Below are 60,948 nucleotides of genomic sequence, written 5' to 3'. Positions count from 1 at the left end.
TGTAAGTATATATGTATATTTTGAATATGGTCAATATGGCAATTTGTTTTGCTTGACTATGCATATTTATTATAAAAGTTTCATTTATTCTTTTTAATGGGGTGTAGCTATGAGAGAGAAAATTAGCTAACTGAAAAAATTATTAACTAAAAAAATCCCAAAACTCAACATTTTCCCTTAGCTAGATATTCTAGGCATCAAAGAGAACAAACACATGGAAAAGTAATACAGTGGATAGGGTGATGAGCTTTCCATATGAATGGAAATCCAGACTCAGACACTTAATAGATATGTAACTTTGGACATGTCACTTAACTTCTCTCACCCTCAGTTTCTTCATGTGTAAAATGGGGATAAAAATAGCACCTATCTCATGGGTTTGTTGTGAAAATAAAATGAGATATTTGCAAAGTGTTTTGTAAAACTCAAGAGCGATATAGTATTGTTGCTTTTATTATTATTATCATTTTTAGTCCTTTCATGGAGTCTGCATTTTAGTCAGGGACATCACATAATTTTTATTTGCACATCTATTATTACACATTATATTGCTTATGATTTATATTTAGCTCTTCATGAAATACTCCAAACCAAATCATACACATTACAAGGCTAGTTTTTAAATCAGTCCTCTTCAAGCAATTCAAGTACTTTGTCACATATTTTATATTGCAGGGAAGAAAGATGTGCTCCATACATAATCTGTAGGATCATAGGAATAACCATTAGCTTTGCAGCTGATTGACAAAGTACAGTCCAGTGGAATAGATTCCTTCCTCTTGGAGGTAATGGAACAGTTTCAAACCTAAAGAAAAAAAAAAATGTAAAACATATCTGACAAATAGCTTACTCCTACCATGTAGCTTAATATTATTTTTAATTATTATTTTAAAAAAATTTATTTACAAAACATATGCATGGGTAATTTTTCAACATTGACCCTTGCAAAGCCTTTTGTTCCAAATTTTCCCCTCCTTCCCCCCCAGCCCCTCCCCTAGATGGCAGGTGTCTAATACATGTTAAATATGTTAAAATATGTTAAATCCAATGTATGTATACATATTTATATAGTTATCTTGCTGCACAAGAAAAATCAGATCAAGAAAGAAGAAAAAGAATAACTGAGAAAGAAAACAAAATGCAAGCAAATAATAACAGAGAGTGAGAATGCTATGTTGTGATCTACACTCAGTTCCCATGGTTCTCTCTGGGTGTATATGACTCTTTTCATCACTGAACAAGTGGAACTGGTTTGAATCACCTCATTGTTGAGGAGAGCCATGTCCATTAGAAATGATTGTCATATAGTCTTGTTGCTGTGTATAATAATCTCCTGATTCTGCTTATTTCACTTTGCATCTGTTCATGTTAGTCTCTCCAGGCCTCTGAAATCATCCTGCTGGTCATTTCTTACAGAACAATAATATTCCATAATATTCACATACCATAATTTATTCAGCCATTCTCCAACTGATGGGTATCCACTCAGTGTCCAGTTTCTTCATGTAGCTTATTTTTAGTATATATATGTCATGTAAGTTAAATTTAACAATTTATAATGCAAAAATATTTTCCTTTCATTAAAGATGATGTAATTGGTTGTTAGAGAATGAGGGCAGATGGAAAACAAAGTGAAAAAAAAAGAGACACTTACTTGACTGCTAGACGCCCATTTTTTAAAAAGGCCAAAGCAGAGGGATGAAAGATACCACATAAAGCAGAAACAAAAGCACCTCTCAAAATACTCATGTCCATGGTTAAATCACCTGGAATACAACAGTGTCTACATCAGCAAAGTCGTGTGCAATGAATTTTAGTTATCTGTATTGAGAGATATTTCCATTTTCCATTCTTCTATTAAGTGTATAGCTGAGGTTAAATAAACATCTTATGGGTATGACCACTTTCCTGGGAAGGCTTTATTAAACTGGTACAGGCTGGCACCATGACAAGAATAGCTTAGGGCTAAATGTCCAAGGCAAGGTAGAAATGATCCTAAAAGCTGAATTCACACAAAGATATACTGGGCATAATGAGGTCCAGCTTGAGATGGGGAGTATGAATGTAGAGAACTAGGGAAGCAGGGGCAGGACTCATGGAATAGAGCACATTCCCATTAAAGATCAGTTGCAGAACTGCATTTTTACAAACACATAAAAGATTCAGTAGACCAAAAGAAGCTTTTTTTTTTCCTTTTCCTAAACCTTCTAAATCTCAACTCTACTTCATACTGTCCTTTATCCCTAGCTTCTTATATTATTGCTCTTTATCCCACATGGGGTCTCATAACTCAGTGTGTGTGTGTGTGTGTGTGTCACAAAATTATATTAGTAGTAAATTTCTGATTTCGATACCTATTTTATATATTTATACATCTGGGATCAAATAAAAAATTTTCAAGCAAAAAGAGATTCCAAGTGGAAAAAAATTTTATTAGTCTGCTCTAAGCATACTCCAATTTCCTTAGCATTTAAAATGACCACAATTACATGGAATTCACGATTTCTGCCAGTCACTTATATAATTTGGAAGTTTTATGTATTAGCTGATCAACAGATTCTGAAACTGATAAAAACTCAAAGGCTCAGGTACAGGGATAGGTACATCCATCCATCCATCCAAGGTATTTCAAAAATTGAAGTGCTGTTTTAAGCTTTAATAACTTATTTAAAGTTATTTTTGGATATCCTATATGTATATTAAGCCAAATGCCCTGAATGCATAAAATTTTGGCATTCTACATACATATCTTTATTTGGGATTGTAGCTATCAAATTAAGCATTCCTAAATGTATACTCACCAGAACTTATGGGATCTGTTACAAGAAACTTATAAGTCACTGCAGTGGTCAAAAATGGAATTGCAGACAATGGCACAAATGTTTTAAAAGGATGCTGTTTAACCTTCATACAATGCCTGAAAATGTAGTTTGCAAATAATCCACATAAAGCTGAAGTTGTTCCCAAACACATTGATCCATAGGTATATATGAGTCTACCAAGAAAAGTAAAGAGAGAGAACAAAAGTAAGTCAAGAACAGTACATTTTTTTTCTATTAGAGAATTTTTGATTTTAGACCACAAAAAGGAGATCTTATTGAATTTCTAACAGTGATAATTCTTAATTTGTCTTTTTCAAAAGTGAAAGATAAGACCTAATATAGGGAAAATTTACCAAGCAATAAAGCACATGAAAATTTTTTATCATCATTGTAAATTTATTTCCTAATATCTGAAAAAATATTTAGACTTATATAGCGTTAAGCAAAGTAATAGCTGCTTCATTTGGAAAAGTTGTCTTTGCTAAACTTTCTCAGTAATTATCTCAGGCATAAGCCTGTCTTCCTACAGAAGACTACATCTTTGTAAAGATTACATCCCTAATCCTGGAATGATTTCCTTTCTCATCTTTTGTCTTCTGCATTGCCTACTTTCTTTCAAGTCTCAACTAAAATTCTACTTTCTGCCAAACAACAACAACAACAAAACACCTTTTCTAAGTTCTTCTTAATTTATCCTGCATATATCTTATTTGTACATGATGTTTACATTTTGCCTACCCTATTAGATTGTGAACTTCTTGGGAGTAGAGGCTGTTTTTTTTTTTTTTTCTCTATATATCCCAGGGCTTAGCAGAGTTCCTGGTACATAGTAGGAGCTTACTAAATGCTTGTTGACTTGTTGCTGATTTGTTTTTATATTAGTCATTTCCCTTAAGTTGTCAACTTTCTATTTTTCTATGTATTGTGTAAAAGTTTTGACAGGCTTTGATAATTCTGCCAATTGAACAACCTTCAAAGACAAAATCAAACTTAATATATATGAAAAACATTAAGAGCTGACTATAGAAGCAATGTGCTTACTCAGGGCATTTGACTGTTTTCCAGCTGCTCAACTGCATATGACCAACAGAAGAACTCTGGAGTTAATAAATGGGAAATCCTGAACTCTAGAACTGTTTTGATTATTGAACAAATAATCCCTGGTTATGACTTGGCTGGCAGAAATGGGGATTTAGTAAATATCCATCACTCTAAGCTAAAATGAGGCTTCTCCTTGAGAAGAACCAGCTCCTTATGAGGATGGGCTCTATCTATATAAGTTCCCTCTGCTGCCTACCATGGTGCCAGGAATGTTGAGCCCCTTGGTTCTTCAGCTGCCTGGGATGGAGAAAACCTTCAGAACCCAATCAAGATAGAAAAAAATGAAATTTAGTTCTGATATCCATAGTTCCATCCTTTTTGAGAGGAAGATGGATGTTTTAATTCTCAAGAACTGAGATTGGCCATTGTAATCATTATAATTCACCATGATTCAATTGTCTTGTAAGTATGGTATTCTTACTGTTGCTTTCTTCTGTTTGGCTAACTGCTTTTTAAAAAAATCTTCTACAAATGGATACTGAGAAAGTTTAGCATGGACAAAATTACAAAAATATCCTCCGTATCTTAATCACTGATTTTTGATTAGTTCAGACACACTTAAGAGAATGTGGTCTACAGCTGCCTGACTAGATAAATCAAATGAACGTGTAGTTCTGTTATATTTATCCTGAAACTACTGGAGAGGATAAAGCACAAAATAATTCTGCCACATTCTCATTCTGATTTTAATAAGGGCACAGAATCAGCATTTATACTGATCTTTTGAGTCCATTCTTAAGTTTTATTAGCCTAGAAACTGAAATCACCTGTCCATCGACTAAAGCCTTTTACCATGGAGTCTGAGGTCATTCAAAAAAGATCTTTAAACATCTATCAAATACAAAGTCTGACACTCCAAGAATGACTAACAATGGACTTAGTGGCCTCAGGATCCTTGACATGACACCCCATTTTTATCTTAGCAGAACCAGGCTTGAGACTTGTTTTTGCAATCTCCCCAGGAATGTTGGCTTCCTCCTATTAGAATTTAAACTTCTTTGGGGCAGGGACCATTTTGTTTGTTTTTATGAGAAACAGATTCAAAACACTTAGTACAGGGTCAGGAACATAGGAAGCACTTATCTGTTTAAGCTGTTTAAGAGAAGGGGCAGGTAGATGACAAAGTGAATAGAACACCCACTTTGGAGTCAGGAAAACCTGAGTTCAATTCAAATCCAGCCTCAGACACTTAACATTTACTAGCTGTGTGACCTTGGGTATAAGTGATTTGCCTTGCCCTCCCCTCTCCTCCCAAAAGATGCAGATAGTTAGTGTAATGGATAGAGTCCTGGACCTTAATTAATTCAGGAAGATCCATGTTCAAATGAGACCTCAGACACTTTCCAGCTGTGGGACACTGGGCAAATCTCTTAATCTCTGCTTGCCTTTCTCCATCTATAAAATGGAAACAATAATAGCTACCTACCTTCATGGCTATTGTGAAGATAAAATGAGTTAATATTGTAAGAAGCTTTTAAACTCTGAAGTGCAATAACAATGCTAACTATTATTATTATGCAACAAACAACAAATATAATATTAATAGCATATGGCTTTTTGGGGATACACTCAATTCTGAGCAGGAAAACAATCCTGAGCCCAAAGTTTAATTCCAAATAAGAGGCAGCACGAAAGAGCTGAAAGATCACTGGGTTTGCAGTAAGAGGGTTTAGGCTTGTACTTCTGTTCTTCTCAGGTCTTACCGGAAAAGTACTACTTCTCAGAAAAATCTCTAAGATTCTTTACAACTTTAAAATTTATGAACTAGTGTAATGGAAGAAGGACATTAGGAAAATGAACTCTGTGCATTTATCTTTCTCCATGAACAATGCTTCTTTTTTTCCCTGGGCCATAATAAATAGTTATTAAAGTTCTTCCTCTGTTTTTACAAGTAAAAAAGTGGCAAGTATGACAGATCAAATAAACACCACAGAGAATATGGGAAGAGAGAATTCTACAGGCAAGGATCTCTTACTGTTCTCTTCTGGTGAGACGCCACAAATTTTTTTCCACAATATCAGCAGTTCTTGATCTTCTGAGTTTTATTTCTTCTGGGGAAGGAACTGACTGAACATACATACGATTTGCCATCCTGTGGCCCTGAAAAACACAGCAACATAGAAAAAGAATACTTTATTGGGCTAAAGGCAAAATGTGCTTCTCTCATGTAGTCTAATCCAGCTTTACAATTTAGAGTTTTTTTTTTTTTTAAAGGTGAGGGAAATTAAAACTATGCTAAGCCCACCTAAAATTTATATCAATGACATCATAAAGATCATAATGGAAACATACTGGTAATGGGACCAGGAAACATTCTTGGTGTGTGAAAAAAAACTGAACATAAAAATAAAGGCAATGGAAAAGTTATTATTAGAAAAATGTAGCAAGTAGTTTCTGATGCTCTTTTTCTCACACAAAAGTTATTGATAACTTTTGATGACAGGCTCTATAGTCCAGATGAAATTGTATGGCAAAACAGAGACAATTTAGAAAACAGCTCAAATAGTTGGCATGAGAGGAAGGGGGAATCAGACATGAAAAAGACAGAATTACTTTATAAGTTAGTAAGGTGGAAAACAATAAAAACTGGGGGCATATTTTATTTATTTTTAATTAAAGCTTTTTTATTTTCAAAACATATGCATGGATAATTTTCAATATTCACCCTTGCAAAAACTTGTGTTCCAATTTTTCCCCTCCCTTCCCCTACCCCTTCCCCTAAATGGCAAGTAATTCAATACATGTTAAACATGTGCAGTTCTTCTATACATGTTTCTACAATTATCAAGCTGCACAAGAAAAATCAGATCAAAAAGGGAAAAAATGAGAAATAAACCAAAATGTAAACAACAGCAAAAAAAGTGAAAATACTATGTTGTGATCCATACTTAGTTCCCACAGTCCTCTCTCTGGGTGCAGATAGCTCTCTTCATCACAAACCCATTGGAACTGGCCTGAATCATTTCATTGTTGAAAAGAGCCACATGTGCATTTTATTTTAAAAAAATAAATTTTATTGATATCTTTTGTTTTAACATTGCCAAAATTTTCCCCAATATCCCTCTTCCTTTCCCTCATAGTTACCTTATACAACAAATTTTTAAAAAAAATATTAAAATATGAAGGAAACATTAAGAACAAAAGGAAAATATTGGCAAAACCAATCAATACAATGAAAAAGTCTGAAAGCATAAACAAAGTTCCGTAAACTGTGGCTCTCATATTTCTTCAAAAGAGTGGATGGAGATGTTATCTATTAGCTCTTCTTTGGAGCCATGTATATTCTTTGTAACATCCACTTTTGATTATCTCCCCATTTATACTGATGGTTGTCCATTTATATTGGTGTCTTCATTATGTATATTTTTTGTTTTCTAGGATCTGTTTGTATTTCACTTAAGTCTCTACATGTTTGTTTGTATTCTTCATATTCAACAATTCTTATGACACAGCAATATTCCATGACATTCCTGTATCAAAATTTATGTAGCTGTTCCCTAATTTGTTTCCAATTCTTTGCTGACACAAAAGTAATTATTTTGGTACATGTAGGGACATTCTTATCATTAGCTTTTTGGGTCATGTGCTTTATAGTGAAAACTCTGGGTATAAGGATGTGGACCCAACAATCAAGTCACTTTCTTTGCATAAGCATCCCCCCAGAATGCTTCTAGCCTGGACTTTTACAGCCATCATCCAGGGACCCCCCACTCTCTCCCACCCCGCAAAGGAGCTAGCTATCCAATTGCCACATATAGGGCAGGCAAAAAGTCTACCTGAATCAGCAATAAACTCCTTTAATGGACTCTTTAGAAGAGACAGGAGTCAACATGTCAAAACCTCCCACCTCCCTCTTCCCTACTCTGTACCATCATCACCTTTCCTCAGACCTTGATAGAGACAGTCCAGGATCCAGAACCTAAGAACTTTGTCAGAAAGTGCTTCCAGCCTGGTGCCCTCAGCCATTACCCTGGGAAGCAGCCTTTGTGAGACATAGTCAGGCTACTTACTGCTCCTGCAGTAGTTACAGTCAAGACCCAGACCCATTCAAGACCCAGACAAGAACATTGTTGCCACTAAAGTCCTTGGTGCTGTCAAATGGTTTAACATCAAGAACTGGGAAGATTTGAGCCCCAGAAATGGCATTCCAAACTGCTTTTCAAACTCATAGTCCCCATTCACAACTTTAGCAATTATATAGCAGAGTGCTTATCTTCCCACATTTCCTTCAACACCATTCCCATTTTTTGGCATCTTTGCCAATTTGCTGCGTGTATGGTGAAAGAAACCTCAGGGGTCTTTTGATTTCCATTTCACTTATTAAGGGAAATTTTTTCATAGGGCTGTCTGTAACTCTTCTTTTGTGAACTGTTTATATCTTTCAAACTTTATCTATTGGGGAATGGCTTTCTGGCATATATATATATATATATATATATATATATATATATATATATATATATGTGTGTGTGTGTATATGTATATGCTTGTAGATAGACAGAATAAGTGTCAATCATGTGCTTGGCACTGTGGTAATCTCTTTATAAGTACTAGCACATTTGAACCTCACAACAGCTCCCTGAGGTGAGACGATTATCCCCATTTCATATTTGAAGAAACTGAGGCAGATAGAAGTGACTTGCCCGAGGAACACAATAATTAGTGGCTGAGGTGACATCTAAATTCAGATCATTTCATATTTGAAAAAACTGAGGCAGATAGAAGTGACTTGCCCAAGAAACACAATAAGTGGCTGAGGTGACATTATCCAGCTGCATATGTATCTACATTTTATCAGTTGTCTATATCCCAGCTTCTTAAATTGTTGTTTGTGATTTCATATTGTCTTGTAGCTGAATGTGGGGATCAAGAAATTATGATTTGTTATCAATAAATACTTGATTTATATTACCTGTATACCCAGAGTCATGTAAAAATTTCTCAGGAAAAGGGGTTATCATGAGTGGAAAAGTTTAAGAAGCCCTCATCTATATATCTTAGATACCAAAGCCTTATGAGAAAAATTTGATCTGAATTTTTGATTGCTTCCCTTCTTACCTAAAATGCATTAGAGTTATGCACAAGTTTTTCAGGTTCATGTAAAGTTGTCTTATTTTTTGTAATTGCCTTTATCCTTTGTTTAATATGTTCTTCCCATAGCTGTGAAAGATACATGATCTATTTCTTCTAATTTTTTATGGTATCTTTAATATTAATTTCATATGTCTATTTTGAATTTATTATGGACAATGTTTAAAGATGTTAGTCTAAGCCTCATATCTTTCAGACTGCTTTCTAGTTTTCCCAGAAGTTTTTAGCAAACAGGGAACTCTTTCTTAATTTATATTTTTAGATTTATTGAATACTGGATTACTGAGTTCTAGTATCCCTGATTCTCTCAGTGTGTTCCATTGATCAATTTTTTAAGCAATGTCTAATGATTGTGTTGGCTGCAGCTTTATAGTACAGTCAAATGTTTAGAAATGCTATTTCCCTTTTAGTCAGACCTTTTTTATGATTTCCTTTGTTATTCTAGACTTTTTGTTTCTTGAAATGGATTGGATTCTATTATTATTTTCTTGAGTTCTATAAAGCATCCTCTTGATAGTTCAATTGGCATAGCATTAAAATTGTGAACTAAACTTTGGTCACATTGACATTTTTATTATATCGGCATGACCTAGCCATGAGCACTGAATATTCCTCCAGCTGTCTATATCTTTAAGGAACATTTTGCATTGAATTATATATAAGTAGTTTGTATATCTTGTAGGATGATCCCTTAATATTTTTGCACTTTGTAGTTATTTTGAATGGTATTTTCCTTACTACTGTGGTCTCTAGGATTTTATTATGTAAAATTTTGTTAATTTCTTTTTTGGGGGGAGGGGAAAGAGGAATATTACTTTAAATTCCACCTGTTTGCCTTGACTGTCAGGTAGAGAATATTATGCTGCTGAAAAAGATTTTGGATAAAGAAATCCACCAAGAAAAAAAAAAAAGATGAGATGAAGATAATGGTAGAACAGAATTTTGATAAAGGCCAAGGACTTAAAATGGGAAACCAGAAAAGTATTATATATATTAAATAAGTAGAAAAATAAATTGGACTTGAGAGTAAGGACATAAAAAGATTCTGAAGAGCCTGCAGGAAATAGAACTAGGACAATGCTGGTGTGTCATGTGCAATGTCTTATATAAGAAACTGCTTGTTAAAGGCAATACAATGTTCATAGGCAGGAAAGAGAGCACTTATCCAAAAGAAAACTCTGGAGAGATCTCATAGTTACACTTGCTTTTAGAAGGTACTCCAGCAAAATACATGGAGCCACTTAGCTTCAGTCCAGGTGACATGTACCCTAAGAAGTCTTCCCTAACATCCCAGAATTGCTACTATTCTGTATCAAACTATCCTGAATTTATTTGTGTACAGGGTATATCCTTCTAGAAGGATGGAACCTTGAGGGTAGGGGGCTGTTGTATTTTTTTAAACTTTTTAATCTTCATTGAATTGCACATACTAATGAATTTTGTTTAATTGAATTATTGAAGATTAAGAGTGAGGACACAAAGAAGAACTTTATGATGCCTTTTTTTTTTTTTGGACCAGACTTAAGATTTCATTCCTTCAGGGAGCTTCAGATAAGTACTTCTACCAAAGCAGATCCTGCAACTATTAGATTTAAAAGAGTTTCTGGGGGCAATGAGAGGTTAAGTAACTTTTGCCCTGGGTCCCCCAGCCAGTATGTGAGAGAGGCATTACAAAGACACAGGTCTTCCTGACTGCAGGAAAGTTCCCTAACCACTATACCAAACTGCCTCATATGATGTCTTTGTGAGACTTTAATAAAAAAGAGAAAGGAATTGTTATTTTTTGAAGACTAATTAAAATGTTAAAGCCTATAACTAGCCTTTAATAGTTGGGAGGAGAATCTGGTGAAAGAACAAAACATTATTTAGAAAAGAAGGGTGAGGAAATGAATCAAGTAAGGAGGAATAAATGAAAATTTAAGTACTGAGTTTCATAAGGAATTGGTATATGATGTTAAATAGATCTTGTATAGGTTTTGTTTGGTGATAGTAGACTACTTGTAAATGCACATAATATGTAAAAAGCTTTATAATTAAGCTGTGAGACTTGAGTGAATCTGAAGGGAATTTTCATCCTGGCATTGTGGAAACGATAAATAATAGCATATGTGTGTGCATAATTTTTTTGTGTGTATGAAATGCCTTACATACATTTATCTATACATTAATCCCAATAACAAAAGACATGAAAGATAGCATGTTTGAAAGGTAGTAGTATAGTACAGTGGGAAAAAACGAAACAAAACAAAATACTGCATTTTGAACCAAAATCCCTAATTCTAGTGCTTCTTTTCAAAACCTGTATAACACCTTACTATGTTGCTATCTTCCTCAGTCTCCAAAACCTTGCACTTGATCCATCCATCCCCAGTAGCTATCAACTTACTCTCTTCTTGCTTTTGTGGCTCAATTCTTACTTTCTTAACTCTTTGCAGCTTGATTTCCCATCTTATTATACCACTGAATTTACTGGTTTCAAAGTTACTAGTGACCTTTTAATTACCAAATCTAATGGCCTTTTCTTAATCCTCACCTTTCTTGACTTCTCTGCAGCCTCTGACATCATGTCATCATCTTCTTGATAATCTTTTCTCTTTAGTTTTCATGATACTTTTTTCCTGGTTCTCCTCCTACCTGTCCAATTGCTCCTTCTCCAGCTCCTTTCCTGGATCTTCAGTCAGATCGTGCCCATTAACCATGAGTGTCCTTCGATGCTCTATTCTGAGCCCTTTTCTCCTTTCCCTCTACACTATTTTACTTATGAATCTCATCAGATCCCATGGATTTAGGGATCATTTCGACAAAGATGATTTTCAAATTTATCCAGCCCTAAACTTTCTCCTAATCTTCAGCCTCATATTTTCTGGACATCTTGAACTAAATGCCCTGTAGATAATTAAAACTCAACATGTCCTAAACAAAACTTATTTTTTTTTTCTCCAAAACTCTTCCCTCTTTAGAACTGTCCTTTATTATCAAGGTCACCACCATCCTCCCAGTCACACAGGCTTTAAACCTATATGTCACCTATGACTTCTTCCTTTCTTTTATCCTCCCATATCTAATTTGTTGCCAAATCCTGTCAATTCTAACTTTAACATCTCATATCTCTTCTCTGACACTATCACCCCTCTGGTTTAGTAGGTCCTTATCTCTTTATATCTTGAATTACTGCAAGTCAATCAATAAACATTTACTAAATGTTAGGTATTCTTTTTAGCGCTAGGAATACAGGAATATATAAAGACAATATCTGTTCACAGTCTAAAAGGGAGATAAATAACTCAATCTAAAAGGAGGATGAAACATGAAAATAATGTGTACAAACAAACTTTGTATGGGATAAAGAGAATAATAAACCGAGAGAAAAGCACTACAATTAAAAATGTGTGGGAGCTTACTTTTTGGGGAATGGGAAGCTAGTTGTTACAGGGACACCATTGCTGGTTATGGGCAATATGCAAATCAAAATGATTTGTGGTTTAATTAGGTATTAATTAATTAGGTATTATCTTCATTTTGCAGAGGATGAAGTTGAAGCTCAGAGATAGCTTGCCAGCTAACATGTACAAGATCAGGATATGAACCCAGGTTTTCTGACTATAAACCTAGGAATTTTTCTATTATGCTAAATTTGCCTGAATTTAACAGGTGGTCAAGAGAATCACACATCATCAGGGTTAGAGGGAACTTTTGCAGTCACCTAGTTTAATTTCTCTTTTTAAAGAAAATTCGATTTTACTTTCCTAACTTCTATCACCACAAGAAACATTTGTATCATGCATAGTGTTCCAGAAATGGTGCTAAGCATTTCACAATTATCTTGTCTGGTTCTCATAACAACCAGGGGTGGAGGGAAGGTAGGTGCTATCATTAATTATCTCCTCCCTCACCCCCCCCCCTTTTTTTTTTTACAGATGAGGAAACTGAGGCAAATGAGTCACACGGGTAGGAAATGTTTGAGGTTGGGATTTGATTCCAGGTGACACTTAACTGATCCTCCCTAAAATACTATCCCTTCTATCACTTCCGAGACAAGTGGTACCCGGATGGCTCGCAGAACACCACGGAGGCAGCTATGTGGCTGTGGGCAGAACTCCGGGCTTGCAGTCAAGGGGATGAGTTCAAATCCTGCCCTAACACAGTCAGGGTCGGTTTGTCCCTAGATATGTCACTTAATTTCTCTGGGTCTCAGTTTCCCCATCTGTAAAATGAGGAGATGGGGCTTGACGACTTCAGACCTTTCTAGCTCCAGTTTTGATATTATGACCAGGGAGGAAGAGTTTATTACTTAGAAAAGCAGCTCGTCAAACTTTTTTTTTTTTAAACTAAGAGTTTCTCACGTGTCCTGGACGGGTCCCTAGTGTGACCTTGGATAAAACAAGTCTTTTCTCAGAGTCGCTCCTTTGTCCTCCACAAACAGGATGCGACCGCACCGCCTCCCTCGCAGACAACTCTGAGGCCTCGGTGAGGCTTAAGGCTTGAGCCTCCGCGATGAAGGCCGTCTACCCCCTTCCCACCCTCTCGCCCACAGGCAGCCCGCGCCAATACCTCGCGTACGTCTCCACGCGCAGAGACCACGGGCGCCGGCTCACAGACACTCCCGGAGCTCACGCCTGGGAGCCGCCATCTTGGACGCTCACGTGACACAGGGTAGCCCTCAGGTGCCCGAACTCCTGCCCCAGGCCCCGCCCTCTAGCCTCTGTCCCAGCTCCAGGGGGAGGAAGGCCCGCCCATTACGGTCAAAAGCCGCGCCCCCTCTTCGGATTCAGATTGGCCTCCGCTGCCCCGGAACCGCGGCCGTTCATTGGTCTGCGGGAGAAGCGGGCGGATCGCTCCCACCCACTTTGCGTTGGCCCGGCAACCACTCCGCACTCTGCCCCCCTCCCTTTGCCGGGATGAAGCTTCTCTTCTCTCCTTCCCCTCCTTCCTTCGGGCCCGAGTCCCCTTGGCTAATGGTCTCGCGTCTCCCAAACCTCGACGGAGAGGCCGCATCTCGAGCCCTCCGCTGCCAGCTTCTCTCCGCATTCCCACCTGCTTCCCCCCTCCCCACTGCCCGCAAGCAAAGGAAGGGCTCGGTGGGGGGCAACAACAAGCAGAGGCTTCCCGTCCCCTCTCGCCGGGCGGGGGACCCCTGGGGCGCGGCCATGAACCCCGCCTCCCACCTTAGACTTCCTCGCCACCCTAAGCCGCACTTGCTTCCCTCTTGCAGGAGCCCCAAACGCACGCGAGTTACATAATGACTGCTCCTCCCGCACCGAGGCTCTGCCACCTCTCCTTGCTCCTCTCACACGAGACAGGGTGTGGGCACCCGGGGCACAGCGTGCGCGCGTGTGTGCGCGTGGTGAAGCAGCCCCCCAAAAGCTTCCCCCCCTTTCTGCCAGAGGCGACAGCGCGGGCACGGCTGCGAGTGGGGGCAGAGGAGGGAGGACGGGGAGGGCAAGCAGCCGAGCCCTTTCTCTGGGGGAAGAGGGCGGACTGATGCATGACTCGCGCTTCCCAGGCTAAGGCGCCCGCAGCTCCGAGACCACCCCGGGAAGGTGGGGGGTCTCGCGTTTTTCCTCACCGGTCAGGCAGATGCTTGGATGAGACGAGACGGCATGAGGTGAATGGCTCCGGGGGGAAGAAGGCTGCTCCGCCAACTCATCCTGCATCCAGTGCCCATTGAGTAGCGCTGTCACTTTAATGTCTCCCTGCCAAAGCAGTGCTTTCCTTCTCCCTCGGTTAATACATGGGAGCATCAGAGTGGCATTAGAGAACAAGCCTGGGTAGCTTGGACCACAGAGAAGGGGAAAAAATGAAAGGGACTGCAGCCTGGATGCTGTCTGATGTGAGGGGGTGAGACTGGAAACTTCTTGTCCGGTGAATAGAAGCCGGCCTTTCAGTCCCAGGGAACATCACAAACTCACTCACCTTTTCAGAAACCAGAGGCAAAGAACTTTGCTTAAAAAAAAAAAAAAAAAGTTCTTTTGTTTGTTTGTTTTTTTCCTGAAAATTTCTCTTCTCTAAACACAGGCATCTTTTATCGTTAAATATGGATGGGCTTTGAAGTTGATTTTGAGGAATAGTGAGAGGTTTAAATTTGGGTTGTGCCTTGAATCATTAAATTTACACAAATTTGCTGCCTGAAGAGGAATTCTAATGAAGTTTGCTATACCAACAATAATGTTCTCAGTTTTTAAAAATAGATTAAGAAATATTTTATAAGAATTGAAAGACACTTTTGTGAAACTCTAGTCTTTTTTCCTCTTTAATTCTGTGGGAGGTGTTAAAAGTTTAATTGTGGAAAAAAAATTCAACATGACTTCACATCTTGATGAAAATGAATACTGAGCTTGGATGTCAAGATTGAGCAGCAGAAGTACTTTGCAACGGCCATCTATATCTTGACCTTAGCCCAGCTGGTCAAAGTTGATACCTGTAAAGGAGCCCTTGAATCCAGTAACTGCTGAAAGATCCAAGAATGCCAATCAAGAAGAAAGGTGGGCTATGAAGCTTCCTATCTAATATTTGTATCTCCTTTTTATTTGATTCTGCTACTTGTAATTTGAATTGTTTTTCATTTGAGAAGGAAACTCTAGCTTTAGTTGGGTCAGATAACTATTATGGTATCACCTGGCTAGTATTGTACTATACAATGCTGTTATCAAAATGAAGTTGTGCTAAAATAAGTAGTTAGTTTCGATTTCATCTCTTAGGCAGTCTGCAGTCACTATTTGTACTAGATTTAATAACTAAATTTCACTTTTCTAGCAGTGTTTCTAAAGAATTTTAAAAGGCATTACTCATGAATGTAATATAATTAAACCAAATAGTTGTAAACTACAACAATAATGTTGCATATTGTTGGTATTGAATAAAATGATAGATTTGCAGTATATCTCTTGATTTTTCTAAGCAGAATGGACAAATTTTACGTTTGGATTCATTCCAGTGTAAAATTTTCAATTAGAAAATGTGACTGAATACATCCTTGTCAAGTGATGAAGTTTTAAGTTGGATTTACCAGTTCTATGCATAAGAAAGTTTCTAAGTAGAGAGAATATCTCATCTTTCATTCCCTACAATCTAGCCTGAACCTGAATACATACTGGATTGGGGTAAGATTTGGTATACTACTTCACTGTGAAACACAGTGCCTGGCACATAGTAAGCACCTAGTAAACTCATGGAAGAGATATAGCTTGATGCAGTGGATAGAGCACTGAACCTGAAGTTGGAAGACCTAAATTCAAATACAGCCTCAGGCATTTACTAGCTGTGTCACCTTGGGCAAATTACTTAACCCCTGATCTTTGCTCGTCTGTAAAAAGACAATGATAATAATAGCACCTACCTCCCAGGGTTGTGTGAGGATCAAATGAGATATCATTTGCAAAATGTTTTGCTTTGTAAATGCTAGCTATTACTATTTTGCTATGAACTGGTCTGTTAAAAGTGTTTTCAAAGATACTGAACCAAACAACAAATGAACATCCAAGGGCTAAAAGAATCATTCATGCTGACCAACCTGGATACAAATGCAATAAAGCGAGCAAGTCATCTGACTTGCTATATTTTGACCTCTATAAAATTAAAATTATGGTTGAATTCTGGGCCCAAATCAGTTATATTTCTCTGGAGGTTCAACCTGGCTTTGTATTCTGTTTTAGTCAAAGGAATGTGAGAGAACTCCATAAGTTTTAGAGCTTTTTAAAAAGTCATATTAAGTGAGACTTGGCCCTTTAATACTCAAAGGTATTATATTTTCCCCAGAAAATCCAGCTTTCACCCTTACTTAACGGGGTTTTAAATTGAGAAATAACCTGGAAGCGGTTGACACTTGTTAGGATGCTAGCCAGTAGATTTTAGGTGACCCATGGGAACTCCCATACCATACCCACTATATACCTAACACAAATAATGAATTTGTCTGGAACAAGACGGGCTTTGGTTTCCTCTTCTTACTCCTTTGTCTTTTTCTCACATATAATTTTTAAGTCTCTGTATCTTTACCCTTAAGAAGTTAGCAACTATATACAAAGAATAATCGATATTTTTCTAGTGTTAATGAGGAGCCAGGGAGAGAGAGTGGTAGGTTGGAAAAGGTACAATGATCTAGAAACAACAGGTTAGATAAAAAGAAAATGAAATTAATGTAATGTTTAAAAATTACCCAGGTTTTGAGTTTGTGTAAAGTTATTTTTAATAGGTTTAAAGTTAACAAATGTTGTTTAAAACATTCAAAGAAAGTTCAATGTTTTAGTTTTTATTTTTCTTTAAACAACATGGATCATTGTTTTTTTAGGGCATCAAAAGTTTGTATCAATATATTGTATCAAGTATGTATTTGGTTATTATTTAAGGCATAATGTAATCCACACTCTGGAATGGCTTGTTTGGAGACATTCATGATGTTAATATGTTTTTAAATGTTCATGGTGTTGACATACTTTTCAATATTAAAGATTGCTATCCAAACACTTCATTGCATCATTGAATCATTGAATTTTGTTTTCCAAAGGAATCTTAGAGGTCATCTAACCTAATCTCACACCCAAGCTGAAACTCTCTACAGTATCTTAAATATGTATTCCTGTAGTTTTGTATTTAAACACTTCCAACCTGTTCCTTCTTGGAGAAGTCTGATAATTCTTCCTTTATAATAAACCTAATACTCCCTCCCTGTAAATTCCACTCAGTAATTCCAGTTCATTCTTCTGGAGTTATATAGAATATATTTAATCTCTCTCATACATGATAGTGTCTTCAGATATCCGAAGATCCATCATCTCCCTCCTAAATTATTTGCTTCAGACTAAACATAACTAGTCCTTTCAGCTGTTCATTGTATATACATTAGATTTTTAAAAAATTGTATGAAATTACTTTATACAGTGAATGGTAACCCCATTATATACACATATATGAGCCAACATATGTATATATTTAAATTTTAACCTAAGTTAATTAATTTTGAAGGGCACACTCTTATAGCTTCTTGAATCTATTTCCTTTTTTATATTTTGAGCATAAGGATAAACAAGATGAACAGCTGGATTTGCAATAATTCTAAAGAAGAAAACATCATTAACATCCTTTGAATTGAATAGCTATTTATTTCATTTGTTTCTATTCTTATTAAAATGTGAATTAACCATATGAAATGTAATTTGGAAGTTTCTTTTTGTGAATTACATTCAAAGAGGGGAACTCTGGTACCATTGTAGATTTTTAATTTCTTTAGAGTCATTTTTGGATAATATACTATTTTTGGGTGTTCCAAGATTTACTGAACCTCATCCTTTACCCCTTCTCTAGTCAATTTCTCTTCCTTTAGAACCTTAATTAAATTTTACCACTCTGTGTTTTGTCAGATCTCTGCTTAAACAGAAAAGGAAATGTTGTTTCTATTACAGGTTATTCCTTTTCCCATTAGAACAGCTTTAAAAAAATATTTCTCCTTTTTGCAATAACCTGATTTACTAATAGGTGAGCTCAAGGGAAAAAAAAAAACAAACTATTAGGGTGTGGATTCTTTTTTTTTATTATTATAACTTTTGATTGACAGAACATATGCATGGATAATTTTTTTACAGCATTATCACTTGCACTAACTTCTGTTCTGACTTTTCCCTTCCCTTTCTCCACCCCCTCCCCTAGATGGCAGGTGGTCTTATACATGTTAAATATGTTATAGTATATCCTAGATCCAATTTATGTGTGTAGAACCATGCAGTTGTCTTGTTGCAGAAGAAGAATTGGATTCAGAAGGTAAAAATAACTTGGGAAGAAAAACAAAAATGCCAACAGTTCACACTCATTCCCAGTGTTCCTTCTCTGGGTGTAGCTGCTTCTGTCCATCATTGATCAATTGGAACTGAATTAGATCTTCTCTCTGTCGAAGAAATCCACTTCTCAGAATACATCCTCATACAGTATTGTTGAAGTATATAATGATCTCCTGGTTCTGCTCATTTCACTCAGCATCAGTTCATGTAAGTCTTTCTAAGACTCTCTGTATTTATCCTGTTGATCATTTCTTATAGAACAATAATATTCCATAACATTCATGTAGGGTGTGGATTCTTATTGGCTACTGAGGCACATGCTATATTTTTCTGGCCAGAGAATAGGTTACAGTATCTCCAAACTAGACATAAATTTATTGAAGCATAACTTTTATAGGATTCTGAATATGAAGGACCATAAGAGATCATCTAACTCCCTACAACACATTTATTTGCTTTTAGATGAAGCTTCAGATCTAGAGAAGTTGAGTGAATTGCTTAGTATCATATAGATATTAGCTGGGATTTGAACTCAAGTCTTGGGGCCTTAACTTTCTTACTACAAATATAGAAGTTTTCATTTGTTTGTTTGTTTTACCATTTTACTCTATAAACCTCTGGTCAACCTCTGGTCAATTGAAAGAAAGAAGTGAAAATTTATGCTAATTCTCTATCCTTTTCTATGTTCTCAATGATCAAGTGAAACTTTAGGATGAGATATATTCTCCTTATAAATTGTTCTGGACAACACAGTTTCATTTTTGATTGTTTTTATTCTCTTCATTTTCACTGAATTTGTGATAAGACATAACAGTTCTAATAGTCTGAGATAAATGCACATTTCACTTTTGTGCACTTTCCCCACAGTTTTATTCTTTGTCCTCTGAGGTTCTTTTAAACTTGTATATACTTCTGTGTGAAATTATCCTGTTCTTCATTTATACAGACAGTGCTGTTTGTTTCCTTTGAATTCTCCTTTGAGTATTCAGAGTTATTCTCATTGATGAAATGTAATATGTGTAAGTTTGCTTTGAACATGAATGCTAAAAGCTATTGCAGATACAATTGCTCTCTTTTGGAGTTGTGTGCTCTTTAAAAAAGTACAGACCATCATGATTTCCCAAGACATGAGAGGGATATGTATTTTATGTATACTCTTAAAATGGAAACAGTTGATACTTCATGAATTTATGATTCTTGGTTAAAGTTGTATTTTGTTTTCATACTTTTAAAAATATGGTGCTACCTGCTCTGTTCTTGCTCTAAGCATTACCATTCTTACTTGTTTACTTACTGAATTATCATATTGTAAGTTTATTGAAATGAAGGATAGGATATCTTTTCATTTTTGTATCCCTGATGCCTAGTACCTTGCATTATGCATAGTAGGACCTTAATACAATTTTGCTGGATATATGAAATGATGGGTTTTATGGAGTATAGATAATTATATTGGTTTAGTATAAAAAGGATAATTGTTTGAACTTCATTTTTTATCACATACTGCTGAACATAGGCAGTGATCTCTTTCACTAGTCTTATTCATTCCCTTAGCTAATATTTATTAAACATCTACAATGTGTTGTATGATATAGCATTGTGAATAGGGAACTGATCTCTAGGAAGGCTTGGGTTCAAACCACATTTTTGACATATTCTGGTTTTATGACTTGGGGCAACTTATTTAACCTATCTGCCCCAGACAACTCTTTAAGAATATACATTGCAGGGCATTTGTGATCTCTATTGAAAGAGGCATTTTATCACCAACAAAATGACAGATTTAGTAAAAAAAAAAAGCAAGGTACAGTGCTTAATATTGAGAGGGATTCAAAGTTGAATAAAACCTAATTCTGGCTCTTAGCAAACTTAAATTTTGTTGTAGCAAGGTAGAAAAACACATACCCAAATAAATATATGTTGCAAGTTAGAATGAGTTAAATGTATCAGAAAATTTATATTCCAATGCAACAAGTTCTTACTAAGCATTTATTGTGTGCAAGGCATCTTGTTAGGTGCTAGGGATACAAAGACAAAACTCACAATAAGTGTAAAATAACCAAAAAGTATTATGAGGGTTCAGAAGGTGAGGAGCTCATCTTCATTATCATTAAAAGTTTCATAGAAAAGGTGGTACCTGAGATAGATTTTGAAGAATAGGTAGAATTTCAAAAAGCAAATATGGAGGTTGAAAGAATATATAATTTCAAGTGTAAAGGGAGACGTGAACAAACATGGGAAATTGCAGTTTTTTTCTTTTAATCTTTGAGCAGATCAGTTTCATTTCATCTGGTGCAAAATGAGAAGCAGTAGGATACTAGGAGAATATTAATGTAGAATGGTAGGTTGGAGGTGAATTGCAGAGAGTCTTAATTTATAAATTAATAGGCTGAAGAGTTTGGACTTTCATCAAGATATTCATGCAAGCAAGAGGAAAAACAAATCCCAACCTCAGCATAGTCCCTTCTACAATTAATAGATGTTGAAATGATTTGAAATATGGAATGTGATTACTGTTTGGAATAGATAGGACAGCAATAATAATATGGAATGTATACCTTATATTTGTTTTCAGTCCTTTGATTTTGTTTAAATTTTGTTGTTATTTCATAAAGTCAATTACTTTCTGTTTGTCCCATTTCAATCTTCAAGGATACAGTTATTGGATAAAGACTTATAGTCTCAGTTTCTGGATAGGAACTTTGCATTTGGGTCAGACACTGCTCACTCTTATGTTACTCTTGTATAGTATAAATAGTCTCTGATTCTGTACATGATGGCTGAGATTATGCCCTATTTTCTTTAGGAATTCTTAGGTTTAGACTCATTACCTTAAGGATTTGAATTTGTTGTTGAGCCCCCATATTTCCCTTTTTTATTGTGCAATCTTGAACTAGAATTGGCTCTGTTTCCTACTATTACTCTGACAGGTCTCAAACAAATACTTTTACTGGAATGGTATCAGGCATTCTATAATCCAGGTATTGTCTTTTCACCTTCTGTGATTCATGGTATGATTTGGGTCTAGATTGCCTAGGCTGGCCCTGTTTCTAGCTTTGAGATCAGGCTTTTGGCATATTCTGTTTTCTGCCTATCCTGCTTATCTTTGCTTAGGTTCCTTTATATGTTTCTATCAGTCTTCTTGTATAGTTCTGGATAGGGTGGAGGAACTCATAGCTATATTTCTCTCTCTCTCTCTCTGTCTCTTTAATTAATCTTTCTGATGTACTTTTAGAACTTTATTGAGATGTTTATAGGACATTTGGGGTCTCTAGGACTTAACATATCACCTTCTTAACTGAAAAATCCAGTTGATAAAAGAAAGAAATCTGAACTACTCAATTCTCCTCCTCCTCCTCCTCCTCCTCCTCCTCCTCCTCCTCCTCCCTCCTCCTCCTCCTCCTTCTTCTCCTCCTCCTCCTCCTCCTCCTCCTCCTCCTCCTCCTCCTCTCCTCCTCCTCCTCCTCCTCCTCCTCCTCCTCCTCCTCCTCCTCCTCCTCCTTCTTCTTCTTCTTCTTCTTCTTCTTCTTCTTCTTCTTCTTCTTCTTCTTCTTCTTCTTCTTCTTCTTCTTCTTCTTCTTCTTCTTCTTCTTCTTCTTCTTCTTCTTCTTCTTCTTCTTCTTCTCCTCCTCCTTCTTCTCCTCCTCCTCCTCCTCCTCCTCCTCCTCCTTTTTCTTCTTCTTGTCTAAAGTTACTCTACAAAGTACAGTTACTCTACAAAGGAGTACCTTGGATAGTTCCTAGTCTGATTGGTCAAGTCACAATCTCAGTGTCAGTTTCCTTATCTCTGTAATGAGGGGGTTGTATTTCCTGGCCTTATGGTTCTCTTTCAGCTCTAAATTTATGATCCTATGATTAGATTTTCTTAATTTGGCACATGATGGCAGAACAGAAAGTAGTGGGTGGAAGTTACATACAGAAATATTTTGGTTCAATATAAAGATAAATTTCCTAACCAGTTATCCAAAAAAAAAAAGGAAAGGACCTTTAGGAACTAGTAAGCTTCACTTCATTGGGTGATACAGAGGCTGAATGAGCACTTGTTGGTCATTTTTGTTATTGGGACTACTGCTTAGGTATAATGTTGAACTTGATGACTTAATGAGGTTCATTGAAACTATAAATGAGGAAATGGGAAGATGCTAATTCTAAAGGAGTTCAAATTGTCAGGTGAAAATGAGCAAGACCTTGAAGAGTCTATAGAAAATATGCTAATATAATTATTGAACTGCTTACTAGCTATGATCCTATGGAGAAAAAATTGGGAAACAGAAGGGTTATCATAAGATTGGAATGTAATATAATACTGAAGATAATTCTTACTGAGAGGTGAAAGTCCTGGTGTAACTTATTTGGTCTTCTGGGAATCTGCCCAAATCAAAGGACTAAAAGGAAAGAACCCAACCCCTACCCACAGCCTAGTGTGAATAGGTGAAGCCATGTGAGATTGTCAATATGGGAGAAAGCATGCATAGGAGGGAACTCTTATAAATATTAGAATCTACCGAGAATAATTATTGTGGAGTTGCAGAGCCCCTCTACAGCAATGAGATTCTTTCTGTTGGACTCTGGGAATCATAAGAGGTATCTGGACCGATCTTGTTCTCCTGGGGACATATTCAAGTGATCTCTTACTTCCATTCCTTTTTCTCTCTCTTCTCAAAAAGCAAGTGCCAATTTCTTACCTCTCCAGTTCTTATGTATTTACTTTTTATATTTACTTTGAGCTATTAAGTGTAGTTAAGTATTACATTCTTTATGATAAATGTAGTTAAGTTTTACATTTCTAGTCTATGTCTTCATTGTGCATGTATAAAAGAGAGAGACAATAGTGGTGACTGCCAAGGTGAAAAGAGGAGCTAGATCTAGATTTAAGCTGGTATTTTGCCAGTGCTGTTTTTTCTGGCTGTGGCTCAGAGTGAATGAAAGAGAATTATTGATTCATTCTTTCTTTTCTTTTTTAAAATAAATTTTTTATATCTTTTTTATATCAAAGAAAATAATTTATGTTATTGATATCTTTTGGTTTTATATTGCCTAAATTTCCTCTTCTGATTTCCCATCTCTCTCCCAAACCAGAGCCATGTCATATAACAAATACTTTTTTAAAAGTAAAAAATCATCAAAACCAATTAATATAAAGAAAAAATATTTTAAATTATATACAGTTTTCACACTTGTGTGCTTCATACTTCTGCAAAAGAGTAGGGGGAAATGTCTTTTTCTTGGAAGCTTTTTTTATTATTTTAGAATATTCTTTTTATTATTTTTTTGTGGTAGTAGTTTTTTTATTTATATTATTTTAATTGTATATATTGTTTCTTTGGCTCTGCTTCCTTCACTTTGCATCACTTCATATAAATCTTTTTGATTCTTCTCTAGTATTGATCATATTCATTTCTTCTTATAGCACTCATATTCTGTCACCTTTATATACCACAATTTGTTTAGCCATTACTTAGTTGATGGACATTTACTTTGCTTCCAGATTTTTGTTACTACATAAAGTACTATTATAAATATTTCTGTATATATGGGGAATTTTAAAAATTAATTATTTATTTTACAACATATCAGGACAGAGAAAGAAATGGTGTTTCTAGGCAAATTGATTAAGCAATTTTTATTTGGGAGAGATCATAATGAATTGACTAAGTAGGTCCTTGGTTAAACTTTCCTATTCATTTTTTTGGGAAGCCAGTTTGAAAGGAAGACCATTCTGCCAGAAGGGAGAAGCTTTGGGAATTGCTGGATAGGAGTAATTCTACTCACACAAGGGTAGGGATAGATAGGAGTGACAACTCTTTGGCAGTCCAGCATAGCGAAACAGCATCATATTTCTGCCAAAAAGAGAAAGACAAATTTTCTAGAAACTATTATTAAGGGCATCATTTGTGAACGTTTGTGGAGATGAAGGTCACTGCAAGTCATTAAGGATTTAACGAGAAGAAATTGTGGTGGGAAATTTTGTGTAGCTAGATTTTAGCAAGTTATTTAAATAGTCTTTCCTCACATCCTTGTTGATAAAATAAAAAGATTTGGTAGATTAGTGATAGTACATTCAAATTTGTTTGAATGATGGTAATCAAAAGTCTATGTCAATCTGCAGGGATGCTTTTTGTAGAATGTTGCTAGGTTTTGTTCATGCTTGGAGGTAGTCAATATTTTCTCAGTGACTTGGATAAAGGTGTAGATAAGCCATGTAACAGATTTTCAGAGGACCCAAAATTGAGAGAGTAGTAACGTACTGGATAAATGAATTGGGACTTAAGAAAAACATTCAACATTTGAAAAATACACAGAAGAGAGCAGAAGGAAGGGCAGAAGGGGAAACAGACATGCAGGACAGTGTTGAATCTATGACATTTAAAATGTTAAATGTATTACATTTAATTTATAAATCTGAAAATTTGTTAATTTAAAATGTTAAAAAAAATAATCTCTATGTAATAGATTTACTGTTTCATACACAGCCCTGATTTTCTGGATTTCTTAATGTATGGAAATGTTTGTTTGATGATGACTTTCCAGTTCATAATAAAACATTGAATATCTCTCTATAACAGGCTGAAATTAATTAGGATTAATGTAAAGATATTTTAGTTTAAAAAATCAATTACAATAGTGTAGAATTAGAAAGACATGGCCACCATGTAAAAGATTTAGGTTTTTAGTAAATTTGAAGTTTAACATGAGCCAACAGTATTTCATAGCAGTCAAAAATGCTAATGTAACTGCACTGCAGTCTGCACTGCACTGAATGTCATAATGCTTTAGAGGAGGATTAGGGATGGTTGTGATGGGGATGGTGGGAAACCAATTGTACTCTGCCCTGGTCAGACTACTTTGGAAATATGGTGTTTAATTCTTGGTACAAAAGTTTTAGGAAGAACATTTATAAATTAGATCATGTCCAGTGAAGTGTAACAACTCAAAATTATGCCAAGCAAGGATTGATTGGGATAATAATATTCAACTTGGAGAAGAGAAGACTTGGTGAGGGCTATAGGAATGCTGGTGGTAGTGGTTGTAGGGATTTGGAGGAAGTAATGATGAATTGAATTTATTTTGCTCAGCCCAGAGTCCAGGGGGGAGATTAGTTATTGACAATTATTGAAAGATAGTTTTCAATTTGACATGATGAGAAATTTCCAAGCAATTAGATCTAAATAGAATGTGCTAACCACAGAGGAGCCAAATTCTTTATCTCTGGAGTTCTTCTAGGCGAGTCTAGGTTACTGTTTATACTGGTTATAATAGAAGGTATACTTTATATATAATTTGAAACAGATGGCCTTTCCAGTTCTGAGATTCGTTTTCTTGATAGGACAGTTATTTCTGGTTTTGCACAATATTTTTGGTCTCCTTATCTCTGCTCATTCATCAAATAGTAATTCTATGAAACCTCTTGATAATTTTTGAGGTTGAATGAGGTTGAATAGAATCTATAGAATCTCGAGCTACTTGTCCCTAAACTTCCTATTCCTTTAAATAAATTATAGGAAACCTTCATCTGATCATTTGTACTGTTGTTGAGTAAGGTATTCAAATACTCAAATATACCTGTGATTTCAATGATTTGTAAATTCCCTCCAATTATGCACATTTCAGACATCCCTGCCTGTCTATCCTGTGCAATTGTCATTCAAGACTTTCTGAAAATTTGCTACTTTTTTCTTTTTTTCTAATATTACTACATGACCAGTGGCATTCTGGCTTCTCTCACTTTTGAAACATAATCAGTCCATCTTGTCTTCCATATACTTCCTTGGTTATATTCTTTCCTATTCTTTGGAGTTCCTGTTAGTTATATTTTGCAACTTGGTCACTTCTGTCATCACTTTTCATTGCTATTTGATATTAATCTTTAGATTTGGAAATGGTGCTATTCTAAGTCTTGCTACCATACAGACCAAATTCCTTTGAGTATTAACAGATCTTTTCCAGGATGCTCTGAGGTGTCTGGGGATTTGATGCTATCAACATAATGTTATCTGAGAATAGAATTTCACTATCCACAGGGAAGTTATCCTTGACCTGAACTTTGTAACGAATTTCCTGTATTAATAGTGAACACTTTGGGTGAACATTCATTGCCAAGAATGCCAAGATGCTTACTATCTGGATTATTGAACAGAGTACCATAGTTCCACCTAATGAATTCTGACCTTTCTATGTGGATGTTTCTTATCGTAAAAGAGCTGATAAGCAGAATTTTGTTCTGGAATTTCTTCTGTAGTCTAATAACTAGTTTCTTGTAATAAATAAAATAAAAGGGAAGATAATATTTTTATACATTTTAGTCAACTTTGAGATGGTAAAGATTTGGATCATTGTTAAATCTTGCATGCAAAGTATTGCTTGTTTCCTATTAATGCCCACATTGACTGTAGTCTCAGATTGTGTACAGATATCCTCATAAAGATTTTGTATCCATGAGAGATGAGGCGATGAGGCATGTAGGCATATAGTTAATATTCTAGTTTGGTGTTACTGCTAATAGTGATCTTAATTTACCTATTTGGCAAGTAAATAAATAGTTAATGACTTTTTTCAGTTCAAATTTATGGGATATTAATAATAAGATTCAATTTTTTTTCTATGTGTTTGCTATATTTCTCTTTTTATATAGATACTTTGTGTATCATTCCCACAATATCTTCATAATGGCATTACCTCCAACACATCTATAGATTCTTGATCTAGTCCATCTGCTTTTCCATCTTTGTTCTCATTAGTGTCTTTTTTTTTAAACCTTCTCTGTAGCTGTAATTAGGATCCTAGTGAGGTGGTTGCCTTTGTACTTGATGGGAAAACCAGTTTGTTGAAATGATTTTCATAAGTCTTTTCCATTTTCTTCTGTTTATAACCCTCTTTCCATATTTATTCTTGAAAGTCCCTGGAATGACTTTGCTTAGTTGAATAGCTTGCCAGCTTTCTTTAAATTTCTTTCTGCTTCTTGAGAAAATCCTGTTCAAAATAGTCCATCTTCCCTTCTTCATAGGATTTAACAGATGAGTTTATATTCTAGTTTGGTGTTACTGCTAATAGTCATCTTTACCTATTTGGCAAGTAAATAATGTTATGGTCCTTGAATTTATGTTTATAATTTTATACTTATAAAATATGTTATTTATATTTAGGTCATGTATCAATTTGGAGCTTATTGTGATATGTCCTGAAAAACCCCATTTTTGCTATCCTGCTTTCAAGTTTTTCCAGTAGTTTTAAAAAATTGAATAATATATCCTTACCTCACCAGTTGGGGTCTTGAGTTTATTATTTAGTATTATGCTGTGATGCTATGTTCATTTGTTTCTTTGTTCATTTGTTATATTTTTAATCTGTCCCAAAATTAACTTCTTTACCTTTTTTTTTTTGCTCAGTTAAGTGACTAGCCCAGGGAAGTGTTAAGTGTCTGAGGCCAGATTTAAACTCAGGTCCTCCTGACTTCAGGGCTGGTGCTCTATCCACTGCAACAGCTAGCTGCCCCAACTTCTTTACTTTTTAACCTGTACCAAATAGAAAGTACATTTTCTCAAATCTGTACAATGACTTTTAAAATCTAGCTCTTCTTATATCTAAATACCAGTTTCTTTAATTTCTTGAAAAAAAAATTTTAAGCCATTAGATCTTAGAACTAATTCTGTTTTTTTTAAACTTTTTTTTTGTTATTGCTCATTTTTATCCTTTCCACAATATTCGACACTGTTGACTACTTAGTCCTACAGCATGTTTTCTTCTCTCCTGACTTCAGAAATAACCATGGTCTCCTGATTTACTTCCTACCGTTCTTAACTTGTCTTCTTCATTGACTTTTTATCTTTCTCTTTCCAACCCCTTAAGGTGAGTGTTCCCTTGGTTTTTATTTTAGGACCTGTTCTTTTTCTGCCTTCACTTTATTATCTACTGTGGTCACTCGGATGGTTTCAGTGATCCTCTCTTCAAAGACAACTCCCTAAATTGTGTATCATCCCTGAATACTGCATTCCATTCTAAGCTTCTGATCAGCCTTTCCAACTGTCTACACTGCCTCTTCAACTTCCACTAATACTAAAAGCTCAATATACTTTGAATTAAGCTTCATAGAATAGCAGAGTTTCAAAAACGGAAGGGACCTCTGTGCTTATCTCAACTATCTAAACATGCATCTACTCTATAATATTCCCAGGAAATAGTCAGTTAGTTTCTATTTGAATATTTCAAAGGATAGGAAACGCTTTACCTCCTGAGAAAATGCCTTTGTTTTAGTCCAGCTCTGTATTTTAAATTTTTCCCTATGTTAACCCTAATTCTGCCTCTCTGCAATTTTTTCCTGTTGCTCTTAGTTCTATCCTTTTGGGCAAAGAATGAACCTAACTTTTTCTCTATATGATAGTATTTTGAATATTTGAAAGAAGTTAGCATTTCCTAAATCTCTTATGCCAACTTCCTTTAATTGGCACTCATATAGCATAGTCTCACATTCTCTTACTTCCTGCTCTTTCTAGATCCATTCCAGTTTATCAGTTTTTTCCCCCGAAAATGTGGCTACCAGAATTGAACTTAATATTCCAGATATTAACTCTTTTTACAATATCCTGACCTCTGGCTTCTACACGATAACTCTTAAGGCCAGGGAACTATTAAAACAGAATATTCCATTTTTTAAAGATAGCTTTCAGTTTTTAGAAGTTTTTTTCTCATCTGATACTAAAAACCTGTCTCCCTATAATTAGTACTCATTAGTCCTACTTCTGCTTCCTAGAATCATATAGAATGTCAAATCTCTGCCCCACATGATGGCCCTTTAAATATTCTAACCCACTGTAACCTACAGCCTCTCACCTCTGCATTTCTTCTATGGGCTAAACATTCTTTGTTTCTCCAACTTATTCTTATCTTAGATAATTTCAATTACTCTCATAATCTTAGTGGTCTTCCTCAAGCTTGACTTTAGCTGACTAGGTAAAGTGTAGTACAATTATCATCATCTTCCTTTGAGACTTCCATTCTTTGATGGATTTGCATTCTCAGTAATGTAAATATGTCCTCTAGTGATGTAGATCATTGCTCACCAATATTTTCCCAACCTTTCTGATTGTTATTCACATCCTATTAATCTTTCAAAAGGGATGCAACTAGAATGGTAAGGGTCTTATTCGAAACTGGTTAGCATTACAAGATTATGGAAAACTTTGTCCTGAGCTTTTTCTCTTATCTATACCTGCTCTCATGTTGGTCTTACCACCTCCCATAACTTCTATAATTATCTCTATACAGATGATGCTAAAATCTATATATTTAGCCCTCATGTCTCTTGAACTCTTGTCCTTATACTCCAATTGCTTGTTGGACATCTTTACTTGGATGGCCCATACACCTGCACTGAATTCATTATCTTTTTCCCAAATCCCACCAGCTTCTAATTTGTCCATTTCTATTGAATTGATTTTTGAACCTAAGTGTAAGATTTTTATCACTTCATTTTACCTTATTAAATTTATTCCATATCTCAGCCTAACAGTATCACTTTTGATCCTGAGGCTGATGCCCAACCTTTTAGCTATGTCTTTCAGTATTATGTCATCCATAGAATGGATAAGTATACCATCTATACCTTTATTTAATTCATTGCTTTAAAAAACATATAGGGTAAAGGACAGGTCCCTGGGACATTCCATTATAGACTTCTTGTATGCAAAAATGCCTATTAATAATGGCTCCTTGAATCCAGCCATTCAATCAGTTCCAGATCTACCTATAGGTATATTTTGCCCAAAGGCCATTTGATTTTCTGGATGTAGATTATATCTTTTTCTTTTTCTTATATAAGAACTATATACCTGTCCTTGATCTAATAACATCTTATTGTTCTCCTTAAATTTGCTTCTCCTTCTTCACTATTTCTGTCAGTGTCATCATCCACATACCCTTTCATTTTTGAAATCTATTGTTTTTATTCTTTTTTTAACTCTCATCTCTCAAATATGTTACCAAGTCCTATTAGTTTTACCTCTACAACATCTCAAACATTTACTTCTTTTTTATATTTGTTTCTATAACCTTAATGTATGCCGTCATTACCCCTACTTATATTATTTTAATAATTTCCTAAATAGTTCTTCCTTTCTTCACTTTTTTCCTCAAAGTCAGTATTCATACTGATGCTTGACTAATATTTCATACATATTGATCTATTACGGTTATTCCACTCAAAAATGTTTATTGTGTCTTTATTGGCTAATGAATGCATTTCAAGCATTCATTGGCATTCAAACCTCTTCATAATCTGTCCAACTTCTATAATTTATAGCCTAATCTCTATTTTTCAGCCAAACTGGACTATTCTGCAGCCAAACATACCTTGTACTTTCCTACTTCTCTTTCACATAGGCCCATAGGATTTCAAACGAGAAGAAACTAGCCCAGTCCCATCACCTTGAAGATTCAATTCAATTGACATGTCTTTTAAGAGGTTAAGGTATTTGGCTAAAAGTTATATTATTTATAAACCAGAGAGCTGGGATTTAAATTCAGTTCTTATAATTGCATTCTGAATTCAAATTATAACTTTTCTACTTTCTCATGATGCTTCATTGTTTGCTTATGCTTTTTTAAATGCTGGGAATGTGTTCCATTCTATTCCTATTATTGCATTCAATTCTATTACATTTCCTACTTATTCATTGAGCTTAATTGATCTGATGCTACGTGCTCCATGAAACCTTTCCTGATAATACTTTTGTTAATACACCCCTGGACCTCATTCTAACTCTTTCTTTTGAACTTCTTTAGCTCACTTATGAGTATTGTGTTTTATAGTCATGTATATGTTCCTACCCTCCAGGAAGGCTGAGAGATATTATGTTACCTAAACCTTGTATTTTCCATAGTTTTAGGCCCAAGTTAAGAACATAAATATTTATTAAATGTTTGAATAAATGAAAGAAGACATGTGTGTTTGTGTGTCTGTATGTACATGCACACAATTGTCTTCATTCTTTTATATATAATATGTATATATACTCACATACATAATCTATTTCCCTATGATATAATATATACACAACTACATACATGTATGTATATAAATTTATGACTTAAATTTTATGAACACACACATACACATATGCATCCCATATACATAATAGAATAATCTCTAAATGACTAGTATGATTCTTCTCTTAATCTAGTCATGTATATTATATTCTTTCTAAATCTCAGAGCTCTTACCTATTTTTATGTCATGGAACACCCCTCTCCTCCTGCCCTGATGCACTTTGGTGAAGTCTATGGATTCCTTCTCAGAATTATGTTTTTAAATGCATAAATGAAATGCATATGATTACAAAGGAAACCAATTATGTTGACATTCAATTATTAAATATTTTTTAAAATCACAAGAAGTTTATATAGCCATACATGAATACCAGCTAAGGAATTTCTAGTCTAAACAAACAATCTTTGTTTTTCTGGATTTTCTTTTTTGGTATAACTTATGACATTAGTAAATTTTTTCACTAAAAGTTCCTTTAATGAAATTATAGTTATGCTTTAAAACACTATATAAACTAATGACATTAGAAACAACATACATTTCCATATAATTTGGAATGTGTTCCAATATCTTCATGTTCTTAGAACTCAGATATGAAAAGAACTTTAAAAATAATAATTCTCTTTCAACTCTAAATATGATATTTGTGAACCAATTTATCCCTAAAATTTGAAATCTTTTTTATAATACATCTGATCTCTAACTCAATAGCCTCTAAAGTGAGGGAACTCATTACCTTTCAAGGCAGAATATTCCATTTGAACAGCTCTCATTGTTTGACAGTTCTTTCTTATTCTGTGCCAAGAATCTGTCTACCTATAATTAGTGCTCATTAGTCCTACTTCTGCCTCCAAGAGACATAAAGAATGTAGAATCTTTGTCCTACATGGTGACCCTTCAAATATTTGAACCCATTGATCATTTCCTTGTAACCTTTCACTTTTGCATTTCTTGTACAGGCTAAGCATTCTTGGTTCCTTCAGTTTGTCCTCTTATATAGTTTAACTTCCTTATCTTGGTGGCCTTTCTCAAGCCTGACTTTAGCTTGTCATTGCCCTTCCTGAAATTTGATATTCTATGCTGAACAATTAATTGAAGTAATTGTGAGTTTAACATTTTTAATATGTAGTTTGTATTTTGAGGGGAGATGGCAAAATAAATTACATTATTTTCTCTGATTCCCTATAGGAAAAATTCTACCTGGATCAACATGTATTTGTTGAAGTGCTTACAATGTGTTTGTTCGTAAAATTTTATTTGCTGGTGAAGATTTTATTTGTAAAAAGAAGGTAATCTTTTCACCTTCTAGTAAATAAAGCTGTAACTTCTTATTTAGTAACAAATTCCTGTATTTGAATCATCTTGAACTTCGAGCTTTGATTTTTGAGGCTTCATATATTTAGTTGTTTTTATCTTATTGATTGATTTTTATGATTTTTGTTTAAGTGCTCCTTTCATGTGTATAATGATAATTTGAAAAGTAGTTAATGTCATGGGAAGTATGTCCAGGTCAGAGGATCAGGTCATTTTCAGCTTTACTACTCATGTGTAACTTTTGACAAGACCCTTTCTGGGATTCAGTTACACTTGTGTAAAATGAAAGCTTGGGCCAATGACCATCTAACTTTTCTGACATCTGATAAATGTAATGGCAAACAATCCAAATTTATTATTTCATCAATATATGGAATTCCTTAGGGTAGAATTTTCCTCCATTGTTGCAAATCAGTGACCCATGTATAACACACTCTTAAAGTCCATACCATAGAGTGGTCAAGCGTTCTGCCCAGAATCAAAAAACTAGACTATATAAGGGGAAGGACTTGAATGCAGATCTTCCTAACTGCTAAACTTGCCTTTTACAACCTTTATGCCATGTTAACTTTTTAATGGTATGTTCAGTCATTTTCAATCATGTCTGAGTCTTCATGACCCATTTGAGGTTTTCTTGACAAAGATAAGGAATGGATTGCCATTTCCTTCTCCAAATCATTTTACAGATGGGCAAACTAAGGCAAACAGGGTTAAGTAACATGCTCATGTTCACACAGCTAGTAAGTGTCTAAGGTCATATTTGAACTCATGAATGAGTCTTCCTGATTCCAGACCCAGTACTCTATTTACTATGTCACCTAATTGCCTCTTTCTTATGGAATATTATTAATAAAATAATATTATTTCTATCAGAGTGGCTATTGTAAGTATAAATTAAATTGGGTATGATGGTTTAAGTGATAACTTTTCTAAATTTTCTCCAGGAGATTTCAGACTTCAAAAAATAGTCTATATGATAATCAAAGTCAAAGTAGTTTCCATTTAACAATAATGGACCAAGTTGTTATGGTCATTTTCAGTCATATCTGACTCTTTGTGACCCTATTTGGGATTTTCTTGGCAAAGATATTGCACTGGCTTGCCATTTCCTTCTCCAGCTCATTTTACAGATGGCAAAATAGGATTAAGTGACTTGCCCAGGGTCACACAGCTAGTATCTGAGTGAGGTTTTCTGGACTCCAAATCCAGATTGACTTTGTTGTCTGTGGTTAGCTTGTGCTAAGAATTTTTCAATAGTACCTTAAGTACTAAGTAACTAAAGAATATCATGAGTACTACATTAAATTATTCTAGAGATTCACAGCACCCTTTGTTGTTGTTATTGAAAGGGGTTCAAAGAACAGAAAACAATGGGAATCACTGGGCTTGAACTACTACTTCTACAGGTGATTGGGTCTGTGAGTCATCTTAAGTTTTGATGTGTATTAATACAGCACTCAGTGGTTTCTAAATTTTTATTGTATTTATTTATGGTTGCTTTTTTTTTTTTTATTTACCAAGGCATGCATTAGAAATGCTTAAAATCTTTTTTTAGCAAAATGCATTTTATTTGCATAAACTACTATGTCAATATAATTAATGATAAAATGTCAATCATTCTTATTTACAAAAAAGGTAGGAAAAAACCAATATTTCATGGATAAATCTATAACATCTAACCTCTAGACCAAAATGTTAAAGCATTAATTTTTTTCTTTTTTTCTTTAATTTTTTTTCCCTCAATTTTTAGGAGCACTGGATTTGAAATCAGTGAGCCTGGGTTCAAATCCTAGATTTGTTACTTAGTATCTAGTTGACTTCAACTCTAAAATGGGGGTCTTAGCCTGGACAGCCCTTCCAACTTTACATGTTGAAGTTATATATGTATAGAGAATTACAGAGTTTTACAAATTAAGGATCAAAAAAACCTCAATCCTTTGACATCAATTTCAGTAGTTTTTAAAGGAAATAGAGTCCCAGTCATCTCTGTGCTTCTTGATAGATCACAATAGAAATCCTTCCTTTTCCTCCTGACACCGAAAAAGCAGTAAGGAACTATTAATAGAAAAGCAGAGGTCCTAATGTGAGAACACTGATATAATTCATCTGTCTGCTGAAGCAGGATTATTCTACCTTGGTTAGGTCTATTTCTAAGTGTCTCTCTGTCTTCAAAGATAATTTAAAATGTCTTGCTCCCCAAAAGATTTCTTCTGTTCCATGTTAAACATAATTTTCCTTAATCATAATTTTAATCTCCTTTTTCTTGGTGACACAGTCATATATCACATTTAACTATTTCTTCTTTTTTCTCCATGGAAATTATTGTAAATAATTACATGTATCACTTTTTTTTGTTGTTCAGACATAGAATACAAAGGTTTCTCTTTCAGACCTGCAGACATTCAAGAACTGTTTGTTCTCAAATATAACTTTTTTCCCTGGTCCCAATTTATTTATAACTTTATGGCAGTGCTCTTCCCTAACTGAATACAATAGAATTGAACCTTAATTAACTGAAGCATAATTACATAAAATTCCAATTATGTAACATTTCATTATATCCTCTGGATTGCCTATTGCACATGATACGTTTTTTATTACTAAAATTTCAATTATATAAACTCTCCCCTTCTCCATATCTTCCTATGCTTGCCTTCAAGTAATCTAAATTTAGTTTCAATATTATTGTGGCTTCAGGAGTCTCATAAAGGTAGATTTCCACTGGCAAAGTTAAATGGCGAATTGAGGAGACTACCTAGGAAAATGGGTGAGGGTGGCGAGGAGGGAGGGGAATGGATAGACCACTTTTGCCTGCTTATTTGAATATAATTATAAAATTTTCCTGAATTAGATGGAAAATTTTCTGAATTTTACACATTGCTCTGCTAGCCAAGGCTTTCTAAATTGCGTGGGAGTATCATCTAGGCATCTTTTGCTTTTTCACATCTCCAGAAGAATTAAATTTGGCAGTTCATTTTTATCCTTCAGTTTAAGATGTCATTAAGATGAATTATGAAATTTAGTAAAGAAAGAGTTAAAGTTATGAAGGAATTAAGGCACAGTTGAGAGAATTTTTATCGAAGGCATATTAAAAGATTAGCCAGTTCTGGGATCAGGAGAGAATTCTCTCAGCTCTGGATGCTGGTCTGAAAGCCATGAAGTTGTTTGGATTTTAATTTTTCCTTCAAAGGAAGATATTGTTTACAACAAAATGTACAGAGAAAAATAAGGTTAATCCTAATATTGTTTATCATATATTATATCTGTCTTTAGAATCACAGAACCTAAAGCTAAAATGGAGTTAGTTTTTCAGTAATTGATCATAGAATCAGAATATTATAGAATTCAGTGTTGCAAGGGGTCTTAGAGGTCATTCAATTTAATATTCTTAATTTATAGATTATGAAGCTAAGGTTCAAAAAAGTGAGGCAGTTGTTATAGTGGATAGAGCATTGATTTGGAGGCAACAAAGTCCTGAGTTCAAATCCTGTCTCAGATATGACATTTACAAACTGTGTAAGCCTGTGCAAGTCACCCAATCTCTGTCTCAATTTCCTCATCTATAAAATGGAGATAATATAAATGCTAGATATTACGATTAAGGCTTGTTGAGTGAATAAATGAGTTGCACAGAACCATAGATATAAAAAAGTTCAAGAGGGACACAGATTTCCTGATGTGCTGTTAAATGATTTCCTTTGGAGATTCCCAACAACTTTCAGTAATCCTGCACTGTTCTTTAGTGTGCCCAATTGTTCCTTTTCTCTTCAGAAACTGCCATAGCCTGGGGCGTCTTACTTTGAACTTACTGTCTGTTCCCTGTTAATTAAATATTAATATTCTTTCTATTGTGGTTTTATATTGCTACTTAACTTTTAGACTATTAAACTGTTAATTAGACTGTCTGGTCTTTCCAAGTAAATTGTAAGTTTCTTGAGGGCAGTCTAAGAAAACAGAAACCTAGGGCAGTGAAATCTTATGTTAATTTCTGGGCTAGGACTCTATGTCTCCCAGCTCTGAACAGAAGGATTCTTCCTCCTATACCAGTTACACTGCTTTTGACATTGCTTTGTCCATTCTATGACTTTGTACAAATCACTATTCTCTTTGGACCTCAGTTTCAAAGGAGAGGGTTATATTAAATGAGGGCTAAGGCTACTTATAGGTTAAAATCTCAATCTCCTAAACTTTTGTGATCAGAACCAATTAAGTGCTTCTTCCTCCCTTAAATTGAGTAGAAGACCTCGTGGGGCTTCAAAAAAAATCAAGCATCTAGAAAATGATTTTTTTTGGCTTGATTTACTTGATTTTGCTTGATCTCAGAAGAACGAGACTTGTTTTTTAATTTAGTCAACTCATTGTTAATGACCTTCTGTTGGTTTTAGAAGATGGAACTCCCTAGATATTTACTGGACATGCTTTTCTGCTAAAAGCAGAGTAGCTAATAAACATTTTACTTATTTGGCTGTAAATTTTACTTTTCAGAAAGTGGAATAAGTGACAAGGACAAAATAACTTTTAAGGAGTAACTGATTGGTATAGTGATGATTACAGAGAGAATTAGTAGCCATTACATATTAGGAAGCACTTTCCTCAAATGTATATGATATAGATAGTGAATATATTGGTAACATTTTACAAATTCAACTCAATTCAACAAACATTCATTAAGTACCAACTATATGACTAAAGGTGGCAGCTAGATGTGGGATAATTAGAGAGAACGCTAGGCTTAGAATAGGAAGACTCATTTTCATGAATTCAAATACAGCCTCAGACATTGACTTTGTGGTCCTCGACAAGTCACTTAACTTGCTTCCTTATCTGTAAAATGAAGCTGGAAATGGAAATGACAAGCCACTCTAGTATCTTTGCCAAGAAAACCCCAAAATGGGGTCAGGAAGAGTTGGCACAACGGAAACAGCATAACAATATGTGCCCCAAAATAAGTAAGTGCTGGGGATACAAAAGGAAATGAAAATGAAATAGTATATCCTTAGGAAACATGCACTCTTTTGGAGAAGTTTATATCTTACTGTCTACTGATGTTCTGCACACCATACAGTAAATATTTGAGGTAAGATTCAAGCCCAATTCATTTGATTTCAAACTCAGTGTATTGCCTACTACTCCACCCTGAAAGGCCCTTTAAGGCTTGAAACTGAAATCCTATAAACTGAAACTCAAGGTAAGTGAGAAGGGGGATGATAGATGCTTAGGGGACAATGTTGTCCCTTTTTCTTTTTCTTTTAAAAATGTTTTTTAGTTACATTTGAATTTCAAGCACTTTCTCTCCCTTTCTCCCAACGCTGATCTAGAGAAGATCAACATTTGATACAGATATATATGTGAAACTACACAATGTTATTCTGTATACCAGTGTATTCTCTGGAGGTGGATAGTATCTTTCTTCATAAGTCTTTTGCTGTTGATTTGATTATTCATATTATAGAATGGCTTAGTCATTCACAGCTACTCATTGAACAATATTGCTTTTATTGTATACAACATTTCTTGTTCTACTCATTTCATTCTTCATTATTTTATGCAAGTTTTGCCATTTCCTCTAAAATCACCTGCTCATCATATCTTATAGCACAGTAGTGTTCCATCATAATCATATACCACAACTTATTCAGCCATTCTCCAATTGATGGACATTCTCTCAATTTCCACTTTTTTTGTCACCACAAATAGAACTACTACAAATATTTTAGAACATGTACATTCTTTTTCTTTTTCTCTAATCACATTAGAAAACTACCTAATTGTGGTATTGCTGGATCAAAAGCTATACCCTGTTTTTTGTCTCTTTGGTTATATTTCCAGATTGCTTTCCAAAATGGTTGGATGAGTTCACAATTCTATCAACAGTACATTAATCCCAATTTTTCTACATCCCCTCCAACATTTGTCATTTCCCCCCTTCTATCATTTTAGCCAATCTGATATATGTGAGATGATATCTCAAAGTCATTTTAATTTTCCTTTCTCTAAGCAACAATGATTTAGAGAGTTATTTTTCATATGACTATAGATAGTTTTAATCTTTTCCTCCAAAGACTGCCTGTTCATATCTTTTGACCATATTTCAATTTAGGAATTACTCATATTTTTGTAAATTTGACAAAGTTTGCTATATATCTGAAAATGAGGCTTTTATCAAATTATAATATCAATTATATTTATCAATATAATAATATAATATCAAATTATAAAAATTATAAATTTATAAAAAATATAAAAATTATAAAAAATATACAATTTCCCCTTAATTTTCTGTTTTCCTTTTAATCTTGACTATATTGGTTTTATTTGTATAAGATCATTTAAATTTAATATAATCAAAATTATCCATTTTATAACTTGTAATGCTCTCCCCTTCTTGTTTATTCATAAATTATTCTCCTATCCATAAATTTTACAGGGAATATGTTCTATATTCTACTAATTTACTTGCAATATATCCCTTTATGTCTAGGTCATATATCCCTTAATCTTAACTTGGTAAATGGTATGAGATATTAGTCTTTAATTTCTGCTAGACTTGTTTCCAGTTTTTCCCACAATTTTTACCAAGCAGTGAATTCTTATTAAAGATTATTTATCCCAACACAAATTGTGTTTAAATGTTAACATAAAAATTTGCAACCTTATTTTTGTTATACCCTTTGGGTGTTTTATATATCTAACATACATTAACTCCATTGAGAAAGTCAGGGGACTATAGATTTAGAATTAGAAGGGACTTCAGAGTTCAAATCCCTCATTTAAGTTAAAGTGACCTGCTCAAGGTCACACAGCAAATATGTCTGAAGTGGTATTTGAATCCATTCAGGTCTTCTTGACTCCAAGTGTATTGTTCTTTTCATTATGTTCTGATTGCCTCCTTTAGTTCTGCTTTCCCTCCTTCATATGTCTTCCAATAGTCTTTTGGATTTTTCATACTGCATATTTCTTACCATATTTCTTGATAGAAACTTGTATTCAACATGAAAATAGCTAGGTACATATAAAGTATATACATATATATCACAGGGGAAGACACTAACAACTAGAGAGACCAGGGAAGGCCTATAAAGGGTGGGGTTTGAGTTGAACCTTTAATTTTATTTTTAATTTATGGAATAAAACAATCATTTTCATAACCTAGTACAATAAAAAGATTGTACATGGAAGTGCAAATCTGCTGTGCACAACTTGCTACTGATTTCAAATACATAACAAAATTATCATATAAATTGTTTTCTTTTTTTCTTTCTTCTCTAGCCTCCTCCCCACCTGCTTTAGAGATGGCTACCGTTAGACACACACACATACATTTTTGTAAAATTATTCTATGCTTCTATTTATCAATTCTTTCTCTGGATGCCATATCTTTCTTCATATGTCCTTTGTAATTAGAATGTTTATAACAGGTAAATTAAAGTAAAATTTACTTAAAGTTGTTCTTAAAACAATATTGCTGTCACTGTTTCCAATGTTCTCTTGGCTCTGCTCATTTTATTCACTTTTTCATGTAGGTACACATTTTTCTAAAATTATTGAACTCATTATTTCATATGGCACATTTGTATTCCATCATAATCATATACCATTCCATATTTGATTATTCAGCTTATTCAGCCATTCCCTAATTGATGGACATTTCTGTAATTTCCAGTTTGTTTTTTTTTGCCACCATAAAGGGAACTGCTATAAACATTTTAGAATATATAGGTCCTTTTCCCTTTCCCCTAATCATCTTTGGAAATAGACCAAGTAGTGGTTTTGCTGGGTCAAAGGATATAGATGGTTTAATTACTCTTTAGGAATAATTGCAAGTATACTCCAAAATGGTTGGGCCATTTTACAATTCCTCTAACAATGAATTAGTGTCCCAATCTTTCCATATTCTCTCCAACATTTGTCACTTTACCCTTCTATCATTGTAGCTGAAACTTAGCATTGAAATGAATCTTTTAAAAATATTTCATAGTATTTCATTTTTTCAATTGTATAAAAAGATAGCTTTCAACATTCACTCTTGTAAAACGTTCTGTTCCAAATTTTATCCTCCCTTCTTTCCCCCGTCCTCTCTCCTAGATGGCAAATAACCCAATATATATATATATATATATATATATATATATATATATATATATATATATATATATATATACTGCAGTTCCTCTATACATATTTCCAAAAATCATGAAGGAAAAAAAATGAGAAAGAAAACAAAATGCAAGCAAAAAACAACAAAATACTATATTGTGATCCACACTCAGTCCCCACAGTCCTCTCTCTGGATTCAAATGGCTCTATCACAAGACCATTGGGACTGGCCTGAATCACCTCGCTGTTGAAAAAAGGTATGTCTATCAAAATTGATCATCATATAATCTTCTTGTTGCTGTGTATGATATTCTCTTAGTTCTACTCGCTTCACTCAGCATCAGTTCATGTAAGTCTTTCCAGGCCTTTCTGAAATCATCCTGCTCATCATTTCTTATAGAACAATAATATTCCATAACATTCATATACCATAACTTTTTAAGCCATTCTCCAACTGATGGACATCTATTCGGTTTCCAGTTCCTTGCCATTACAGAAAGGGTTGCCACAAACATTTTTGCATGTGTAGGTCCTTTTCCCTTTTTATGATCTCTTTGGGATACAGGCCCAGTAGAGACATTGCACATTTGATAGAACTTTGGGCATAGTTTCATATTGTTTTCCAAAATGGTTGGATTAATTCACAACTCCACAACTCCACTGACAATGTATTAGGGCCCCAGTTTTATTGCATCTCCTCCAACATTCATCATTATTTTTTCCTGTTATCTTAGCTAATCTGAAAGGTGTGTAGTGGTACCTGAGTTGTCTTAATTTTCTTTTCTCTGGTCAATAGTGATTCAGAGCATTTTTTCATATGACTAGAAATGGTTTTAATTTCTTCATCTGAAAAATTTCTCTTCATATCCTTTGACCATTTATCAATTGGAGAATGACTTGAATTATTATAAATTTGAATTAATTCTCTCTAGATACATATATATTTTAGAAATTAAGCCTTTATCAGAACCCTTGAATGTAAAAATTTCCCCCCAGTTTACTGCTTTCCTTTTAATCTTGTCTGCATTGGTTTTTCAACATTCATTTTTGTAACACTTTTGAGTTCCATTTTTTTATCCTTCCCTCCCTTCCCTCCAACCTTTCTAAGACAGCAAGCAATCTGATATATGTTATATGTGTACAGCCATTTTAAATATATTTATGTATTAGTCATGTGAAAAAAAAATCTGGACAAAAGGAAAAAGCCATGAGAAAAAAAAGCAAACAAAAAAGGTGAAAATAGTATGCTTTGATCCTCATTCAATCTCCATTCTCTCTCTCTAGCTGCAGATAGTGTTTTCTATCCCAAATCTATTGTAATTGCTTTGAATGACTATATTTCTGAGAAGATCTAAGTCTATCACAATTAATCATCACATAATCTTGCTGTTACTGTGTACAATGTTCTCCTGGTTCTATTCAATTCACTTAGCATCAGTTCATGCTAATCTTTCCAGACTTTTCTGAAATCAGTCTGCTCATCATTTCTTAAAGATCATTAATATTCCATTACTTTCATATACCATAACTTATTCAGTCATTCCCCAGTTGATGGAAATCCACTCAATTTTCAATTTCTTGCTGCCACAAAAAGAGCTGCTACATGTGGGTTTTTGCATATGTAGGTCCTTTTCCCTTTTTTCATTAGGTAGAGATACTGCTGGTTCAGAAAATATACATAGTTTTATAATCCCTTTGGGTATAGTTCCAAATTGCTTCCAGAGAATTTTATATTTGATCTTGGAAATAATAGAGAGCTATTGGAGTTTATTGAATGGCATAGATTGAGAGGCTGACATGATCAGATTTGCACTTTAGGGAGATAACTTTGATAGCTGAGTGGAATATGGACAAGAGTGGGGAAGCCTTGAAGGGAGACCCACCCACGAGCAAGTTTTTGCAGTAGTCCAGGAGTGAGACAATAAGGATATGAACTAGGGTGTTGGTAGTAGGAGTGGGGAACACAGACATATCACAGAGATGTGATGAAGGCAGGAAGAGAGAAATGACGAGATGTGACAAGTTGTGTATGGGGATGAGTGAGAGTCAGAAATCAAAGATACTATTAGGACTGTGAGCTTGAGTGACTGATAGTAGTGTCCTTTTATAATAGGAAAGTTCTGAAGAAGGAATGGTTTTGGGGAAACAATGGATTTTATCTGGAGTATGTTGAATTTAAGATAATTATGGAACATCCAGGTTGAGATTGCCAAAGGACAGTCAGAAATGTGGAGACTATAGCTCAAGAGAGAGACTAGAGCTGATATATACATTTGGGAATCATATATATAGTTATGATAACAGAACTAATAGGACCAGGGAACAAGTGATAGACTGGCCAAGAAAAAGATAAAGTAAATAGGGTCATTGATGTATATATTTTTAAATGCCTCTAATAGGACAGGCAGGGTGATGAATGTCTCTTACCTGTACTGCTCTGAAGTTAATGGGTTGCTTTGGAAGTTCTAAGGCACAGTAGGAATAACAATAATAAAGGGTGATTTGGGTGTCCAAACTAGTCAACTGTGACCTCTCAAGGGCTTCCAAACTGCTAAAAGGAGGGGTAAAGTGGTCCAGGTTCGAAATGGAGTGTATCAAAGCTTCCAGGTAGATTAGCAGTAGGGTTGGGTTCATGAGTAACTGCTTCCATTCCAAGTTGCAAGAGGGAGACTCAGTTCCTATTCCCCCCTCCTCCCCACAAAATATATAGAAAAATACAGATACTTGGAAGGAAATATTGACAAGAAGAGCTTTGAAAAACTGCAGTGTTTTTATTTTATACCTTAAAGGGAAGATTAAGATAGATGAATAGTTTCATGTTCAAACACCTTTTTTATTTTTACTTTGTGTATTAAAATACTCATTTTATTTAGTGTTTGGTATTTAGAATAAAAAAGAGAGATTTAAAGGTTTTTTTTTTTTTTTTTTTTTTTTTTGCAGCATTTGAATGTTTCAAGGTAATTAGAAACCCTTGTGAAGTTGTGAAATATTTGGGAATACAATCTAACTCAGTTTTGCTAGAAGAAGAATAAGATCTGATTTTATTAAAATAGTTGCCTTGGTACTTAGCAAGAAGATTGCTTTGAGGAAAGAGTGGAATTTTAAAGTAATGTTCTACTTCTGTGAAACAGGTGAATCATAGTTACAATGGGAAATACTTACTTGTAAGTCTTTTTAAAATCAGGTTTCAGAGACTTTTTTAAAAAATAAAAGTTTTTTTTATTGCAGTTTTTAAGAGAACAACATGTTCTTTTTTGGAGTGCCTTGGTACAAAAAGGAAAAAAAAAGTACTTGATAATTAGAAAGCCGAATGCAATGACATATATAACAGAAAAATGTGACTGATTACCTCATGAGAGTCTTTTGTGTCATGAAGTTATAAATACAACTGTGGCATTGTTGAACAATAGCTTCATATTTTTCTGGGACCATAAGATAAGCTTTAAAAACCATGTCTTTACAGATACCGATCGAGCTTTAAGACTATTGGAAGAATATTGCAGAAAATTAAGGAAACCGGAAGAGCAGCCACTGAAGAAAGCTGTCAAAAAAGCGATGGGCATCTTTAAGAGCTCCTTATTTCAGGCTTTATTGGGTATGTATTATCAAAGAAACTTGGGCTATTTTCATGATCAGAATTGGAATTAAATATTGAATCAAGTCAAATCTGGGAGTTCATGCCTTTGAGATTCCCCTTCTTTAATTAATAGTGGTCACAAGCAGGTGCTGTAACTGTCTTTATTAGTTGTTGAGACCAAAAATTTCATCACCTGGTAGTCAGCCACCTGGAGATGAGTCTTTGGACTTACAAGATTTGTTCTTAAATGATAGGCACAATTCATTTGAAGCCAATGCAGTTTGTTATGACCTACCAGAGTTTATTCCCTGCTTGCATAATCTTTGAGAAGAATGAGTTATTTCCACAGTGAATAAGGGACAAGGGGAGGACTTTAGTATTTGGTAACTATTGAAGTGGCTTGATCACAAATGTGAAAACAGAATTTTTTTTAGACTTAAAATGTATGATGAAACACATGAGATAATATAACTACATTTACAGTGTTTCTGTTGGAAAGTTATGTAATTACTCATCATTTTATATTAGATATATTTATAATATATAATCATATATACATTTGTGCATTCCTATATATGTTTATTTAGGTTAAATAGCCTAAAATTACTATTATGGAAGATAAAAAGGAGGAAAGATTATTGACAAATAGAAACGCTAAATGAATGGTTTGTTAGAACTACTTGGTTAAAAAAACTCAGTATTTAATTTGTCATAATGTTCTTGGAACCAAGTGTACTGGCAGAAAGAGGCACAATCCAACATGAGGCCAGTAGGTATTTTATAGTAACCATTTTGCTATTCTTTAAATCCTCATTCCAAAAGAGCAACAGAAAAAAAATAAATGTAACCTCTTGTGTTTCTTTAACAGATGGTGATTCAGAATAGAGCAGTGTGCAGCCTCAGAGGGTTATTTGTAATTTCAAATACTTTGGAATTGAATTATGTTTAGATTTAATTTTTCTCATAGCTTTACACTCAAATGTAAAGTACCTGCCAGGGCTCAGCAGCACACTCTGAGTTTATCTGGTTTGATTGAGAAAATATATCTTCAAGGACAACATTTCATAAAAGGAGGAATACAGGCATTCTTCTTTTGGGAATAGATATAGTTTCTTTGATGGAGAGCAGTTTTGACTCTAGTATGATGAACACAATATATTGTGAAAAGTGGTCTGTAAGTTGATGATGTGGTAGAAGTTTCAAGAGAATATCATTGAGAAGGCAGAATGCTAAGGATGTAATTACCGGAACATATACCTTCTTACTTGCAATCTAAGTCTGTCTGTAACTATTGGGCATGAATAACTTTGACTGATAGTTTCAATCCCCCAAATAAAAAATAGTATAGCATTAAAAATCATATTTTCAGATGCTAACCAAGCTTTAAGAGAAATACATAAAGATGAATAACTGTTCATGGTGGATATTTTAGCACAAGGAACAAAATAGAAAATGCCAGAGCAAAGAAAGTATAACTGGCAAAAATTAGACTTGTGCTGGGCCCCTTTCTTTTCTTTTCTTTTTTTTTTTTTTTTTTTTAGGCTCTATCCCAGAACCATACTAAATGTTCCTTACCAATCCCAGGACTAGTTTCACAATGGTTAAGACACTAGACTTGGAATCAAGAAGACCTAAAATATATCTGCTCAGACTCTTACCAGCTATGTGACTTAACCTCTTTTATCCTCAGTTTACTCACCTCTAAAATGGGGACAACAATATTATCTACCTCATAGGGTTGTTGTGAATATCAAATAAGACAAATAAGGTACAATGCTTGGCAACTTTTAAAGCACTTTATAAATGCTATTTATTTATTATTATTACTACTTGTTTTTACTTTTCTTGCTTCTTTTGGGAAAGTTTATAATTCAGATATTGTTGAACTTAATGCTTAAAGCTTTCGATTTTCTTGTCTATAAACCTAGCCTGAATAGCTTTTACTTATATAAACTCATTTTGTTTCTTACTTTGATTTCATTAAGAGCTAGGAAGAAAATACATATGGCAAAGGTAACATGCTCTTTGGAGATTTGGAGGCACATTCAATTCAATTAAATAAGCTTAAAAATACTTGCTTAGTGTTAGGTCCTTTACTACATACTGCAGTCACAAAGACAAAAATGAACAAGCCCTTATCTTCCAAGACCTTATATTTTAAGTGGAAAACAAAACATACATAGCTAAATAAATATTCACTATATAAAAATTAGATACTGAGTACTTTGGGAGGGGGGAAGAACTAGCACTTGGAAGAATCCAGAAAAATCTCTTGAAGAAGTCAGCTGAGATGAGTCCAGAAGGAAAGTAACAGTAAGCAGGTGAGTTCAGCTGAAAAGTAGGGTAGTTCTCATGCCTCTGACTGCCTCGTTCAAAATACCAGGTTTTTATGTTAGTCACTTAATAAACAGTTACCATTGTTTGTTATTTATTTATTAAACACCTACTATGTGCCAAATACCGTTTTAATCACTGGGGATGTAGAGAAAGATGAAAGACAGTTCTAATCCTTAATAAGCTCACAGTCAAATTGAGGAGACATTCAAACAACTGTGTACAAGTAAACTACAGACAAAATAAACTGGAAATAATCAACAGAGGGAGAGTATTCTGCTTAAGGGGGATCACAATAGGCTTCTTGCAGAAGGTGGGGATTTTATCTGCAACTTGATGAAAACCAGGAAGCCAGGAGGAGACACAAAGGAGGAGGAACAGTCAAGGCTTAGGGTGTAGCCATTTAAAGATGCTGGGAGTCCAGAGATGGAGTGTCTTGTGGGAGGAATAACAAGGAGGTCATTATCACTGGATCAAAGATCATGTTTGTGTGTGGGGGTAGGTGGGAGGGAGTATGAAGCATAAAAAGACTATTAAAGTTGAGAGGGAGCAGGATATGAAGGGATTTGAATGTCAAATAGAATATTTTTTATTTGATTATAGTGTCTTTCTTCTGTAAATTATTTTCTATTTATCCCATTTATAAGCCTATTTGTATGTATTAGCTTGCCTGATGTGTCCCTCATTAGATTGTGAGCTCCTTGAGAAAAGGGACTGCTTTTTGCCCCTTTTTTTGTATTCAAGTACTTAGCACAGTAATGGAACATAATAGCTAACTGATTCAGAATCAATTCATTGATTGATTCTGGTGATGAAGGGAGCTCATGGAGGTTATGGAGTATATGAGTGATTTGGTCAGACCTATACTTAACTGTAGACTCAAGTACATGAAAGCTTACAGGAAGCTCTCCTTCTGAACATGTGTGATGGTGGGAAAGGATGATTTGGTAGAAACTAGGGAAGTGAATCTGGAATCAGATTATTAAGGACTTTAAATGCAAAACAGAGGAGTCTGTATCTGATCTTAAAAGTTTATTGAGGTTCTTCAGGAAAGAAATGATATTGTCAGATCTGTACTCTCAGAATACTATTAACATTTGTGTGGATACAGATGGAAGAGAAGAAAGATGAGAGATATATATTTAGGAGGTGATGGCAGAAATCCAGAATAGTTATATTGTGAGTAGAGAAAAGAGGAAGAGTGCATTCAATGTTGTGGAATTAGAATTGTCAAGATTTGGTATGTCATTGGATATAAAGGGAATAAATGAGGATGATTGCAAAGGTTTAGACCAGAATAACTGGAAAGATGGTGGTGCTTTCAATAGAAATTGGAAGTTAGAAAGTACATGAGTGGTTTTTAGAGGAAAGACATTGAAGTTTTAAAAACCCACTGAATTTGAGATGTTCATGGGATAATCAGGGAGAGATGTCTTGTAGACAATAGGAGATGTGGTTGGATGATCTAGAAGTCCTATCCACTGAAGTGAGAGTTGAATCCATGAGACCTGATCATTGAAAATATACAGAAGGTTAAAGGGCCCAAGACAAAGATTGGGGGCACACTTCCTGTTCAGGGTTATGGATGATGATATTGTGAAGAAGTTAGAAATCATGAAAATATGCAAGATTTTGAAATTCAGAAACCTGTTCTACTGAGTTAAACTAAATACAAAAGAATTCGTGTGGTTGTTTTACATGTGGTTGCATTTTCTTTTTCTTTTTTTCTTTCTTTTTTTTTTTTTGCTGAGGCAACTAGGGTTAAGTGACTTGCCCAGGGTCACACATCTAGGAAGTGTTAAGTGTCTGAGGGCAGATTTGAACTCAGATCCTTCTGACTTCAGAGCTGGTGCTCTATCCACTACACCAACTAGCTGACCCCATGTATGTGGCTGCATTTTCATAAAATGTTGTTTTGTTGCTTATAGGAATTAATGGGCCACAAATAACCATAATCACCTTAACCAGTATTATGTACAAACTAATCTCTTTGGAGTGTTTACAAATTTAAACAAATCCAGCTTCTAATGAATGACAATTTGGAAAAAAATCAAATCACAAATTCCTTAAATTTAGAATGAGAACATTCAAATCCTGATACAGAATCCTGTGCATGACTTGGTGGTTGTACAATTAATAAAGATTTTTTACCTCAATGCATTTCCTAAAAGTATGTGGCTTACTTAGCTGAGACTGGATAAGTCCTCTAAGATCTTGGGGAACCAAAGATTCCATAAATGATTTGCTTTAGGAAGAGTATTTTGGGACTTTTTGGATAATCCTCCTATTTTTTTTTTTTTTTTTAGTAATATCCATACTATAACAGCATGCAACAATGGGGCACTAATGCCAAAGGGTCCTATTTCTCATCTGAGTGCATTGAATCTCTGGACTACTCTAGTTTGGACTTCTCTAATAAAATGAAAAGCCACACTAATCTGCAAAAAGCAGTTATGTAAGTAATCCTTATTTCCAGCTTGCAATTATTGGAGCTATGCTGACTAGTTTTTAGAAGTCATCTTAGGGTAAAGTGGAGAGCAGCATCATTTCATCAGTCTAAGAGAGTGACAACAGACATTCAGAGTTTTTCATATTATATTGTTATGTGGATAACTAAACTTCTATCTCTATTATTATTATTGACAGTTTAAGTCTGCATTCTTGTGCTTTTCCCAGGAAGATACAAACGTGTATTTTGAGGAACTTTATAACCTAATCAATAGGTAGATAGGGAACCTTATACATGTAAAAATGATGGTCTGTATATTCCCTTCCCAGTCCCTCCCCAACTTTTTTTTCCTATAAGAAGCAAAAATATACAGTGCATACTATCTACTAAGCTCAGATAGGTGTGACATGGGAATAATAAAATGAATTTTAAACAAAATGTATTAGTGGAAGGCAATAACACTGAAAAAAATTGAATATACAAAAAAGGCAATTTATAATTATTATGCTATACATTTCAACATTTCTATCTGAATATGGGATCTCTTCACATACTTAAAAATTATTGAGAGGCACAGCTAGATAGCACAGTGACTAGGACACCAGCTCTGAAGTTGAAATCCAGTCTCAAACGCTTAACGCTTCCTAGATATGTGATCCCCTAACCCCAATTGCCTCTCAAAAAAAAAAAAAAGAAAAAAATTATTGAGATCCTCTAAAGAGCTTATGTGAGGCATGCTTATTTATATCTATTGATAATGGCTATTCTTGAGATTGGATGTATTACTTCTAGTTTATATGTTGTATAGAATATAATATATGTTATATATGATATATATAAATTAGAAATTAAAACATCTCAATATTATTGTGAAAATAGTTTGACTTTGCAGTCTGAAAGATTTTGAAGACCCCCAGGAACCGCACTCTGAGAATTGCTGCTTTAGTGAGTGATAAACCTGTACAAACTCAACAGACTTAAAAAGTACAAGCATACCTCATATTATTGCATTTCACTTTATCGTGCTTTGCTTTGCAGATATTGTTGTTGTTGTTGTTTTTTTTTTTTTTTTTAACAAATTGACAGCCCTGTTTTCAGCAAGTCTATTTGGTACCATTTCTCCAACAGCATGAGTTTACATTTTGTCTCTGTCACATTTTGGTAATTTCCACAATATTCCAAACTTTTTCATTATTATTATATTGGCTATGGTGGCCTGTGATCAATGATCTTTAAATCTACTATTGTAATTGTTTTGGGGTGCCACAAACTGTGCTCATACAAGAGGGTGAACTCAATTAATAAATTTCTGTGTGTTCTGACTGCTTCACTGACCATCTGTTCCTCTATCTTTTTCTCCCTTTCCTTGGGCTTCCTTATCCCCTGAGACACAACAATATTGAAGACTGTTATATAGACTTAGTTAATAAAACCGTGTCAAGATTTGAAAAGATTGATTCCAATTTTGAAAGAAATTCTACTCTGGGTAAAATGATTTTAAATAGCATTTCATGCTACAGAGAAATCTTTTGTGAAAGGAAGTCATTTGATGGGAGAAAATTTCATTGTTGTCTTAGTTTAAGAGATTATCACAGCCACACCAGCCTTCAGCAACCACTACCTTGATCAATCAGCAGCTATCAACACTGAGGCAAACCCTCCATAGTAAATGGATTCCAATTCCCTGAAGGCTCAGATGATGGTTAGCATTTATTTATTTATTTTTAACAATAAAGTATTTTTAAATTAAGATACTTGAATTTTTTTTAGATATAATACTATTGAATATTTAATAGAAAAAATATAGTGTAAACATAACTTTTATGTGCCCTGGGAAGCCAAACAATTTGTATGATTCCCTTTATTGTGTTATTTACTTTATTGCAGTAGTCTAGAACTGAAGCCACAATATCTTCAAGGTGTGCTCGTAATGTTGGATGATACAGATTGTACCTTCCCAATTCTGCATCTCTCTATGACTTTTCATTCCTCAGCTCCTGAGGAAACAGGAAGCACCAGAATCTTTTGATATTATAATCACTTTTAATACTGATGCTCAGCTGCCTATTGTTTTGCTTCTCCATTCAGTTGTCTTTCAGCTTTTCATATGTTCATCTATGTTAGTGCTATCTGTTTTAGATGTCATCTTATTTAAGGAATTACAGAGGAGATGCTGGCAAGAGTCTTTGAATACTTAACTTGAGACTCAGTTTCCTCATCTTTAAAATGGGAATAATCACATGTACCTCATAAGAGTAATTTAAAGTATCTAATGTGACCCAGTGGATGGAATGCTAGACATGGAGTCAGGAAGACCTGAATTAAAACATTTCCTTAGACATTTACTAGTTGTATGATCCTGGATAAGTCATTTACCATCACAGCCTCAGTTTCTTTTTCTTTCAGGTCATCTCTCCTTGCTTAGAATTACTGTTTTCCAATAATTGACAGCAAGATAATTCACTCATGTTATTTAACTTGTGGTTTCTGGTGTTGGGCTATCTCTGGAGAAGCCATAATCGTTCTAGGTTTAGGGTGACATCTTGTGGCAACATTAGTGAAAAATATTTTTTACATTTGATACATGATTTTGTTATCAAAGATTTTCAGGATGTGAAAAAAAAAAAGGAACAAAAAAGAGAACTCTCAGATTTTCATGCACACATGTGGATTTTATTTTACTAGTTGAACAAAGAATATTTTCAAGTCAGCTCATTTCCTTGATGAAAAGTGTAAGATGGAGTATTTTTGGTGATTCTATACATAAATTTCTGAGCTATTTTGAAGTATTAAAAAGGTGAATGAAGTTGCTGTCCTTAGGATCATAGCATCATAGGCATAGAGCTGGAAAAAAACCTGCTCTAATTGTACCAATTCCTCAGAGAGTAGGAGTGACTCATTCTAGTTCCCCAGATAACAAAGCCAAGGCTTCTTCTACTTCACCGATAGCTGCTGGGATCCTGAAAAACTCTTGTATGATCAAGTTTTGTTTTCACCTATTTAATTTAAATTTTCTTCGACTTCTCTTTTATATCAATAATTATGTGTCGTTCTTGAGTCATTAAATTTTTTTTTAATTGGAGTTGTGACTTCATTGCTATTGTAGATTCATTGTGCAACTCATTTTCACTCTCTTAGTGTATATCTAAACCTGAGCTGCAATTTCAAGTCTGAGAGAGTTTTACTTGAAGTCTGAAAGATGGATCTGATTACTCTGCATGACCAACCAGTCTGGGATAGAGACAATACTTTTCCCTAAGTTTTCCTGACTCTGAGGCTATACTTTTTTTTTTTTTAATATTTTTAAAATAAAAATTTAAAAAAGATAGCAATGTAAATCCCATTTGTGTAGACCAATAACAAAACAAAAATCAGAGAAAGCATACACAAGAAAATGAATACTAGGAAATATAGAATGAAGGAGTTCTCCCTTTAGAATCAAGGTAACAGCTCAACCAAGAGAGAATTTCAGATCTCATCCTGGGAGACATTTCCCTAAGTCTCTATTCTACTATAGCAAGCAGAAGACAGTAACATGATCTAGATTCCCAGTTCTTCACATGTCTCTTTCTGAGATCAACTCTTAGTCCACTACAGCATGCTGCCTCTAATTATATTAACAAATAAAAAATTATATAATATTTAGCATCAATTTTAAGCTCCTCCATAATCTGGTCCTTTCTTTGTCTCTAGCCTAATTTTCTTCTGGTCCCTAATATTAACATTCTACTACCTTTAGGCCTGTTTTTTACTTGTATCTCCCTCAAATATTATTATGCTTCTTACTAACTCTTTGTCTTTGGTTAAGTAATTAATTATGTACTTTCCTCAACTCTGGACCAAATGTTTATCACTAGGGGCAGTAAAGCACAGTAATCCTAATATAAATACAAATCCAGGTGAAGTTAATTTCAGTACAAATTCTACATGAGATAAAAGTTAAAAAGCAAAGTATTTCAATAAGGTAGAAAAACAAGGTGACTCATGAGGATAACAAATAGATAACTATTATTCTGAAGTCCCTGTCTGCTCCATTCCTGAAGATTGAACCTATCAACCTGGAGCAATAAAAAAAAAAAATTAATTAATACTTATGAAGTACCCACTTACATGTTAGTACTCCAGTTTTTGAATAAAATATATGCAAGGTAATTTTTTGGGGAAAGGCTTAATGTAAAGTTGGCATTTAAGCTGAGCTGGAATGAAACTAGGAATGATAGATGTGGAGGAGAAAATGTATTCAATATGTGGAGAATAGTTAGGACAAAGACATGGAGATGGGAGATGGAAAGCACAGAATGAGGAACAAAAAAAGACTAGTTTGTCTGGTTTGTAGTGTACATGAAATTGAGAGATGATTATTAATAACCACTAATTTGGGGAAGATTTAGAGTTCTCACCTTCTAAAATGATGATTTTAAAAATTCAATCTCTTAAAAGACATTGCCCATAATGTGATGGGACTGACTTTCTTGTTCAAGACCCTCGTTTGGGTGGGGCAAACATTCTTTAAATAGATGGCGGAAGGCTGGGGGTGATCTGGATATAGAGACAATTTCTGTTCAAGGGTAACAGGATATCACACTTAGCCCTTCATTTTAATATAGCCCATCTCCCATTGTGTTAAGGCCACACCTCTTCCAAAAAAACATATTTTTGTCTCAGAGAAATGATTAAATTATCCAGAAACTATCTCAAAATTATTTTAATTGACATAGAAATAAGTCTTAAAATCCCACCTTCTGCAGGAAGCCTTTCTAACTCCTCTTAATCCCAATGCCTTATCTCTGTTAATTATTTCCTTATTGTGCTATATATAGTTTGTTTTGTATAGATTTGTTTGCATGTTTTCTCCCCCCATTAGATAATAAGCTCCTTGAGGACAGGAGCTATCTTTTATCTCTTTTTGTGTCCCCAGTTCTTAATATAATGCTCTGCACAGAATAAGCACTTAATAAATGTTTAACTGGTTGGTTGATTGAAATAAAGCATGATAAGGCTGGAAAGATATTAGATTGTGAAGGGCTTTAAATAGAGGAATTGATGTTTGATTTTAGAGGGTTTAAAGAAACATTGGAGTTTATTTAATAGGTGAGTAAATGGTCAGTCCTATGCTTCAGGAAAATCATTTTGGCATCTCTGTGGAAATAATTTCTTTTGGAGAAAATGGGAAAATCATGTGACTAATGGTAACATATTTGTGTGTTAATGCCTATATTAAAGCATATTATGTCTTCTGGATGCCGGGATTTGCTTTTGCCCTAGTCCTGGGCTGCCATCTCCCTCCATAAAGAATGATCTCCTAGCTTCCATTTTTCTAATCGCAAGGGTCAACATATTGCATAAGGGCTACAACAATTATCCCATGCTTGATACACTGTGCTACAACATTGGACTGTGCCAGGTCTCCATATTGCTTTCTGTGTCTGACAAGAAGCTTATACTGCCATCATTATGCTTCTAACTTTGCAACTTTCTACTTTTTAAATAAGAACCTTTTCCTCCCAATTTTATTCCTGCTTTCATGCCCAAGGTTCATGGCATTTGGTAATCCCAGAGCTATTTCTAATAAATGGTAGCTCTCATGCTTTTGTTGTTATTGGTAATGAAATCAGAAAGTAGTTAACCCTTATAGGCAATGGCTGCTAAGACCCCTGTTATATTTCTATTGTTTGCTTTCCTTCAAATGCCCTATTTGCTGGTTCTTTCCTTTCAATCCCTGTTCTGTTTTTCTATTGTCTATTAAGATGTGTCTCATATTCTACATTCATTGCTATAGCAAATATTTGAGTAGTTTCTATGTGCAAGGCACCTCTGTCATGAAACCTTCTCGAATTATTCCTTTGAATGATATGAAATTGAATTCTCCTTCTCTTTGCACTCCTATTAAACTTGGAGTCTGTTAGAAAAAATTTTAGGAGTCTTTGATTCTCTAATTATTCATGTATATTAGCTTTGAATCTCCAATGGTTTCATAAGTTTCTATTGTGTATAAACTTCTCTACAATCTGTAAATCAATGCCAGGCACATAGTAGGTGCTTAGAGAACAGATAGTAGTAATAATAAAATAATAACTAGCATTTATGTATCATGATTCAATGCAGAATGAAGTGGTGGATAGAGACCTATCTAGCCTTGCAGCCAGGAAGCCTTGGTTTAAAGTCCAACCTCTGACATATTGGCCTTATGACCCAGATGATTTGTATGAGCTCTTAATATTCTGGGTCATTCCTGTCAATATATTCCTTTGCACTCTTGTAAATTATTGAGGACCTCAATGAACTTTCCATTCATTGAGTCTATCATAGACTCATAGATCTATCATAGATCAATGGGTCTATGATAATGATTATTAATAATAATATTTACATTATTCCTACTATGTACCAAATACTGTGCTAAGTCCTTATAAATATTATCTCATTTGATCCTCACAACAATCCTGAGAAGTGCCCATTTTACAGATGAAGAAACTAAGGCAAACAGAAGTTAAATGATTTGGCCAAAGTTACATATCTACCTATACATAGCTAATCTACACAGAAGATATCTACATATCTAATTATATGAAGATAGATTTGAAGTCAAATCTTCTTCACTCTAGTGTTCTATTCATTGTGCCATCTAGCTATCTTGATGTGGGATATCTATTCATATTTTCCATATTAGAAGGGTACGTTTAAAAATATTTATTTATTCACTTAAAAATAACAAAAATATACCCATTACATGTATTGATATTTTAATGAAGAAAACTATGTTTTCCTTTATAAAAATAAATGAGGGGAGTGGCATTATTTTATATATTTTGGCAAAACTCTTTAGTGTTTGATTTAATAGAGGCAGCTGGATTCTCATAATTACTTCTGCATTAGGTCTGTTGTAAGTGTTATTTTTGATTGAAATCTATAAAGAAAATCCAGCTTTATACATACATATAGTTAGAAAAGGGGATAATATTTGAATATACAAATTTATTTTAAAATGGAAATAGTTTTGCTCTCCTGCAGCCTATTAAAGCAATTCTCTTAAGATTTTAAGTTGTGAAAAATGTGCAGACCAACCTTAATAGGGGAATTTTCCTTATTTGGGAGATTTTTCCTCTTTAAGATTTGCAGAACATTTTCCGTACATTAATTCATCTAATCCTCACCACAATCATTTTAGGTAGGAATTACTATCACCCCCATTTTATTATTGAAGAAAGAGAAGTGAAGTGATTTGCCTAGAATTAAGCTCTTGAGATAGATTTGGATCTAGGTCTCCTTCATTTACATAGTTACTCCATCTTCTATATTCAAGCTTCTTAAACTATGGATTGTGATCCCATGGGGGTCTTGTAACTGAATGTGGGGGTCACAAAATTATGGTTATGAGTAAATTTATGATTTGTTAACATATTTTACATACTTAAATACCCGAGGCCACATAAAAATTTCTCTGGCAAAAAGGGCTCACAAGCAGAAAAAGTTTGAGCCTTGGTCTACATCAAAATAATTGAGTTGATGGCTTCCAAGGGACGTATTCCTTCTATCTCCAATTTTTGCAGAAAGGGGAACCTCTAGAGACATGTGTAGGAGTGGGATGGAGCTTCCCATGAATATTTTTTTCCCCAAACAAGCTGATATCTAGCCATACTTCCCCCGCCCTCATCTTGTACTTGTGTTATTGATTTTTTAAAAATCTAAATATAAGATGTCCCACATTCTATTCCTATTTGGTACATATTCTAGCATGTTAAAATGTTTGTGGATTTCAGCTTTATCATCCAAAGTATTAGCTACTTCAACTAGCTTTGGAAATCTATTAAGCATATCAACCACACTTCTTATAATCATTAGACTTGTTAATTTTATGTTTCCCCTCTACATCCTAATTTTAAAAATATGTGAAAAATAAGTTATTGGTATTTGTTTTCTATACTTTAAAACATACTTCCTCTAAATCTAGGGTACAAGTCAGAACATGTCTGATTTTTCTGTCCTTTTCTATCAAAAATTTTAAATTGGAGTAGTTATTTCCCCCCAGCTTTCTTTCCTTTCCATCCTGTCTGTAAATGCTTCCTAATTGATGGGGGTCAGATTTAGAATAGTAGTTCTCCTCATTGCTTCCTTTTATTTTTGATGACTGAAATGATTCAAGTCAATTCAGGGATTTATTAAGAGTTCTGCTTGGAGCAGAGAGAGAAAGAAAATAATCAGATGGCTGCTTACTTTTTTCTATTTATTTTAATTTTTATTTATTTGTAAGTTATAACAATAATGTTGTAAGTTAATAGCTGCATGGGCCATTTCCCCTTGAAAGCAGATTCAGTTCTTTCCCCCCAATTCTACTTGGTCTTGTCCAGATAACTGAAATCCCTTATTATTGTTATAGCATATTTATGTGCCAGACTTGTAACCTTATGTCCAAACTCCTCATCTGTTCCCTCTTTTCTGTCCAAGTTATCTATAATATACTGATGAAAATATTGATTTTTTTTTCTGCCTTAGTTGATCTGTGACCAAATGTTCTCCAACATACTTTACTTCCTCTGGTCTTTGAATTCCTCAAAAGAATGTATCTTTTTAATATTCAGTGCTCTCCTTTACCCCTCCTTTACATAGCCTGTTACTTTTGAATAAGTTGTAAAATTCTAAAGCTATATGTTAATCGAGTCTTATCCCACCATCTCCCTGTTACTTATAATATCATATTTTCCTTTTTACATTAGAAACTCTTGATCTCCTTGTTTGTTACTCATATTAGATTCTTTTGTTCAGAGATAGTGGAATCATGGGGGTTTTATGGCTTGGATTTTGTCACTGATGAATTTCAAGGTATCTTGTTTGTTATCATTGCATTGCAATTACTTTCTATGGTGCTAAGCATAGTGGATATGTGTGTAGGCAGTTTTCTTCCTCCCTTTGCTTTTCAATTTAAAGCCCTCTTGATTAAATTTGTAGGACTTTTGTCCTATTTTCAGTAGCTTCCCTAGAGTGCTGCTTGTGGTGTATCATCAACTCTGAAGTTGTCTTTTTCCTTCTTACCATATGGCACCTTGGCATCCACATCCAACTTCCTTTTTCTTGTCTCACTGACTTTGAATTGTCTTTCTCATCCTTTTTAATTATCTTATATAGTGTTACTTTGAGCCCAGATAGATTAAAAATTGTACTGAGAAAGATGAGTCCACATGAAGTTGGAATGAGGGACATATGAGAGACATATGTGTGTGTGTGTGTGTGTGTGTGTGTGTGTGTACACAGTGTTTGCTTGCTAAATGAATTGTAGAGCTGAACTCTATACCTGTATATGGACTAATAGAAGTCTCAGAAAACAAACAAGTACTTGAATGAATTGTATAATGAAATATACTTGTTCAATCAACTGCAGTCAGGCTTCCTTACCAGCCACCAAATATTTTTTATGTATAGTGTCAAAGCTCAGGCTAAAAGAGCAGCAAAAAGTCTGTCTACAAAGTAAATCTGAAAATGGCACCTGTCTTTTCTTGTGGTAAATTTGTTTCCCCAACTCTTCCCCAAGTAGGACTTAGCTCGTTCAATTTCCTTTTTTGAAAATGGATTAAAATTTCTTTATTTAGTGTTTTGTTTATTTGAGTATTTAATATTTTGGAAGACAAACTTCTATTTCTCCTGAATTCTCAATTATGTCAGCATCTAACCATGTATGATAGATTTTAATAATTCTTTTTACTTATGCTTTCTTCTGAATTCATCCTAGTCTTTTTTCCTGTTTTGTTAATTTATTTTTTTCCCTCTTTCATTTAATCAGATTTGCCAAAGACTTAGGGGTTTTGTTGCCTTTTCGAAGAACCAGTTTTAAAATAAGTTTTATAGACTTTCTGATTTTTAATTTATTTCTATTTCCTCTCTTTTTAAAAATTTCTTCTTTTTTTTTTTCTTTTTGGCAGTTGGTTGGTTTTCTATTTTTTGTTGTTGTGTGTTTACTTCATTAACCCTATCTTTTTTCATTTTGTTTATATGTGTCTATAGAGATAACAATTTTCCTGTGTCAATTGCTGTGTCAATGTCAAATAGGAATTTTAGTATGTTGTTTCATCATTATTAATCATTGTCTTTCATCTAGTTAATAGAATTTTTATAATTTATTTACTTATTTTTCAGTATTTTCTTCTTAAATCTCCATGTAGGACTATATCCTTTGCTTGGGCTGGGAGAGGAGAATTGGATAGTTCATGGAGAACTGCTTCTCACCAGAAATAAAGGAGAGAAAAAAAAAAGTTTTAAGGGATTTCATGTGTGTTCTGCCACATTCCACTCAACTATTTCCACTGGTACCACTTGAGGTTCCCCCCTTTCCAATTTATACAAGCAACAGTTTGTTATCAAGAGCTACAGGGTAGAGGGAATGGTAGCCCATGTCAGGGTATACTCCTTTAATACCCTAAAGCTGGCCCTGGGCTTTCACATGCTTTTCAAGATGGGAGCTCTACTTTTTTCTTCTTTTTAGTGATCGTTCTCATAAGTTCCATATCACTAAATTGGTGAATCCTAAAAAGACTCTGATTGGCTGTCCCAATCGTTTTTGTGGTCTGACAAATCTTTGACAATGTGGGTGCTAACATGTTTATCAACTTGCTAACTCTTGAAGCAGTAAATCGATTAATATTAAGTACCTACTATGTATCATGGTGATAAATTTTGGGAGCACTTAGAAAGTTAAAAAAAAATAATCCCTGCTCCCAAATTCTCCTTTTTTTTCTCCTATCTTTCCTCTTTACTTTAAGGCTTTTTCTTCACTTTTCCTTTTTTACTAGCTTCCCCTGCCCCAAAGCCTTCAAGTTCATTCACTGAATATTGGACCCTGAGTTGGCTGAGATGGTGCTGAACCTTTGGGGATAGAAAATTTTTTGGAAAGGATAAAAAGGAACAAAACAAAAAATTCCAGGATTTAATGCCCAAGATAATTTAGATTATAAGATGGCAAGTTCCCCATGAAGAGTTAAAATTGCCTGGTCCTAGTGAATTACATCCTTATGTACTAAAAGCATTGACAGATGTGGCTGCTAAGTCATTGGCACTGATACCTTGAAGAAGGGAGAAAGGTACCTCAGGACTGGAAAAGAACAAATATTCCAATTTTCAAACAAGAAAAAAGAATGGAATCTGCCTACTGTATTTGATTTTGATTTCTGGTAAAGTTATATATTCTGTTAATAAAATGCTGGATTTAGTGAACATTGAAAAAATGTGATCCGAGTGGGTCAGTTTGATTTCATCCAGAAAACATCCTGTCAGAGAAACCATATTCCTCATCTTAAGTGCAGTTATTAGGAAAATGCTGTAGATGTAGTTTAGCAAGGCATTTGGTAAATTTTGTCATAATATTC

At 34.4% G+C, this 60,948-nt stretch overlaps 1 protein-coding gene across 2 annotated transcripts; it reads right to left on the bottom strand.

Annotated features, from left to right (window-relative positions):
• Nucleotides 1-413: 413 nt before the first annotated feature.
• On the bottom strand, nucleotides 414-14,700 carry TMEM126B (transmembrane protein 126B). Of its 2 annotated transcripts, none has more exons than XM_031963722.1 (5): nucleotides 14,581-14,700; nucleotides 5,899-6,023; nucleotides 2,802-2,995; nucleotides 1,655-1,766; nucleotides 414-805 (listed from the first exon to the last, which is right to left on the bottom strand). In XM_031963722.1, exons 2-5 carry the CDS (start codon nucleotides 6,012-6,014, stop codon nucleotides 625-627), a joined length of 603 nt encoding a protein of 200 aa, XP_031819582.1. In that variant the 5' UTR covers nucleotides 6,015-6,023; nucleotides 14,581-14,700; the 3' UTR covers nucleotides 414-624. The 2 variants fall into 2 exon arrangements, with proteins under 2 accessions (XP_031819582.1, XP_003764657.1); XM_003764609.4 differs by lacking the exon at nucleotides 14,581-14,700 and adding an exon at nucleotides 13,566-13,712.
• Nucleotides 14,701-60,948: the final 46,248 nt, after the last annotated feature.

Source organism: Sarcophilus harrisii, chromosome 3, assembly GCF_902635505.1.
Source record: "Sarcophilus harrisii chromosome 3, mSarHar1.11, whole genome shotgun sequence".
Lineage (NCBI taxonomy): Eukaryota > Metazoa > Chordata > Mammalia > Dasyuromorphia > Dasyuridae > Sarcophilus > Sarcophilus harrisii.
This window is presented reverse-complemented; position numbering and strand designations above follow the sequence as displayed.

What these genes read in the sequence shown, in the direction of transcription:
- TMEM126B (XM_031963722.1), bottom strand. Translation starts at nt 6,014, where the DNA reads ATGGCAAATCGTATGTATGTTCAGTCAGTTCCTTCCCCAGAAGAAATA. An exon ending in AACAGATCCCATAAGTTCTG is followed by an intron (nt 1,767 to 2,801) that starts GTGAGTATACAT and finishes GTTGTATTCCAG; the next exon opens with GTGATTTAACCATGGACATG. An exon ending in AATGGGCGTCTAGCAGTCAA is followed by an intron (nt 806 to 1,654) that starts GTAAGTGTCTCT and finishes TTTTTTCTTTAG; the next exon opens with GTTTGAAACTGTTCCATTAC.